At 34.4% G+C, this 51,294-nt stretch overlaps 8 protein-coding genes and 1 non-coding gene across 10 annotated transcripts in view; 8 read left to right on the forward strand and 1 right to left on the reverse strand.

Annotated features, from left to right (window-relative positions):
- Positions 1 to 4,672: 4,672 nt before the first annotated feature.
- LOC147386150 (uncharacterized) lies at positions 4,673 to 7,282 on the reverse strand. Its single transcript, XM_086423303.1, has one exon. It carries the CDS (start codon positions 7,280 to 7,282, stop codon positions 4,673 to 4,675), a length of 2,610 nt encoding a protein of 869 aa, XP_086279429.1.
- Positions 6,675 to 6,781, forward strand: LOC147386151 (small nucleolar RNA R71). The gene has a single exon (XR_015172363.1). It is a non-coding gene; the product is annotated as a small nucleolar RNA R71 (small nucleolar RNA).
- Positions 7,283 to 10,219: 2,937 nt separating the features above from the next.
- On the forward strand, positions 10,220 to 11,056 carry LOC147386152 (17.3 kDa class I heat shock protein-like). The gene has a single exon (XM_086424264.1). The coding sequence runs from the start codon at positions 10,429 to 10,431 to the stop codon at positions 10,906 to 10,908; it is 480 nt and encodes a 159-aa protein (XP_086280390.1). The 5' UTR covers positions 10,220 to 10,428; the 3' UTR covers positions 10,909 to 11,056.
- Positions 11,057 to 15,054: 3,998 nt separating this feature from the next.
- LOC147386153 (17.3 kDa class I heat shock protein-like) lies at positions 15,055 to 15,827 on the forward strand. The gene has a single exon (XM_086424125.1). The coding sequence runs from the start codon at positions 15,206 to 15,208 to the stop codon at positions 15,680 to 15,682; it is 477 nt and encodes a 158-aa protein (XP_086280251.1). The 5' UTR covers positions 15,055 to 15,205; the 3' UTR covers positions 15,683 to 15,827.
- A 2,470-nt stretch (positions 15,828 to 18,297) lies between these two features.
- LOC147386154 (17.3 kDa class I heat shock protein-like) lies at positions 18,298 to 19,125 on the forward strand. The gene has a single exon (XM_086424178.1). It carries the CDS (start codon positions 18,489 to 18,491, stop codon positions 18,963 to 18,965), a length of 477 nt encoding a protein of 158 aa, XP_086280304.1. The 5' UTR covers positions 18,298 to 18,488; the 3' UTR covers positions 18,966 to 19,125.
- A 3,421-nt stretch (positions 19,126 to 22,546) lies between these two features.
- LOC147386155 (zinc finger BED domain-containing protein RICESLEEPER 2-like) lies at positions 22,547 to 23,116 on the forward strand. Its single transcript, XM_086423304.1, has 2 exons — positions 22,547 to 22,792; positions 22,889 to 23,116. The coding sequence occupies exons 1-2, from the start codon at positions 22,547 to 22,549 to the stop codon at positions 23,114 to 23,116; spliced, it is 474 nt and encodes a 157-aa protein (XP_086279430.1).
- An 8,752-nt stretch (positions 23,117 to 31,868) lies between these two features.
- On the forward strand, positions 31,869 to 32,607 carry LOC147386156 (17.3 kDa class I heat shock protein-like). Its single transcript, XM_086423951.1, has one exon. The coding sequence runs from the start codon at positions 32,003 to 32,005 to the stop codon at positions 32,477 to 32,479; it is 477 nt and encodes a 158-aa protein (XP_086280077.1). The 5' UTR covers positions 31,869 to 32,002; the 3' UTR covers positions 32,480 to 32,607.
- A 7,476-nt stretch (positions 32,608 to 40,083) lies between these two features.
- On the forward strand, positions 40,084 to 45,431 carry LOC147386157 (uncharacterized). Its single transcript, XM_086422970.1, has 3 exons — positions 40,084 to 40,366; positions 41,836 to 44,749; positions 44,867 to 45,431. Exons 2-3 carry the CDS (start codon positions 41,888 to 41,890, stop codon positions 45,161 to 45,163), a joined length of 3,159 nt encoding a protein of 1,052 aa, XP_086279096.1. The 5' UTR covers positions 40,084 to 40,366; positions 41,836 to 41,887; the 3' UTR covers positions 45,164 to 45,431.
- Positions 45,432 to 49,970: 4,539 nt separating this feature from the next.
- Positions 49,971 to 51,294, forward strand: part of LOC147386158 (phosphatidylinositol:ceramide inositolphosphotransferase 1-like) — a 5,206-nt gene continuing 3,882 nt past the window's right edge. Inside the window, exons 1-2 of one of the 2 annotated variants that reach the window (XM_086423836.1) lie at positions 49,971 to 50,480; positions 50,614 to 50,703. In XM_086423836.1, the coding sequence (XP_086279962.1) occupies positions 50,448 to 50,480; positions 50,614 to 50,703 (123 nt within the window). In that variant the 5' untranslated portion in view covers positions 49,971 to 50,447. The remainder of the gene's footprint in view (positions 50,481 to 50,613; positions 50,704 to 51,294) is intronic. The other variant, XM_086423835.1, reaches the window with a different exon arrangement.

Below are 51,294 nucleotides of genomic sequence, written 5' to 3' on the forward strand. Positions count from 1 at the left end.
ACTATCGACTCTTGAATGACACGCCCCACATCTATTGATTTTCCTGTTATGATGGCAAACAACAAGATGGCCCTGTCTTTGGCCACATCGCTCAAATGAGTAGTAGGCATCATTCTTGCTGCAAGGAAGTAATGCCAGGCCTTTGCTTCTCTATCCAGAGTACCTCTTGGAAATTTTGCACCCCCGTCTCTTGTCGTTATCCATGCAGTGCCAGGCTTGGCCAATAACTTAATTACTTCATTCAAATTTGGACCATTTGTAAGGTATGTCTGATAGTCATCATTATTAATGTTATGAAGGTGATAATACCTGTTGATTGTTGCGCGATCGAAGGATACTTGTTTGCCCCTCACAAAGACCTTTATCCCTTTTCGCTCTTCGGCATTTGCATAAAATTCCCGTACCAAAGGAACCACAGCCGGTCCCGGTTGTGCACAAAATTTTGACCACTGCCTCACCTCGATGGTTCGTGTTATGTTTATCAGAGCATCAGATCCATTACCATTGATTCCTCTTTCCGGAATTGGTTTGTGATGGATTACCAACCTTTCATACCTCTCTTGTGCTTCACGGCTCACAAACTTGTTATCTAATGGTGGTGATGAAGCGGCATATCGTGTTCTTTTCGGCGCCATGATAATATTCAGTAACACGTTTACCTTTCACAATTTATATCCCAAACGTCAGGATTTTATTGATCACTTCAAGCACCCACAATTGGAATCACACATACAACTAATGCCCTTGCCAATATCCAACATTCATCATACACTTCATACCGCTCCCAAGATTTTAAAGTGAATGAATCTATCTAGTCTCTAGCATTGTCACAGAACTTTCCACAAACACCTGGTGGGCACAAAAATTTACTTATCTTCCGAAAACCAAGTAAGAACATCCACTGTCACTAATGACCGTTCATATTACCGCACAAAGTAGTCCACCAATGGAACAGCCATACACTCTCCCCCGAAATCAAGCAATCAACTCTACTGCTCGACCATTCAACCCTTAAAGAAATCAAACTCTCCCAACTACAACTATTGAAATCAAACATATAATTTCCCAACCCAAATGATCGAAATTTTGATCACAATAAGCAATATAGGTTAATCGATTGACATACTTGGGAGTAAAACCGGAAAGTACCTCAGTTGATTTGTCGAATCGGCAAAGACACTCAATAGATCCACTGACCTTGATGAACTAGCTCTCATGAAGTTGATCTTTCTAAAGCCCCCCTTTATTATGGAGAGGGAGATATAAGAATAGTGCTGGAGACGAAGAAGAGAGATGAAGAGTTTTTCGTTTGTTGAGACACGAAGAGACTGTTGGTGGGTAACAATAGAAATAGTAAGGCAAATATACCCCTTTTCTATGTGGGTACGAGTTCGGGCTGAGGCCTGTTAGAATATCATGCCATGGCCCGCCTTTTTATGTTGCTGATCAGTTCTGTCACGAACTAATGCCTTGGCCTGAGAAGAGTTAAGCCATGGCCTCCTTTTTAACATTTCTGATCAGTTCTGCCACTGATTAATGCCTTGGCTTGAGAAGAGTTAAGCCATGGCATCTTCGAACTGTAAGATCAGAACTACTGTCTGTTTTAGATGTAGCAATTGGGATTGAAGAAAGGCTTCAGCTATTAAAATATAGGCTGCCAATGACTTGTGCCATGTTGCTAACGTAGTTGATTTTCTTAGAGACTCCCAACATGTTTCAACACAACATAAGAAAGTTAAAAAGAATTCTAAATATTTAAAAAAAAAAAAAAAAAAAAAAAAAACAAACTAAATAATAATTAAAATTTTTTTTTTTTTTAATAATGAAAATCAAAAGAAAAGAAAAGAGAGTTTAGAATGCTTGGGTTGCCTCCCAAGAAGCGCTTGTTTTAAAGTCTTCAGCTTGACTTTCTCTGAAATCACACCGGGTCTGCTAGAGTGATGGTGGATTTCTGACGATCACTTTCACCACCCCAGTAATGTTTAAGACGTTGCCCATTCACCTTGAAGATGTTCTTCGTGATTTCATTTTGAACTTCAACGGCTCCATGTGGATATGTTTTAATAACAATAAATGGCCCCGACCATCTTGATTTGAGCATACCCGGAAAAAGTTTCAAACGAGAGTTGAATAAGAGGACACGTTGTCCTAGCTCAAAATGTCTCTCCACTATCTTCTTGTCATGCCATCTTTTGATTTGCTCTTTGTAAAATTTGGCATTCTCGTAGGCTTGGAGACGGAACTCATCCATCTCATTGAGTTGTAGAAGGCGTTTTTCACCTGCGGCTCTTAAATCAAAATTTAAGTTCTTTATTGCCCAAAATGCCTTGTGTTCTAGTTCGACCGGGAGATGACACGCCTTACCAAAAACCAACCGATAAGGTGACATTCCAATTGGTGTTTTGTAGGCGGTCCGATAAGCCCATAATGCATCGTCTAATCGTTTGGACCAATCCTTGCGAGATGGGTTCACAGTCTTCTCTAGAATCCGCTTAATTTCCCTATTCGAAATCTCTACTTGACCACTAGTTTGCGGATGGTAGGCCGTAGCGATCTTATGAGTTACCCCATATCTAGTTAGAAGGGCTTCAAAATATTTATTGCAGAAGTGATTGCCTCCATCGCTGATTATTGCTCGAGGAGTGCCATAACGGGTAAAGATGTTTTTCCTCAAAAAGTTCAGCACCACCTTAGCATCATTCGTGGGCAATGCAGTCGCTTCTACCCATTTTGAGACATAATCGACTGCCACTAGAATGTAGAGATTATTATAGGAAGAGATGAAGGGGCCCATAAAATCAATTCCCCACACATCAAAGATTTCCACCTCCAGAATGTTATTGAGTGGCATCTCATGTCTCTTCGAAATATTACCAACCCTTTGGCATCGATCACATCTTGAGACAAAGAAATGCACATCTTTAAATAAGGTAGGCCAATAAAAACCTGATTGTAGCACCTTGGCTGCGGTTCTCTCTCCCCCAAAATGGCCTTCATATTCAGATGAATGACAATGTCGAAGTATGTCTTCAATTTCTTCTTTAGGAACACACCTCCTTATCATCTGATCTGCACATTGCTTGAACAAGAAAGGCTCGTCCCAAACATAATACTTGACATCATGCAAGAATTTTTTCTTTTGTTGAGAGCTTATCTCAGGAGGGAATACTTTGCTAACGATGAAGTTCACATAATCTGCATACCAAGGCAAGTTCTTTTGATTACAAGCAAATAGTTGTTCATCTGGGAATGACTCATTTATAATAGTCTCATCATTAACTTTCCCCCCATTATCTAGCCTTGAGAGATGGTCCGCCACTTGGTTTTCGGTCCCCTTTTTGTCCCGAATCTCTAAGTCAAACTCTTGTAACAAGAGCACCCACCGGATAAGTCGAGGTTTTGCATCTTTCTTGGCAATTAAATATTTGATAGCTGCATGATCAATAAAAACAATTACCTTTGTCCCGATGAGATATGCACGGAACTTATCAAATGCAAACACAACTGCTAGCAACTCCTTTTCAGTGGTGGCATAATTCAACTGTGCATCATTTAATGTCTTGCTAGCATAATATATAGTATGAAAATTTTGATTTTTTCGTTGGCCTAGAACCGCGCCAACAGCAAAATCGCTAGCATCACACATAAGCTCAAACGGGAGATTCCAATCTGGTGCAACAATGATGGGTGCTGACACTAATCTTGCTTTCAAGATTTGAAATGCCTCAAGACACTTTTCATCAAATTTGAAAACCATTTCTTTTTCCAACAAACTACAAAGCGGTTTAGAGATCTTCGAGAAGTCCTTAATAAAACGCCGATAGAATCCAGCGTGTCCAAGAAAGCTTCGAACACCCTTGACAGAAGATGGCGGTGGTAGTTTTTCTATAGTCTCGATTTTTGCTCTATCCACCTCGATTCCCTTACTTGATATTCGATGGCCGAGGACAATTCCTTCTTGTACCATGAAATGGCATTTCTCCCAATTCAACACAAGATTCATTTCTTCACATCTTTTGAGAACTAATGCCAAGTTCTCCAAGCAAATATCGAAAGAATCACCAAATACTGAGAAGTCATCCATGAATACCTCTATAAAATGCTCTACCATATCAGAAAAAATTGCCATCATACACCTTTGAAATGTTGCTGGTGCGTTGCATAGTCCGAAAGGCATCCTTCGAAATGCAAAAGTTCCGTAAGGACAGGTGAACGTTGTCTTCTCCTGATCTTCTGGTGCTATAGCAATCTGATTATATCCTGAATATCCATCCAGGAAACAATAATAGGAGTGTCCCGCTAGTCTATCAAGCATCTGATCAATGAATGGCAAGGGAAAATGATCTTTCCGAGTAGCTTTATTTAACTTCCGATAATCCATACAAACACGCCACCCAGTTACTGTCCTTGTTGGGATAAGCTCATTACTATCGTTCGTCACAACAGTCATTCCTCCCTTTTTCGGTACACATTGCACCGGACTCACCCATGAGCTATCAGAAATAGGATAAATTATGCCTGCATCAAGCCACTTGAGAATCTCCTTTTTTACCACTTCCTTCATAATTGGGTTAAGTCGACGTTGGTGCTCAATAGATGGCTTATGATCATCCTCCATAAGGATTTTGTGCATGCAAATAGAAGGACTAATCCCCTTTATATCCGCTATGGATCATCCCAACGCTTTCTTGTACTCTCGCAACACCCTTAATAACTTATCTTCTTGTTCAGGTTCAAGAGAAGCAGAAATAATAACCGGCAAAGAGGATGATTCACCAAGGAAAGCATGCCTCAAATGATTAGGAAGAGCCTTGAGCTCTAATGATGGCGGTTCTTGAATTGAAGGCTTCGAATGAGAACCCAATGATGGCATGTCTACCAATTCAAACTTTGGCTTAGAACGAGTGAATTTTGGCGTAGCCTCCAAGTAATTCACCAACTCTAAACTATCCTCATTGAATGCATTAATTATTGCTAATTCAAGCTGATCAAATGGGGATGTTTCTTCATGATTATGCTGAACACATGTGTCCACTACATCAATTTTATAGCAATCTTCAGGCTCTTCAGTTGGGAACTTCATAGCTTTGAAAACATTAAACTTCACCTCTTGATCTTGAACTCTCATAGTAAGCTCCCCTTTTTGCACATCAATAAGAGTTCTACCTGTGGCTAGGAATGGTCTACCAAGAATGATTGGAACATCCTTATCCTCCTCCATATCAAGAACAATAAAGTCCACAGGGAATATAAATTTGTCAACCTTAACAAGCACATCTTCTATTACCCCCCTTGGATACTTCAATGATCTATCTGCTAATTGGAGTGTTACAGTAGTAGGCCTGGCTTCTCCCAATCCCAATTTTTGAAATATAGACAGTGGCATTAGATTAATACTAGCTCCCAAATCACACAAAGCTCTACCAGAGAAGTGGTTACCTATTGTGCATGGTATAGTGAAGCTCCCTGGATCCTTAAGCTTTGCTGGAAGTTTCCTTTGAATGATAGCACTGCACTCTTCAGTCAAACCCACTGTTTCAAATTCACTCAATCGCCTCTTTTTAGTCAAAATATCTTTCAAAAACTTGGCATAACTTGGCATTTGCTCTAAAGCTTCAGCGAATGGGATATTAATATGCAACTTCTTGAAGATATTTAGAAACTTTGCAAATTGCTCGTCATGTTTTTGTTTCTTAAAACGTTGAGGAAATGGTGGGGGTGGGTTATAATGAGTAATATTTTCAAAGCCCGGCTTGTTATGATCTTGGTTTGTAGTTTCTTTCTCTTGCTCACCCTTCTCTTTAGAGACTGTTTCTTCTGCCACTAAAATATCTGGTTCCTTTGGTTCCTTGACAACATCATTCAACTCTTTTCCACTCCTCAATGTGATAGCATTGCAGTGCTCCTTACCATCTCTTTTTGGATTAGTCTCTGTATTGCTAGGCAAGGTTCCTTGAGGACGGTTGTTAATTGTTGAAGCAAGTTGACCCAATTGAATTTCCATATTGTGAATAGAAGCTGCTTGGCTTTGGAGTTGAGTTCTAGTCTCTGTCATGAACTGATTAGTGTTTGTCATGAACTGCTTAGTATCTGTCATGAACTGATTAGTGTTGGTTCCCATCTGATGTACTAGATCTTCCAAAGAAGGCTTCTTTTCTCTAGGGGGAGCTTGAGAATGATAGCCCGATTGAAACATGGGTTTTGTAGATGAAGAGGCCTCAACTTGATTGTTGTTACTCCAAGAGAAGTTCGGATGATTTTTCCAGCCCGGATTGTAGAAGTTAGAATATGGATTATTTTGTCTGTTACCAATAAAATTTAGAGACTCTTGGTTATTAGGGCACATATTTCCTGAATGATTGTCTCTACAAATCTCGCATGTAACAATAGGAGTTTGAATGACATGAACTCCAAATGAATCCAACTTCTTAGATAAAGAGGCCACTTGAGCAGTCAAAGCAGTAAAAGTATCTAATTCATGCACTCCTGCTGTTCTTCTTGGATTCATCCTCTCTGTATGGTACTGGAAGTTGTTAGAGGCCATCTCCTCTAATAAATTATACCCATCCTCAAATGTCTTCGCCATAAGAGATCCACCTGCTGCAGCATCAACAATCGTTTTAATAGATCCAACCAATCCATTGTAGAAAATTTGGATGATCAACCATTCCGGTAAAGCATGATGAGGACATCTCCGAAGTAAATCTTTGTACCTCTCCCAAGCTTCATAGAGAGATTCACTGTCTAACTGCACGAAAGTAGTAATATCATTCCTCAACTTTGCAGTTTTTGATGGTGGAAAATATTTAGCCAGGAACTTTTTCGCCAAGTCATCCCAAGTGGTAATAGATTCCCTTGGCAATGAGTTCAACCAATTCTTCGCCATATCCCTCAATGAGAATGGAAATAATCGCAGTCGGATGGCATCATCATCAACACCGTTATACTTAAACGTAGCACATATCTCTAGAAAATTAGCTAAATGTGCATTGGGGTCTTCAACCTGTGAACCCCCAAACTGAGATACTTGTACCATCTGAATAGTAGCCGGCTTGAGTTCAAAATTGTTGGCTTGTATCGTTGGACGACGAATACTAGTGTGAATCCCATCCATTAATGGAACAGCATAGTCCCGCATAGACTTAGGACCTTCATTACCATTAGTTTGGTCGGCCATTGTATGGTGTTGAGAAGCTTCTCGCTTATTCTTTCTATTTCTTCGACAAGTTTTCTCGATCTCAAGATCAAAAGGAACAAGTTCCGAATTTCCCGTACTACGCATACACTAGCCAAACACCTACAAAATAAAGAAAAGTTTGGTCTAAAATCAAATATGATTGAATTAATATTAACAAAAAGATTAATAAATTAGTCCCCGGCAGCGGCGCCAAAAACTTGTTGTCTAAATTTACGCACGCAAGTATACGTATCGAAACAAGTAATAAAGTGATAAGAAAGTATCGTTCCCACGAAGACTAAATACCAATCTATTGCTAATTACCAATTTATCTCACTCTAATTTTATCCAAACAAAAGTAAAAATAGGAATTAAAACTAAACAAGAAAACTAATAGAGAAAATAAACTTGCAGATTTAAAATCAATGAATGATAAAATCTAGGTTTATAATTTCCCCAAACAATCCACTTGATTTAATTCTCCTTCCCTCTATGATAAATTAATCCACTATGGTTGTCATCCAAGAACACTAAATTCTCTACAAGCCTCTTCCGATGGTCATGTAAAAATACCCTTCTAGACTAATTCCCTATATGCCTATGAGAATCAAATCAAGAAGAATTCATTAAGAATAAGTTCTCATAAGGAATGCACATGCAACCTGAGTATATTCCTATCTCAAATTAGCATATGTTAATCTATCTAGGTCATGAACACAAAATAACTCTGCCGATATTATTAGGGTTCACCAAATCAATTCAATTAATGATCAGTTAATCAAATCGCATTAAACATTGGATAGAATAAACAATCACATGTGGGATCATAGAAGAAAGAAAGAAAACTAATCAAATATCATGAATGGGTTCCATTATAACCCTAGAATAGAAATTAGTTCTTCATTGAAAAGAAAACAAAATCACAAAAGTATTTAGCCATTCTTAGATTACAAAATTAAGAGAAGAGTTAAAGTTAAAGAAGATAAAACTCAAGAGCCGATCTCCAATTCCTGTCCTCCTTCTCAATCTTCTGCCTCCAAGAAAAACCCCAAAACTTTTGTTTTTAAATAAGGGTTAAACTTTCCTATTTATAGATATGGAGTCATTAGGGTTTAAGAGTCCCAAAATCCGTCTCTAATTGGGTCACCACAAATTAACGTGTAAAGCTGGAAACGTAAGCAGGCCATGGCCTCCCAATATATCATGCCGCGGCTTGTACTTTTATATTTCTGTTATGCCATTCTTGAATTCCCGCCGCGGCCTAGTTTTCTATCAAGCTGCGGCTTGAAGACTTTTTAGCTTGTATGCTTAGCTTCCTTCTTCCGAGAGTGAACCAATTTGGAGTCAGAATTTCTCCTAAACGTATGCACCTAGCCCAATGTTCCATATTGTTCCTAATCTGTAAAATAAGCATAAAAATCAAATAAAAACATATAATCACATAAAAAGTATAAAACTAGCTAAACTTAAATAAAAACAACGAAAAGACTCTAAAATTAACAAAATATTATATTTAAAAGTGGTTAATTCGTAGGTATAAAACCTACTCATCACCTATAATACATTTATTCTTTAAATCAAATATCTATTATATATTATTTCCCAAAATCGTCATTGGACCCACATATTTATTATATCCTCTATCGTCTCAACATCAATACCTATTATCTTTATGAGAGTAAAAAATAAAAATGAAATCATATTCAATCACTAATGGATAAATTATTGGTTAATTCATTGATTCACTTATTTATTTGACTAATCCACATTTGGTGAATTGTACGATGATTTTTTTTGGGGGTTGAAAAATTGAGAGAGTTTTGTGACTGCGTCAAAAATTTATTTTGATCTCCAAAACCAATCATCTTCAACAACAAGGTAAATATTTTCATCCGCATTTTCAACTTTGAGATTTTGTCTTCTTCAATCTTCACACTTAAAGAAAAATATTTAACTTTCTAGTACAAAAATCAAAGGTTTCTTCAAGACATTGAAGACTATGATTTTAACCTGGCCTCATTTTCGACATCAAGTCAAGAGCCCTTCATTATATCTCAAAAAATAGTCACTTTTAACTTTATGGTAACGTTTTTTTTACAATGAATGTTTTTTCTCTTCAACCTTCAAACATCAAGAATGAGATAGGATTTCTAGAGAAATTTAGGAAGTTTTATTGGTAGAAAGATCAGGATTTATTGAAGATGGTTATACCTAACGTCATCTTCAACCTCTACTAAAAAACCCTTGATTATATCTCAAAATCGATCATCGTCCTTTAGTGTAAGGTTTTTACCTTTGTTTCTGTCCTCTAATGTCTCTCCTCTTTAACCTTCAAACATCAAGAAAAAGATTAGATTTTTAGAGAAGCACAAGTCTTTTTTCTTTTTGGGTAAAAATATCAAGGGATTCTATAAGACATTGAAGATAATGGGTTTAAAATGATTTCAATGGGAATCTTTAATTACTCTAATGGAAATTATTTGCTAACCATCATTTGCATTGATGAACCTAACAACAACATAGAGGAAACTGAATTTATGAGATGACCATCGTTAGCATTTAGCCCTTGCTGATAAAAAATCCTAGCTCCGCCTTTCCTTAGTGGCATCTAAAATCATGATTTGTTTCTATAGGATTGTAGAGGAAAATTTTGTATGAATTTTGAAAAGAAAAAACAATTATTTTATTTTTCTTTTTTAATTTTTTATATTTTGAATTCTAATTTTAAATTTAGGAGTTCCATGGAAGATTAGTAGCCATTCATTTCCGAAACCTTGGATGACACTAAAAAAAAAAAATTGGATCTGAAATTTTCCATTAAATCTAAAGGGCTGTCGTGGTGGATTAGCAATGTTCTAATCCATTTGTGCAATAACAACACTTAGTAAGACTTAAAATCTTACTAAATTGGTAAAGAAAGTGTTTTTCATTTTAAAAATTATTAGTATTTTCTATTTAAAGAAAAAAAAAAACCACAAAAAGCAAATCGAGCTTTCTAGGCCACAAGTAGAGACTCCCGGAGGTTGTGGAAGGTTCGCTTATTTTTTGACCGTTAAAAACTAAAACCATGGAAGGATCGTTGTCGCGATGAGATCTCGAATCCTCTTTCCTTTACTATAAATAACGGATCCATCCTTGCGTTAGTTACTCGAGTTTCGATTCAATCATTCTGAAAAGCTTAGCCAAAAACAACCAATTTTCGATTTACTTCTTTGTCTCATCTTCAATTTCGATTTAAGCAAAATCCAAACATGTCGATCATTCCAAGCATCTTTGACGGAAGGAGAAGCAACGTTTTCGATCCATTCTCTCTAGACATTTGGGATCCATTCCAGGATTTCCCCTTCACACTCTCTACCTCTCGTCCTCAATCATCTAAAGACACAGCACAATTGGCCAACACTCGCATCGACTGGAAGGAGACACCCGAAGCTCATGTGTTTAAGGCAGATCTTCCTGGGATTAAGAAGGAAGAAGTGAAGGTAGAAGTTGAGGAAGGAAGAGTTCTACAGATAAGTGGAGAAAGAAAGATGGAAAAGGAGGAGAAGAACGATACGTGGCACAGAGTCGAACGCAGCAGTGGGAAATTTCTCCGTAGATTTAGATTGCCAGAGAATGCGAAGGTGGATCAAGTAAAGGCTTCTATGGAGAATGGGGTTCTCACTGTTACTGTTCCCAAGGAGGAGGTGATGAAGAAACCTGATGTGAAGGCCATTGACATCTCTGGCTAATTGAATACTATATGAGGAAGTGAATGTGTTAGGATGTTCTCTGTAATGGTCTTACTGGTTTTGTGGTGAATGTGATCTTGTGTTTTGTCTTTATAAAAGACATGTTATTATTATAAAAATAATAATATTTTCTAATTTTCTTTATCCAGTCTTAAGAGAGAGATGATACTTACCTTTGCTCTTTCTATTAGAAATATCTACCCTTCATAAATTCATAAATCTTCTTTGTTAAATTTTAGCAGATTGGAGCAATTTTGTTTTGGTGCAAGTGCATTATTTAGTAGACCCACTAAGAGGACTTTATTAGTGAAACCTCAATTCAAACCAATCCCAGAAATGTCTTACAAAAGGTTTCATTAATTCAATTCTCTGGAATTCATGGATCAATACAAATTATACAATGGGATCATTGAAGATACCCATTCGTGAATTGAATTCCAAATTCCTTATATATTTACTAGAAGTTGAATCCACATAGAGAACAGATATGTTTTTTGATGTCACAAGATGAGCCCAAGGACCCTTAATAAATTAAGGTGAAATCCATACTCTTTCAAATCTATGCGGGAGAAATTACTCAAAAATCAAACTTACAAAGGGTAAGGGCAAAAAAAAATTGATCATCATTTTATTGAATGGTAAAGGTAAGCGAAAAAAGTAAGATATTTAGGAGTTGAATCCACATATAGAACCGATACGTTTAGTATGCTAAGTTTTTCCTAGCCTTATTGTACGTTTCATTTTATTTTTTGTAAAAGCAGAGCTAAGAAAAAGTTTAACTGGTGGTTAACATTTGAAAGAAACTAAGATATATTAAGAAAAGTTGAGTTTTACTCTTAGAAACTCTTTTTCTATTAATTTGTATACCTAGTTTGACAATCAGAGACTATTTAGCTTACAGTTCATGTCTATAGGCAAAACAATTGATTAGAGAACGAGACTCATTGGAAATGAAACATTATTGTCAAAAACATGAATCTCAATTGAATGTGTGATAAAAAATCATTGAAGGTACTTAAGCAAACTTTTGATGAGGCATCCAAATTGCAAGAGGAAATTGGTTAAAATTATATTTATATATATATATATATATATAATATATATATATATATATATATATATATATATATATATATATATGGAAATTAAGCAAGGGTTAGGCCGACCGCCAACCAGAAAAGCCCATAGGCTTACAATCTTTCGTAGGCATGCCAATTGACATCCTTTCTAACAATCTCTTTGAGCTCACTTGGGAAAACATCATAAGTAAAAAACTATGCTACCATTGGTATTAAGGAAGGAGGCTAGGTAGTCCACTACATAGTTACATTTGTTGTGGTTTGTGGAGCCTGATGGTATTGGTCAACAAAGAGATACTATAATTCAAGCCCCTCCTTCATGTTTTTCGTAATTTCACTAATATTATGTAAATTCCTAGGTAGGTGTCCTGGGGTATTTATATTTCTTGGTTTTTGGTGAAAGAGTGTAATCCGTAACTGTGAGTTTTCTTTTCATAGTGGAATTGGTGTAATCCGTGGACGTATCTCAATCTAGAAGAAATCACGTAAAATCTCTGTGTTTCTTTGTTTGATTGCACCTTGTCTTTATTTTTTTTATTCGTTTTCTTGTTTCGATTACACATGATTTCTTAACAACTTTCTTGATAACAAAAATTTAGATTTATCTCGTCAAATTTTTCCATAATTCTTTAATTTGTTTGACCAACTTGATCATCTTCCAAGGGGTGCCACACTCACCTTTGATGCAACTAACAACCACTTTAGAATCGATTATAACCAACATCTTCTTTATGTTGACATTAATAGCCAATCTCAGCCCTTTCTGCAAAACTTCTAGCTCCTGCACCAAAACTAATTTGGCTCGAGTATTGACAACCATCCGCAAAAAAAGATTCCTTCGTGGTAGAAGTTCCTTCTACCCCTCTGCTTGGTCTCACCAAACCATCAGAATTTATCATGAAGTATCCTTCAGGTGGTCTCACCCAACTGTAGTATGTAGGAGCCTTGTTACTGAATTCAACTTCAATGTTCGTAGAGCTCATCAAATAATCTTCAATGTTCCAAGATATTTTGAAATGCATGAAGATCACATTTTTCTAGATTTTTATTTTATTTTATTTATGTTGATGAATAATTTCATTTACTTGCGGTATAAAATATTTTCCACCTAACCCCTTTAAAGAATGACTTTGTTTTCTAGAAAGGTAAACTTCTAATATTATGTTGCTAGAGAGCTAGATAATTGATTACCTTTGCCCCCCAAAACTAAAAACCAATTGAGAAACACTTTCCTTTACTAACATAATAAAATGTCAAATCTAAGGATTATTGATTTCAAATGGATTATCAGATTCGCAATCGAGTACCAATTCCCTCTAGATTTTATGGAAAAACTCAGTTCCAAAATATATATGGTCAAGTTCTATAGACATCGTGCTTTGTCCTATATGGGCTAAAAGTTTCAGAAGGAGATGATTTTTTTGTGAGGATGATCTCTATGGTGAGGGGATCATCCTCAATAAAAACCATCCCATTCTAAAATTGGTAACCCCATTTTACAAGTTGAAGAATCATGGATCATTCATTTTTACCTTTAGTTTGTAACCACTTTTCATAGGATTAGAAGTTTTGTGAGGATGATCTCCTCACCATAGAGGTCATCGGAGATCATCCTCACAAATATTAGCCCATTCTGAAATCTTTTTGTCATATAGGACAAAACGTTGTCTACAAAACGCTAATGTGTGTGTGTGTGTGTGTGCATATTTACAAAAAATTCTTCTTTCGACTTGGTCGAAGGTTTTGAAAATGGACAACTACTGAATTTCCTCTAAACTCCTAAATTTAAAATTAAAATTTAACAGTGAAAAATATTTTTTTTTAGTTCTTTTTGAAAAGTTCATTGAACTTTGTCCTCTACATTCTTGTGGCATAACTAGGGCTTAAAAAGGGGCAGGTTCGGGTTGGATCCAAGTATATTCATATCCAAATCTGATTTTTTTTTTTATATCCGGATCTTGTTATCCAAACTATTTTTCTTTTACTAAAGTTGTATGTGGATCCTCACCAAATTACTTGATTCAGGTCAAATAATTTCGGATCGTTCAACATTTTTTTTTCTATATTTCTTTTCTAATTGAAATATCATTTAATTTTACCATTATAATTCTTTTATTTTATAAGAATTCATATTATATTAAAGCATTAGAAGAGAACGATATATTAAAAGATATAAAAATATAATTTTCAAAGCAATACATCGTTTGGATCTATGCGGATGTAGGGATGGATTTGTATCCGACTCGGGTCAAGGACATCAACCATTTTTTTTTTTTTTTTTATGCGGATGTACTTCGAGGAACCAAACCTGTTAAATTCAGATTTGGATCACTCGGATTTCAAATAAAATCTGATCCATTTTATGCCCTACTTACTCAAGCCAATTTCCTAAAATTAATTTAAAAGTTATTTTAGAAAAAATATTTGACCACTTTAAAAATATATTTTATATTTAATATGTAGCCGCACTTATGGAGAGAAAGAATCAACAACCCCCGGCTACGATGAGGAATAAATCTTCCCATCTAAGTCGTTCATTTGATAATCGTTAGATACTAGAATTTAATTATCAAAGAGCTTGACTAACTTGACACTAAGATTTCAACTGGCATCAAAAAGCATGATTCGGTGCCATGGGTAGTAGAGGAAAAAGTTGTATGAACTTTGAAAAGAAAAAAAATATAATGTTTCACCGTTGAATTTTATTTTCAAAATTTGTGGAAGTTTGATAGCCATACATTTCCAAAACCTAGGATAAATCCTCAAAAAAATCTATAAATTTTTTTTTTTTTTTGAGGATATGAATTTTTTCATGAAATCTAGAGGTTTGTGTTAGTGGATTTCCAATGGGGTAATCCATTTGTGAAAAAAAGACCTTAGTAAAACTTAAAATCTTACTAAGTCAGTAAGAAAAGTGTTTTTACTTTAAAAATTATTAGCATTTTTTTATTTTTAATTTTTTAAAATAGAAACACAAAAGGCACATCGAACTTTCTAGGCCACAAGTAAAGACTACCGGAATTCGTTAACACTTAAAATCAGGGAAGGGTCGAGATGAGATCTCGAATCTTCTTTCCTTTACTATAAATAACGGATCCATCCTTGCGTTAGGTATTCGAGTATCGATTCAATCATTCTGAAAAGCTTAGCCAAAAGCAACCAATTTTCGATTTACTTCTCTGTCTCATCTTCAATTTCGATTTCAGCAAAATCCAAACATGTCGATCATTCCAAGCATCTTTGGCGGAAGGAGAAGCAACGTTTTCGATCCATTCTCTCTAGACATTTGGGATCCATTCCAGGATTTTCCCTTCACACTCTCTACCTCTCATCCTCATTCATCCAACGAGACATCACAAATCGCCAACACACGCATCGATTGGAAGGAGACACCCGAAGCTCATGTGTTTAAGGCAGATCTTCCTGGGATTAAGAAGGAAGAAGTGAAGGTAGAAGTTGAAGAAGGAAGAGTTCTACAGATAAGTGGCGAGAGAAACATAGAAAAGGAGGAGAAGAATGATACGTGGCACAGAGTCGAACGCAGCAGTGGAAAATTCCTCCGTAGATTTAGATTGCCAGAGAATGCGAAGGTGGATCAAGTAAAGGCTTCTATGGAAAATGGGGTTCTTACTGTTACTGTTCCAAAGGAGGAGGTGAAGAAACCTGATGTCAAGGCGATTGAGATCTCTGGCTAATTGACTATCATTTGAGAAATTTAATGTGTTAGGATGGTCTGTTTGTAATGGTTTTAGTGGTTTCGTTGTGAATGTGATCTTGTGTCTTGTGTTGAAGACCTGTTATACTTTAGTAATAAAGGTAATAGTTTCTAATTTTGCAGAATTGTTCTGATTCTAACCTTATCCCTGATTTCAATCTCTTTTTCATTTAATTTTTTCTATCTAATTTGACAATCAGAGATTATTTAGCTTACTGTTGATATCTATAGGCTAAGTAATTGATTAGAGAAGAAGACTCATTAGAAATGTAACACTATTGTCAAAAGAGTCGTGATAATATGATTCGCCATGTGGAATACTCAAATGACTCCATGACGAGAAAAGTTCGGGTACCATAGACTTGTTTGCCTAGGGATACACAAATACAATTACTTATAAAAAGTGCATCTCGAGGCATACAGATCTACAATTTCTAAACTTGTCCACATCACAGAGTCCATCATGGAGTCATTTGACTATGCCATCTGGCGAGTCCTATTATCAGGACTCTTGTCAAAGACATGAATCTCAGAATAGTGTGATAAAAAATCATTAAAACGTACTTCATAAAACTTTTAATGAGTCCTCAAATTGCATGAGAAAATTGGTGAAAAATATTTTTTAGAAAAAAGTTTTAGATATTTTGATGTGCATGAATGTCACATTTGTTTGATTTTGATATTTAACACCCAAACCCTTTAAGAGAATGACTTTGTTTCTTTTTTTCTTTTTTTTTTTTTAAAAGAAAGGTGAACTTCTAATATTGTAATGTAAGAGAGTTAGATAATTGATCACCTTTGCCCCTCATCTTTTTTTCTTAGTAAGGTTTCAAATTTAAGAATTGTTGAGTTCAAATGGATTATAGATTATCAAATTAGCAATCCAGCACCACATTCCAATAGACTATGGAAAAACTCACTTCCCAAAAAAAAAAAAAAAAAGTTTGGACTTGATCTAAGTTTTGAAAAAGGACCACTACTGAATTTCAGCTGAACTTCTAAATTTAAAATAGAAGTTAAACAGTGAAAAATAATCTTTTTTAAGTTTTTTTTTTAAAGTTCATATAATTTTATCCTCTACATCCCTGTGGCATCGGATCATGTTCTTGGATGTCACAAGATGAGCTCAACAACCTATAGTAAGATTAGAAATCTAACTAAGGCTAGACTTATTCATAAGCTTAAATGGGTCAAATTCGGGCCGAATTGAGTATATCCATATCCAAAATCCTCGGATCCTATCAATTAAAACATATCCAAACTATTTTTCTTTCACTAAATCCATAATCGGATCCGATTTGACTTGATCGAATTACTTGATTCGGCTTGAATAATTTTGGATTGTTCAATATTTTTGTTGTTGCTATATTTCTTTCTTAATTGCTATATCATTCTATTTGACCATTATAGTTCTTTTATTTAATAAGAATTCATGTTTCATTAAAGAAGTAAAAGAAAGATATCTTGAAAAATATAAAAATATAATTTTCAAAATAATATATAATTCAGATCTAAGCGGATATAGGATGGATCTGTATCCATGTGGCATCGGATCATGTTTTTGAAGCCAACATCTAGTCAAAAGTCCTTCATTATATCTTAAAAAATAGTCATTTTTAACCTTATGGTAAGGTTTTTTTTACAATGAATGTTTTTCCTCTTCCACCTTCAAACATCAAGAATGAGAGAGGATTTCTAGAGAGATTCATGAACTTTTATTGGTAGAAAGATTAGGGTTCTTACAAGATATCGAAGATGGTTATACCTGACGTCATCTTCAACCTCTACTCAAAATCAAACATCTTCAACCTTAGTGTAAGGTTTTTACCTTCGTTTTTGGCCTTCAATGTCTTTCATTTTTAACCTTCAAACATCAAGAATAAGATCAAATTTTTAAAGATGAATAAGTTTTTTTCTTTTTGGATAGAAATATCAATAATTCTACAAGACATTAAAGATGATGGATTTAAAATGATTTCAGTTCAATTACTCTTATGGAAATTATTTTGCCAACCATTGTTTAAAGTAACGAAACTAACAATTATATAGAGGAAATTGAATTTATCAAACAATCGTCGTTAGCACTTAGCCCCCATTGACCAAAAATCCTGGCTCTGCCCCTACTTGGTGGAATCCAAAATCATGATTTGATGCCACCATTATTGTAGAGGAAAAAATTATATTAACTTTGAAAAGAAAAAAATTCAATTTTTTTTTTTTAAATTTCATGGTTGAATTTTAATTTTAAGTTTAGGAGATTCGTATAAGTTTGGTAGCCATCCATTTCAAAAACCTAAAATGAAGTTAAACAAAAAGATTGGATCTGAATTTTTTCATGAAATCTACAACGATGTGGTGGTGAATTACCAATGTGGTAATCCATTTACGCAAAAATGACCCTTAAGTAACTCTTAAAATCTTACAAATTAGTAAGAAAAGTGTTTTTTATTTTAAAAAAATATTAAATTTTTTTAAAAATAAAATAGAAAAGCGCATCGAACTTTCAACGCCATAAGGGCACAAGGCTCGAGGGAGTAGAGAATCCCGGACGTTGTAGAAGTTTCGCTAATTTGTTACCAGTTAGAACCTAAAAGCAGGGAAGGATCCAGATGACTTCTCGAATCCTCTTTCCTTTTCTATAAATAACGGATCCATTCTTGCTTTAGGTACTCGACTACAGATTCAATCTTTCTGAAAAGTTTAGCCAAAAGCAACCAATTTTCGATTTACATCTCTTTGTCATCTTCAATTTCAATTTCATAATTCGATTTTAACAAAATCCAAACATGTCGATCATTCCAAGCATCTTTGGTGGAAGGAGGAGCAACGTTTTCGATCCATTCTCTTTAGACATTTGGGATCCAATCCAGGATTTCCCCTTCACCCTCTCTACCTCTAGTCCTCATTCATCCAACGAGACAACACAAATCACCAACACTCGCATCGATTGGAAGGAAACACCAGAAGCCCATGTGTTTAAGGCAGATCTTCCAGGGATCAAGAAGGAAGAAGTGAAGGTAGAAGTTGAAGAAGGAAGAGTTTTACAGATAAGTGGAGAGAGGAGCAAAGAACATGAAGAGAAGAATGACAAGTGGCATCGTGTGGAGCGTAGCAGTGGGAAATTCATCCGACGATTCAGATTGCCAGAGAATGCAAAGGTGGATCAAGTGAAGGCTTCTATGGAGAATGGAGTTTTGACAGTCACTGTTCCAAAGGAGGAGGTGAAGAAACCTGATGTCAAGGCGATTGAAATTTCAGGCTAAGACAGAGATGGAAAAAAACAAGAAGAAATTAATTAGTTAAAGATAAATGTGAGAGTGTCTCAGTCTGTGTGTAATGGCCTTGGCCTAGTGGTGAATGTGATCTTGTGTTTTGTGTTGAACGTCTGACATTAATCAATAAAATAACATTTACTAGTTTTAATAGATCTGCAAAAATATGTATCTGTACCATGCCTGCCTAAATTCAGTTATTAGGTAATAAATTAAGAGTTTGTAAATCAAAAGAATGTGAAATCGTTAAAAGATTCTAAAGATGTCAAAAGAAACAGCACTGATCGTGAATTTAGTTCACTTAGGCCCGGGAATGCAAAACGTGTTTACGGTAATTTCTATTTGTGAGAATTTCCATCCTATTGCGGTTGAGATGCTTGATGGTAATAAGCAGAAATCTCACAGAACTTTCCAGGTGCTTGGTTGTCAAAGGGGAATGCAAAAAAATAATAATAATAATTTTTTTTCATGATTTAACCCCCATTTAATTAAAAAAAATGTATTTACAAAAATAAAAAATAACAGTACCTAGGGGTGTCAATGCATAGCCGAAATCCGAATCCATATTCGAATATCGGATTCGGATAGTTCTAAATATCCGATAGAGTTTCGAATACAGATTTCAATATCGATAATTCGAATTCGATAATATCCAATCCGAAAAGAATAATAAATAAATATTATTTTATTTTATTTTTTAAATAATGAATTTTTTTTTTTTCGTTTAGGGTTAGAAGTTAGAACTTCTGTTCTATCGAACACTCGAACCATTACAGACCTCAGCCCATCGCCATCGCCCATCACTCCTCATCGTCTTCAAGACTTCAACGATCTCAACCCCTCGCATAGTCGCACTCACGACTTCACTGTCGGAAACTCTCTCAACAACTCAACTCGACAGGCGACAAGTCGACAACCCCTCACGGTCACGACCTCACCATCGGAATCTATCTCAGCGGCTCAGCCCCTCATCTCCTCACGACCTCACCTCTTCGGCTCTTCCTCACGACGGCACGATCTCAACCCCTCGCTGTCACGGCCTTACCTTTGGCATCAACATCAGAATCCCTCTCTCCCTCTCTGAAAGCTCTTAACGACATCGTCGATTAGAACTTGTTGCTGGTAAGAGCTTCCCTCATGCAGATCTTGGAAAGCTGCTTTCCATGGCAAATTTTGTAGTCCCTGTGTATTGTTTCCTCGCCATGTTGCTATGCTCTGATAGTGATACCACCTCTAATGTAGCCCAAATTTGCAATCAATAGCAACCCAAAGAAGTGTTAAACAAGAACAAAATTAGATAGAAAAGCAAGGAAGAAAAAAAAAAAAACTCCATGATTGGAAACCTTGCCCACAAAGTATATAAATGGCTTAACCTTCTGTAATTTACCAAAACAAATTTTTTACTTCTTTATTTTATAAAAAATATATGCTCTATAATGACCCACAATATTCTCTTTTATAATGGTAAAGACGACCCCTAAATCCTAATCCAATTAGAAGACCAACAGTCTAGTTAAAATAATAAAGAATTCCTAAGTTACAAAGAGTCTTGCATACATCGACTCAAATTTTAAATATAATATTTTTTCAAAGACTTTACCAAATTGATTTATTTATCTCTGATTTATTTGCTTGTGTTTGTTTGTTTTTTTTTTTTTAATAGAATTTCAGCTTTACTGTTCTCATATTTGACTGAACCATAGAAAGGGAAAACCAAAAGGGATTTAGGGCTCGACTTAAATCAATAAATATTCAATCAAGCTCCAATTGAAGTTCCGTTTGACTTCCAAAGGTTAAAAAAATGTATTTCTTCAATAAATTCCAAGAAGCTTCATTTCTTCAAATTTCATACTTTCTGATTATGTTTTTGTTAAATATGTGATTTTTCGTTTAATTGATGATCCATAAAAATTTGCTCTAATTGATAGTTGGATTTCATTTTTTCTATTTTTTTCATGAGCCTTGATCCCAACTCTATAGAAATAGGTTCACTACCATTTTGTTAATTAGTAGTTTAAATTTTTTGTGTTTTGTTAGATCTTCGAGTTAAGAGATGATCGAAGCTTCATTTCTTCATGTTTAGATATTTCTGATTATGTTTTTGTTTGATGATTCAATTAGTAATCTAAATAGCTAAGTAGGATATACATGTTGTTAGTATTTTGTAGGGTATAAAGAAAATGTCTGATCCATTAGGTAATACAACTCCTAGTGTTGCATCTGCCCCTTCTTCTGTGATTGGTGATGATTATAATGATGATGAGCATACAAATAATATGGTTCCATTAACCGATAGTATAGATGAAACATCTTTAAAAACTAAAAGTTGGAAAAGAAGGTCAAAAGTATGGTTAGAATTTAATGAAAAGAAATTGGGGGATGAGAGCATTCAAGCAATTTGTGTATATTGTAAGAAGGCATTTGACGGTTCTAGTTCAAAAGGAACTTCACATTTGATGAATCATATAAAGACATGTATGAGAAAATCAAATAAAGATGTCAAACAATAATTGTTGTCTGTTATAAAATCTAGTAAACAACACTTAAAATTGACAAATTGGAAGTATGATCCTGAAAAAAGTAAAATGAATTTTGCAAAGATGATTGCGAAGCATGATTACCTCTTTAGTATGGGTGAGCACGAGTATTTTCAGTTATTCGTCAATGGCGTTAATCCCATGGTTAAGTTATATTCCAGAAATACAAGACGGACTGATTTAATGAAAGTTTATAACGAGATGAAAATTGGGTTACAAGACTTGCTTGATCAACTATCTTTTCAATGTAGTCTTACAACAGATCTATGGACATCTGATCATCAAGAACTCAATTATTTTTACCTGACTTGTCATTACATAGACAATGATTGAAAATTGAATAAGAAAATCATATCTTTTGAATTAATTCAAAGTTCACATTCTGGGGAAGCTTTGAGTGGATTTATCAAATCAAAAGTACTAGATTGGAATCTTGATAAAAAGATATTTTCAATCACAGTTAATAATGCATCTAATAATAATGTAATGACAAGAGATCTCAAAGATTGGTTATGCTCTAAAAGGATGTTAGCACTTAATGGTGACTTGTTTTATATAAGATGTAGTGCTCACATTCTAATTTTAATTGTTCAAGATGGACTAAAAGAGATCGATGGAATTTTGAATAAGATTTAAGCATGTGTAAAGTTCGTAAAATCTTTTGCATCTAAAGGTAAAAAATTTTCAAGTGCATTGGCCCATACTAAGTTGACTGGAAAAGGGATGTCCAGGGATGTGCCAAACAGATGAAATTCTACCTATTTGATGCTTGATAGTGTTTTGGCCGTACGTACAACATATGAACAATTAGCAGAGTTGGCTCTTAATTACAAATGTTTACCATCTTCAGAAGAATGGGAAGTAGGGAGAGTTATTTGTCACTGTTTGAGAGTATTTTATGATACGACTCTTCATTTCTTAGGAGTCAAATATCCAACAATTAACTTATATTTTAAAGGTGTATGTGATATTTATGATAACATCATTCAATGACTTGTCTCTAAGCATGATTATGTACTTCAAATGACCTTCAAAATGATTAAAAATTTTGACAAATATTGGAGTAGTAGCAACTTATTGATAAGCATTGGTATGGTTCTTGATCCATGTTGTAAAATGGAGTTCATTGAGTTTGTGTTTTCTAGAATTTATGGGGAAGATGCTGACATGCACATCAATAAAGTTAAGAAATTAATGAATGAATTATACTCCAAGTATGTCATTTCAGATGATTCTTGTACTGATTTAGCTAGTGGTTCGATTGGAGGTGGTTTTGGTATAGTTGATGATGGAAGTTCTAATACTGGGAACTCAATGATGCAAGAAGAATTCAAGAAATTTATCCAAAAACATTCTCAAAATTTACACTAAGTTTAGAAGACAAAGTTGGATAATTATTTAGATGAAGGTTTATTTCCACTGGGAGAAGATGAAAAGAGTTTTGATATATTACTTTGGTGGAAAAGTAATGGTCTGAAGTTTCCTACACTTTCAAGGATGGCTCGTAATAACTTGGTGGTTCCAATATCTACTGTAGCATCGAAATCAGCATTCAGTAGTGGTGGTAAAATAATCACTGAATCCCATTCTTCGTTGAATTCTTAAGTTGTGGATGCCTTGGTTTGTGTAAAAGATTGGTTGCCATCCCTTAAGGGTAAATAATACAATTGTTATATTTTATTAAATTTATATTTTATTGTGCATATCCTTCTTATTAAATTTTTTTTTTTTTGGAGGTGCTGTCAATTTGGTTGATTGAGTTTACGTCAATATGGATCCATATGAACTTTTAGTTTTAGTATTTTTAAATTTTGAATATTATATGTTTTTTAATTTAAGAATGTTTCAATATAGTTGTAACATTTAAACAACATACTTTTGATGGTGGTTGACTAATTGTTGTTTACTTTTCTATATGAGTTTCATATGTATGCCTTTAGTTAAAAATTGCTGAAAGTTGAGATTTGTAGTTGGTTTTTGAGGTGAAAACTTGATGTACAGATCTCTGTGGTTTTTGAGGTGAAAATATGATGAATCACTTGTATGGATATATACGGCTCTTAGGCCTTCATTATCCATAGGGAATGCTGTTGTTTATATTTCCCTTTTCTCATTAATAATTTTGTTCTTTGTTACTGATGGAAGTAGGGGCACTGATGTAACTTCCTACACAAGGTGAAACTTACAAGAAAAAGTTCCTATTACTTGAATTTCTGGACATACATTACTAGATATCGTGAACATAGTTCCTGAACATGTACTCTTTAAACAACTTGTATGACTATATATGATTGATTCCTACCGTACATTTTTTAGGATAACATGTAATGTATAGCTACTGATTTTCTGAGAAGGAAGTCACAGATTATAACATCCAACTTGTTGACTTATATATAGTTTCACTGGCTATTAGGTTTGTACCTTTTTCTCATCTTGCAATTTGTTTTTATAAATTACACTTCTTCTTAGACCATGTTTAAAAAATGCAAATTGTAAGATACTAATGTGTTCCATTATTGTTTTCTGCTTTTAGGTTGCTACCATTGTTTGCTCAAGCATACAACCCCTTCAGAATATTGATGTTTTGGTACGTATTCGTGTGATTAATTCTCGCTCCTCATAAATGCCTTTTTTTATAGGTAATTGATGCTTTCATGACATCGTTAGCTGTTTACCATTTCTGCTTCTTTGTCTTCAAAAATACATCGAGGAAAAAGTGAGTTCTGATGAGAAGCTTGCTTGGGTTCAATATCATAAAGGAAAAGGTTTCACAGGTGAATTTTTGTTGCCACTATATCTAATATTTAATCCTCAGAAATTTTGGTACTTATACTTTTATAATTGTCAAAATTATAATCAAGCAATCTAGTTGCGCATCATTCATGCATTTAGATTGGCACTACGGTTCAACTTACCTTGTAAGGTCAAATGTCTGCATCTTACAGAAATCTTTATGAAACCATGAAGCAGAAAATTATAGATAACATTTATCAATTGCAACATAATCTCTAAATTTTTTAGGTTGATAGCTATGTGAAGATATTTCCTGGGGTCATACACTAATGGACTGTGTGATACAATCTTGATGATGAATCAGCTGTGAAGTCTGCTGAAGAGTCCCATGAGAACATGCTGGATTGGTTCATCTTTCCAGCAATGTTCGATGTCTTGCGAGATTCTCGTGGCATCCATTGATGCACCAAGTAGTCCACGTTTAGTGAGTCCCATTGCATATAACCCACATTCGCCCTTCCATCCATTAGGAAATGGTTTACAAGGTAGCCAATCTTTCTCCGAAAACACATTCCTATCCTAAAAACAACTCGAATTTCAGTCCCGTCAATCATTTTTAGTATGGAAGATTGTTCTTTTAAAACAACCATGCATTACAAGTTTGATTATTGATGTTATGAGTATAAATAGAATCCATTTTGGGATTTGAATAAAATTCAGATTTAAAAAAAAAAAAAAAAGAATGAAAATTTCAATTGGGTGTTGCTTACAGAAGAGAACAACAACAACAATCATTTTCTGTTGTAGAATCAGAATAAAGAGAATAGGTTCTTCTTCTATCTCTATCTCCTTATATCCTCTTTCTCTCTATTTTTTCCTTATAAATTAGAGAGTTTGGCTGAGATTTAATGATAAATTCGTCTCTTATCTAAGATTTGAAATGTATATCTTATTTCTATCTTCACTTTAAGAAGTTTCTTGCTTTATCTACATTTAAGAAATGTATATCTTATTTATGTCTTCACTTTAAAGGAACATGCAACTAAGCTTTGTGTATCACTTTCTATTTTATAATTCTTTTACTTCCAAATTTTTCCCAATTTTGAATAATTTGTTGCCATTCCTTTTTGTTTTCTTGTTTGTAAAATGTGTCATAGCCACTCATCCACATTGTCGGGGAAATGTGGAGTGAATCTTTCTAAAATGTGTCATCACTCTCACATGTGGAGTGAATCTTTATATAACTGATCTCTATCAGTATATTGTAAAGGAGATATTAGTATTAGCCATCTCAAACACTGTTGGGCTCTTGTTACTGTGGTTAAAGTGTACACATGAAATATATTATATACAGAGTCGTACAATAGTGAGTCATACATTTACAATTTTAAATAACCTTCAATCCAGTATGATCCTTCTTGTCATTTTATTTTTAGAACTACGATAGTGAGTCATACATTTGTACTCTTTTATTTTTATGGGTAAACTAGATTTGAACCCACTACGGCACTACCTGAAAGTTGCTTTGCAATGTGTCAAACCAACTGAACTATGGTTCTCAACCATTGATGTTTGTACTCAGTTTTCCACCTCTTCCAAGGAAGATGTTATATGACTTGTCTGATGAGTTTTCATCTTCTGATGGATTTAAACCAACAGTATATGATTGTTTTTTAAAATTTTATTATTATTATATTTTCTTTTATTTCCTTGAATATGTTGTGGTATTAAACACCCATGAATGAGGAGTCTCTACACGGTAGTCAAAAGAGTGATACTTCTATTAGAACTTCAACGGATTGATGGGCACGTGTGTACTATTTACAAAGTTCTGTTATTGATGCTTCTTGTTATTGAAAAAGTAGTTCTGATTCGCTGCAGGTTCTGTTCTTTACATAAGAAGGAATTTGAATTAGAAAGTGCGCCTACTTTAGAAGGGCTAATTGTAGCCATGTCACTCATTGGAGCCACAGTTATTACAACATGCTCTGGACCCATATCAGATTGGCTTGGTCGGCGTCCGATGTTGATAATCTCATCAGTTCTATATTTTCTTAGTGGCCTCGTAACGAACTAATGTTATGATCTCCCAATGTTTATGTCCTCCTCTTAGCAAGGCTTCTAGATGGATTTGGATTTGGGCGTTTAGTTACCCTTGTTCCGGTTTATATATCTGAGACAGCCCACCAGAAATAAGATGTCGTATTGTATGGTTTTCGGAATATTGTTGTGGCAATATAATTTTTCTAAATAAAATTCAGATAATTTTTTAATAGTAAATGAGTTTCGGATGAATAAGTTTTGGATAATTTTCGAATAGTAAATAAATTTCGGATTATTTTCGAATGGTAAATTTCGGATTCGAATCGGATAATATCGGATATCTGATAATTTATTCGGATACGAATTCGAATATTCGTTAGTGATATCCGATCGGATTTGGATTCGAATTCGGATATCACGAAAAAATTTCGGATTCGGATATAGCATTATCAGATCGGATATCTATCCGTTGACAGCCCTAAGAGTACCCACAAGATGGAACCCATTAGGAATCCTTAGAAAATCCTGACCAATTAAAAGTTTCCAATCAATCTTTCACTAGTCTTGGATTTGTTCATGAATAATGCTAACCAATTAAACAAATTGCAGGAAGAAAATGGAACTTTAACACAAATTACAGAAAATATTAAGTATCATTAAAGGATGGTCGAGAACAATCTACCTTGATATCAAACAACATTGAAAATCTGTTGAGTTGGGAACAGAAAAATATGGAAAGAGACAAGGGCATCGAGGGATGAAGGTCTTGTTCTCTCTATTGGGTGCCACTGCTGCACTGCGTGAGACGCAACAAGAAGAAGAGAAAAGAGACGCTATGGCTGCGCTGCAACATAAGGAATCTAGCATACCCAAATGGTAGAGAGATTCAAAATCCCGAGTCAGAGAGAGAGAGATTACCTGCAGATTTGTCTGAGAAAGATGAAGTGAGCTAGAGAATGAAAATTGAGAGTGAGAGGAGTGGAGTCCTTGATACTTCCAACCCGCAATAAAACTTTCTCAAAGTTTTCCGCAAATATTTTGGCCACAAAATTTTGTGGGATATTTACTTTGTTTTTGTGGGGTTAACAAAATAAATCGGTAGTGCCCACTTTTGCTCATAGCAACCAAGCACACATTAAACGTAAAAGCTAGGAAACATTTGTGTTTCATACTTTTTATGGTCTTTTGCTGAGTAAACAAGCAGGGCCTCAATATTCCAAAAGATGAAAAGAATGTCTAGAGTCACTAGAATGGTTTCCCATTCCTATAGCAAGTGGCACGTTCTGGTTGGACATTGTTCCTATTCGATAGGAAAGAATGTCTTCTTAAAGAGAAGGTGCATGCATTTGTTTTGACTTGTTTACCCCTGCAGAATTGTTCTCCTCTACCTTGATTTTATGGTTCAATTTTATCTGTTTCTGTTTCTTCAGAAGAAAAGATGGATTCTAAGGAGACGATGTTTTTTAAATTACTAGTTTATATATTAAAATGTGGGATTGTTTTCTTTTATTTTTTTTTATTATTATTTTACAAGTGGTATTACAATATTTTTTCAATTTTAAAGTTATGTGTGGGTGATCTGTCTTCACAACTTATACAATTACTGGAGATTGCATGTGCCTCCAGCACGAGGCTCTTTGGAGTTAATCAGGAGGGTAGAGGAGGAAAAGTAAACTTAGGATGAAATGTAGAAGCAGAAAGACAATACAATTGGAAGGGCATTCTTAAAAAAGGGGAGATAAGAAAAGAAAAATAAACTTAAAAGTTATCCTTGAGATTAGTTTTATTTTATAGAATAAAGTTTGTCATCCTTTTTAGGGTTAAATGTGTAGTAGAGAAAAAGAAATAAAGTTGACAGCATATTATTAGAACAATGGTAATAGAGGAAAGTCAAAGTGGGAGGGATTTTCTTGGAAAATGGAGGTAGAAGTGGAAAGACCATACACTTGGAAAGGCATTCTTGAAAAGAAAGAGAAGAAAAAAGACAATAAAGTTAAATGTTTTCAATGAGATTCGTAACATAAGAGTAAAAAATATTTTGATAGGGTCATTCTCTCTCTTCAAAATTTATTTTTTTCATAAAAAAAAATAAAATAAAAGGGTAAAATAGTAAAATAGCACGTGAACATTAAAAATGTCTGTGATAGGTGGGGTAAGTGCAATTGTCATAACGTTAGGAAGCAACATAAAATTAGACCAAACCATAAGGTGTCAACATGTAATTTACCCTTGAAAAAATTCATCAATGTATAAAGAAGGTTGTGCAAATCTATTGATTGATGACATAGGTCCGTTAGTATTTTGAGGACCAAGATCGAAAGAAGTCAAAATCAAAGATTGAAGGCCTTGTAACTTCATATAATCCGAAATTCACAATCAGCTCATTGAGCTTTGTGCCAAATATATAATTCCGATACACAAATTAAGATTCAAAGTGAAAATGATCATTTTGTGATCAAGCTTCAGTTTTATTGAAAATTTGTTATTTCTTATAATTTTTCTTTTTTTTCCCTTTTTTATTTTGAAATATATTTTAATCAAAATTATTAGATGTCAATTATTGAGTTTGGGATTTATACTATTTTTTGGAAATTTTACTATTTTGGGAAAAGTAGGATTTCGGATTCATGTGATGTTTGGTACTAAAATTTTCATTGTCATTGAATACAAAATTGGGATTGTCCTTCTGGCACTTTTCTCTATTCTTCCTCAAGGATTCAAGGAAAGTTCATAGGTTGATGACGGTGATCTTCACCCTTGATTATTTCATACATTCCGTTATATTAGTTACTTGGTGTTGAGGACTTTTTGAGGATCAGTAGATGTTGGACATTTCTACTTTATTTTTATACACAAGTTGATAATCAAGAACCATTCGGTAGAGACCTGAGGTCTTGGAAAAATAGGTGATTGGAGGAGAAAACTCGTTAGAAATGAAGCACTCTTGTCAAAAACATGAATCCCAAAGAATCTGTGGCTTTTTTTTTTCTAAAGGAAGGTAAAATTCTAATGTTGTTATAAAGAGTTGGGCAATGGTAACATCATGGTTTTTAAAGTTGGTATCGCGTCTCGTCTCGTTCAGCTCCGATATCAAGTCATCTCAGACGAGTTTTTCGATACGTTTAAGACATCTCGTGAGATAACTCAAAAAATTACACTATGAGACGTAAAACTCAGTCGAAAAATGACTTTGTGAGTTGGTCTCGTTCAACTCTGATACCGAGTTAACTCTGGCGATACGTCTCGGTCTCGGACGAGTTTAAAAACCATGATTACCATTGCCCCCACCAAAACTGCAAACCAATTTCCTTTTTGAAAATGAGGAACTTCAATAAATACTTTTTTAAGGAACATTTAATCATTTTTTCTATAATAAATATATATATATATATATATATATATATATATTTATTTATGGGTCCCGTTCAGCAACAAACATTTTGACAAACATTTTAACAAAACATATTTCAAAACATGGGTTAGAGGTCTTGGAATGGGCTGATTTTTGGTGAGGATGATCTCTACGGTGAGGAGATCATCCTCACCAAAATCAGCCCATTCCAAAACTTCTAGCCCCAATTTACAAGTTGAAAAATCTTGGACCGTCCATTTTTTGTAAACTATTTTTGATGTTGCTAGAAGTTTTGGAATGGGCTGATTTTTGGTGAGGATGATCTCTACACCAAAAATCAGCCCATTCCAAAATCTCTAACCCATGTTTTGAAAAATGTTTTGCCAAAATGTTTGTCAAAATGTTTGTTGCTGAACGGGACCATATATATATATATATATTTGCAAAAAATTGTGCAATTTTAATGGAGAGGGTATTTCCAAGGATCCCCTGACTACAGTGAGGAATATATCCTCCCATCTCAGTCGTTCGATTGAAGCAAAGTTGAACACTAGAATTTTTCAAAAGTTAACAATTACCCAGACGCGGTAAAAAATGTGGGCCAGGAGGGCCTGAACTTGGGTTGGGCATTTTACTTCGACTTTGGATAATAATTGAAGTGCGAGACTCTTCTAATTTGTCCAATTGACTCTCGTATCACTTTGGATTTTCAGTAGCCTATGCTCAGGCATGACCAGCCCACGTCACAGCCCATTCAGATTAACAGAGAGAATGCTGGTATCTGATATTTGACCCATAAAAAATAAATAACTAAAATTAGGCTCAAAACAAGATTAACACAAAATAATCAATAATTAAGAACTATGCAATACATTATATCAATTTAAGGGAATTATCAAATAATTATTCTTAATGTCTTTGTTAATCGGGTCTTAAAGATGACTTTGTAAGTCCTAATCACAATTTTTTTTTTTAAATGGGACTGACTAGTTGCACTTCGCTCATTACCAATTGCACTCCATTACTTTAAAATTTTCCTTGCACTCTAGTTGTGTGATTGCACTCCAAAAAAGTTAGAAGATTATACTCCATTTTCTTCGTCTTCTTCTTGCCTAAACCATGTTGACAAAAATTACTGTTAGTTCATAAATTTTTGCAAAAACAAAAAGACAAACTTGACCATTTTTTCAATAGCCCCCCCGGATCAAACTTGGTTTTCATTAAAGAAAATAATTTAAATTCAATCAATTAATTAATAAATAGTGAGGATTCACTAATACCATCCGTTCGTTTAGACATGAGATGATATATGAACAGCTCTAGTTAGGGATCCATGTTATGTTCATTTTCATTACAAGATAAGAATGTTAAGGAGTGACTTTATGACTCTAACTATATTCAGAGCAAGGGTTTTCAAGTTGGCATCTTCTTCATTTTGAAGCCCCCGAAATACTTTTGAACTCCAACTAAGCCATGCTTAAAATCACTATGCATTTCTCTAAAAAAGTATGGAAAATCAGTATTTGAACTTGTTTCAAAGAAGTTTGAACCCCATTGGAGTTGCTTTCAAGGTTGAGATCCAAACACAAAGTTCTTATCAATTTTTAAATAAAAATTTTGGAAAATCGGTATTTGCACTTGTTGTCAAAGAGAGCATAATCAAAAGGATGAATTATCACTTTTTGAGTTGAAAATGAATCATTCATGATTCCGACTAACTGATCATTTATCAAAATGTGAATAATTATGTTTTTATTATAAATAAATAAAAATCAGAATGATAATAAATTTGACGATTTTAAAAGTGACTATTTTGCAAGTTTAAAGTGACTAATTGTTAACAACCTTCGAATTTGTTATTGTTTACATCTTGATAATTAAAATGAACATAATTAAAATGACCAGTGAATTGAAATCGTAAATTCATCAAAAGCTGATCACTTTTTCGTAAATATCTCTAATCAATATCCAGAAGATGAAAAGGTCATCCTAATGATGATGTCAAGAGATATTTTAAAAAAGAAGAATATATTTTTAAGATTGAAGTGCACTCAACAACTCAGTGGTGTGCAACTAATCGAACTTTCTAGGTCATAAAGACACAAGCCTCTAGAGACAGTAGAGATACACGGAGTTTCTAGAAGGTTCATTTATTTGTTAACAGTTAAACCAAGAGAAGGGTCGAGATGAGGTCTGGAATCTTCTTTCCTTTTCTATAAATATTAGAAACATCCTTGCACCATCAATTCGAGTATCGATTCAATCTTTCTGAAAAGCTTAGCCTAAATCAACCAGTTTTCGATTTACTTCTCTTTCTCATCTTCAATTCCAATTTCGTAATTCGATTTCAGCAAAATTCAAACATGTCGATCATTCCAAGTATCTTTGGCGGAAGGCGGAGCAACGTCTACGATCCATACTCTCTAAAAATTTGGGATCCATTCCAGGACTTCCCCTTGTCTTCAGCAATCTCTCGTCCTGATTCATGGAGCGAGACATCAAAAATCGCCAATACTCGCATTGATTGGAAGGAGACACCAGAAGCTCATGTGTTTAAAGCAGATCTACCTGGGATCAAGAAGGAAGAAGTGAAGGTGGAAGTTGAAGAAGGAAGAGTTTTACAGATTAGTGGGGACAGAAGCATGGAAAAGGAGGAGAAGAACGACACGTGGCACCGAGTTGAACGCAGCAGTGGGAAATTCCTCCGTAGATTCAGATTACCAGAGAATGCGAAGGTGGATCAAGTGAAGGCTTCTATGGAGAATGGAGTTTTGACTGTCACCGTTCCAAAGGAAGAGGTGAAGAAGCCCGAGGTCAAGGCAATTGAAATCTCTAGCTAATTAAAGATTTATTCGGAAAGTGAATTTGTTTAGAGTGTCTTGTGTGTAATGGTTTTTGTGGTGTATGTAATGTTGTCTCTTGTGTTAAAAGACCTGTTTTAGTAATATAAATATTTTTTTCCCCTAAATTTACTTTAGCCCTTTCTAATTGATCTTCCCATCATAAATTTCCTACAAAACATTTCCTCAATCCCTTTGTTTGGGAATTGGAATAAATATGTCTATACAAAGGGACATTTAAAGGTTTTGGAACATGGTTTTTAAATTCGTCTGAGATCGAGATGTATCGCTCGAGTTAATTCGGTATTGGAGTTGAACGAGATCAATTCAAAAAGTTATTTTTTGATCGAGTTTTATGTCTCACAGTGTAATTTTTTGAGTTATCTAATGAGATGTCTCAAACGTATCGAAAAACTTGTTTGAGACGACTCGATATCAGAGTTGATCGAGACGAGACGAGACGCGATATCGAGTTTAAAAATCCATTTTTTTGGAATGGGTCGATTTTATTTATTTTTTGTGAGGATCTTTTTTTTTTTTTGGTAAAGATGATCTTTAGACCCTCACCAAAACTCAACCCATTTTTAAAATTTCTAATCCCATTAAAAGTGGTTTATTAAAATTTTTAATCCCATTAAAAGTGGTTTACAAAAAAATGGACAGTCCACGATTTTTAAACTTGTAAATATAGGGTTAGAAGTTTTCAAATTGACTGATTTTTGGTAAGGACGGGCAAAACATGTAGGGTACTGAACATTTCCTATAGATATATACATAAAATTATTTTGCATTCCAAAAAGAATAAAAGGTCAAGTGCTTTCAGGTGATATGATTAATCCTACAAAAATTATTTTGATTCTAACCATGACCCTCGGTTCAATTTTCTATTTGTTTGATTTTATTCAAATTACAAGGTAAAGTAAAATCTTTGTTTTTCTCCACAAAATGGCAAAATCAGTTAATTTTCAAATTAAAAGGTAGAGTTCTATACCCTCATTCTTGGACTTTAAGATTTGATTTTTTTAAACATTCAAATCTGAACAATAATTTAAGATTTCTAGACAAGTACAAGAGAAAGTTCTATGTATGTATTTGAATCTTTTTACCTTTTGAGGGTAGAATTAAAGGTTTGTATAACTTAATGAATTTTGACCAAAAGACCTAGGTATTTTTTAAGTTAATCTTGCGCCTTTTAAGGGGGTCATTCTTGAGATTTTTCAAGAGAATTGACCCTCTAATGAGTTTGGGTAGTTGATTCATCAATGAGGATCCTTCTTGGGCGTTAGAATTTATAAGAGATCATAATGTGTCATCTTTTGGGAAGAACAATAAGATTTGAAGTTGGCATGGGCTTAGAATAGTCTTGGCATTGGATTTAAGTTATGAATACTTAAGATTATTTAGATTTAGATGTTTGGCCTAGGCGTGAAGGTGGGCTTAGATTAAGATAGGGCATGAATTTAGAATAGATTTGAGATTTTTGAGATAGACCAAGCCTTTGGATTTGAATTTAGGTGAGGCACATGGGTAATGCATTGGTTTGTAGGAAGTGAGTTTAGGTTAGGATGTGATTTAAAGACAAGGTTTGGGTATATTAAACACTACGAAATGATGCATTAGTGTATGAGAAAAAAAATGTCAAATGGTGATTATTGTGACCTATGGGCCCATGAAAGGTCTTTTAGCTTTTGTTGGAAATTGGACGTATTTTTGTAATATTAGGATTTTTTTTAGTAGACTTGTACAAATTAGGATGTCTACATTACCTATTGGGTGCTGTTTAAACTAAAAGAAATGAATCTAATTGGGTTTTGCATGCATAGGATTTGTGATTTCTTAAATTAAAGCGGTTGACATCCTCTGATTTTTATGATGGTTTGGAAATTTAGAGACCAATATCTTCTTTATGAAAGATGTAGGTTGTCCTCCTCTTACACTACGATTTGGTTAATCACTATTTTGTAGGAAGAAAGCTTGGATCAAGATCAAATTCATGATTACTGCATTGAAATCATTATAATAAAAAATAACGATTTATCTATTGTTTATCTCATTTTCGTCTTTCATGGATTCGTGATTCTGAGCTTGTACATAGTTATACAATTGTGAACCCTTATACTTTATGGAATAGTCCTCATTTCTTGTAGAATTAAGTGTAACAATTGATTTGATTGAATGATGAAGATTCTAGATCCTCTTATTGGGTTGCAAAACCCAACAGTACTTACCAAAACCCCATATCTCGATTACTAACAAACAATTGTATAGACCCTATTCGAGTGACCTCAGTATACAAGTTAAGATGATTCCTCTTATTTATCAAACCGATAGGTCAATAAATCAGAATCCCAATGCAATTGGATACAACAGATCCATTCATGGGGTGAGAGCAAGTTACCAATGGTTTTTCTTGGCAGATAATTGAAACAATTCACATATTGCCAAACAAGTTTATATAAGATTCGTTAATTTCATGATGTTGGGATCATTTTCTAGTTAGGATTTTTTTTTTTAAGTTGACAATATTAGACATGTGTATCCAACAAGGAATGGTTGAGATGATCAGACCACTTATTTTTTTATTATTTATTGTTAGTATCCTCACAAGAGATTTTTTATTGATAAAAGAGTCAATTCAAGATTTCACAAAATCATGGATGATTAGTTGTACGAAATCTACCTAGAGTAATTTTGTAAAGTGGGGATGTCTCAATACACGTGAATACTTTAGATTGGTTTGTTTGGGATCCTAGGAAATCTCAGACTGACTTTTCTATGAGAAAAAATTTACCGATATCTCCACACCCTTTGAGATGGGACTAGTCTTAAGGTCGCACACTCCAATCCCACCGAAGGGTGAGGATATGCCTTTCATCTAACAAAAACTTGTCTCAAACAAAATTTGAAGATTTGCATCAAATGAATCCATGGGATGACACTCCTCGGGATCCTCACGAAGAATAAATCCTTAAGAAATCTATTTTAATCAATATTGATTTCTAGAAACTCAAGTATTTTTTTTCCTCTCATCTCAACTTATTTTTGATGGAGAACCTCAAACAAGATTTAAAAAAAATCCTTCATCTATTTATCCTTCATGTAGGTAAGAAAAAAAGATTATCTCACTTCCAAACTCGAATCTTGATGATTATTCCCCTCTAATTCTTGCAAAAAGTTTCAAATCTGAGAGATTTTCCAAATTAAGACTCTTTAGTGGTCAAGTTAGAATGAACAACAAAACGATGGGTTAAAGAACGAATCAAAAGTCCTTTATTTATATGTTTTTCCTCTCTTTATAAATAAATTAAAGCAATATTAATCTCTTTAGGTAATTCCTACCGAAAATTTTGAAATTTAGCCTTATCTTTTAATTAGGATCTTTCCATCGTAATCCTCTTCATTCCTTTACGAATTACAATTCTTTCGTATTTCTTACTCTCCTAATCTTGATCTGGGAATATCATTGTAATTCGAATCTTAATCAAACACGAGATTCTTTCGTCCAAATTTGTGTTAATCCCTTTTCAATTATATAGCTTTTCTTAACTATAAAGGTCACTCTACCTGAGTTCTATTCTAGACTCAGGGGAGCTGACACGTGGGATCTCAATTGGGATCATTCATCGGTCGAAAGAGTTATACTACCTCTTTAATATTACGAGGGAAAGTCCTAATTAATTAAATGATTGATTAAAGAAACATCTAAAAGTGGGGACTCTATCTCATTCTCTATAAAAGGGGCACACCCATTCCAAGCAAAGGTACACAAAAATTCTACACTAGATCTCTACTAAAATTGTTCTGTGGACTAATTTGGGTATTAGAAGCTCTGTTAAAAAAATTGTTGTATCCAATGGGTAGAGTTCATCAAAATCAATGGCTTTGAATTCTACTATCTATCAAAGAATTTGGATCAAACAACTTCTTGGACTGGTATTGCGAGCAATGCCTTAAAGAGTGGAGTTTCAAATTCAACACACTTTATATCGCACTAATTTACAGCAATGTCGCATGATTTGAGTGGCCAATGTAGATTAAGTTTGAATGACTCCATCTTGAATTATTAGCCCAATCATACAATTTAGAATCATCTTCTTATAAAATGTTTGTAGTTAAGGAGTGGAGTTTTAAAGTCAATATTTATCCACTAATTCAAAATTTCATCACATGATCTCAAGGACCACTGGATAAGTTTGAAATTGGACTCCCAAAAATAAAAGGGTATCTTGACTTCATCTTGAAATATTAATGCCAGGGAAATTGGGGTAAAATTTAACATTATTTGTCATCTTCCTTGACAATAAGTCATCGTTTTTGACCGTTAGGTTATCTAGCAATGATTTTAAATTATTAATTTTAAATGATTGTTATGACCTTTGACTACATGGAATACAAAAAATATTATTTTCTTAATTTTTTAATAAAAATATATGATTAAAACAAAATAAATTTATGCTTATCTTCTTCCTCGATCCATTCAAATCAACTTTCATTCACTCTTTTTCAACCACTTCATACTTTCTTTTTTCTTCAAATTTCCTCACTCCATTGTTTTGTTCTCATCTTTCTCCATTTCTTCTCATTTTTTTTTTAACTTCATCTTTTAGTTCGATAATGGCTGGAAATCAAATTCAACTTAACACATGTCCCAATAAATCGTGAGAGTCCATTGGTTATGTGTTTGATACCTAATATGAGTAATATTTTCTTGCCACCCGCGAGGGCGATGCATTGGCCCACAAAAAAAAAACCCTTAACACATGTCTTGCTAATTATTATTCTCGCCACCAGGAGCAGATCTAGTAAGGAGCTGGTGGGGGCAATTGCCCCCACAGAACTTTGAGAAAACCCTATATTTTTAATTAATTACATGTCCCATTTGTCCCTAGTCCCTCACCTGTATCCCCATTTGCCACCACACCTTCACTTCCGTCCAATTTTTGTACCCCCCTTTCAATTTTTTATTAATGATATCAGGCATTCTCATATACTAATTGAAAATGACCTAACTATCCTTTTCTTCAACTTCTAATAAAAAAATTCTAAATTTCTCTTTAAAATCATTTGTCAAGTTCTTTAACTATACAATTAACCATAGCTTGCCCCACTATAAGAAAATCCTAGCTCTTGCTCGTCAGGTTTAGGTGATGACCTATACAGATAGGATAACTTTGAAATTATTGGACTCCAAAAGAGTAGGGGATCTGGATCCCATAATGTAAAATTAATTGAAAAACTCTAATTTGATTATATTAATCGAGCTAAAAGTTTTAGTAGGACGCGCCATATATCATCCGGCTAGTCCCATTCAAACTAATTCCCTTGTCCTTTTTCCTCATTAAAAAATTCCATGGCATTTCTGTAATTTTACTCATAATATCATCATTAGCTTTGGTCCAAACCCATGTAAAAAATGGTCCATTTATTTCAGTGATGGAGACAACTAATGAATCTGATGAGATCTGATCAAATCGCAGTTCACCATCACTATAATACAGCTTGACACTAGGTTGGAAATTAAAATTATAAATTGCAACCTGTGAGGCACGGCAATTAGTATGATGTTGATCATTCCTATCTGTCTTGTGTGTTTGACATTTAACTCCTTGGCCATGATATGTAAAAAATGTAAATCACATTTTTAACTGATTAGTAAAATTAGAATAAAATTTGGCACTACAACACGAAATGAGCTAGTTCGCAATACAATTGGTATTGGATTCGTGAAATACAACGAACTATGTACTAACCCTCGAACCATTCTAATTCGTTGATTAAATATTGTCATTGGGTTTGACCAATCCAACAATGAAGATGCAAAATAAGTTTTTAAGAAACTGTTTTTTTCTTTCTTTTTAATTTTACTTTTTTTAGAATATTTTAACATAAAAATAATTATACTTGTAACTTGCATGCTTGGATAATATATGTGTACAAGAAATAAATTCTCTATGCCTACCCCTTACAAATTGGGTTCGTATTCTATGGTGTCGACCTACGAATATAATTTTGGACCCAAATTTGACTTGAGTTGATTGACAAATCAAGTAATTAAGATAGATTTAGACACTCACTGCCATGTCTTAGTAAATATTTGACATACCTCTTGTGTTTTCAAATTGATGAAATACTCCCTCCTTAACCTGGATCTTTTCTAATAGATTAATGAAAACTCCTCATCTTCATCCTCTAGCCGAGTCAATTCTTGATTTTCTTTCAAAATTTTGTCATCTTCAAATTCTTCAACTTCTATGAAAAATTATTTTAATCTATTCAATCCATCAATTTTAACTTTCCTTTAACACTCCGTAAAAAATCATCTATCTACCTAAAATTCTATTGTGTCCTACTCCCCCACCCCCACTCCTTTTGGCCTTGATGTTTGAAGGTGGTTATAGAAAGAATCTTAAGATTAAAAAATTATTATTATTGAAAATAACTGATTTTAGAAAGAAAAATCAAATGATTTTTGGCTATAAATTATTAGATCATTTTTACTAGTCTATAAGAGAATACCGAGGTCAAAGGGCATTGTCATTATTTATAAAAAGGAAAATTACTTAAAGGACCTTGGCGGATGGATTTATTTCTAAATTATCCCTAAGTTTTACGCAGTAGCTTGATGGGACATTTAGTAAAGAAATTATTTTTTAATGGTCCCTCATTATTGGCAAATTCACCGCTTTTTTTATTTATTGTCGAATTCAACACTTTTTTATTTAGTATTGAGTTTTTATAGTTTCTATTGTCAAACTCACCACTATTTACTATCGAGTTCACCACTTTTTATTTATCGTCGAACTCGATACTGGTAAAACACACCCATTTTCAATTTTTGACTTTTTTCGATTAAAATACATGAAAAGATCGACTAAAACCTTGATATGACGACTTGTTTAGCTAATTTCAACTCAAAAGAACTATTCTTGATCGATTTTCATTCAAAAATTAATGAAAAAGTAAAATAAATAAATAAAAAAGTAATTTTGTTGCATACATCTTCCAAATATTTGAAATTTTTTTAAGAAATGACATTTTCTTCTTTCTTAAATCTTTTCCAATTGAATGAAGTCTCTGAAATTCGATTAAGATATTAAAAATTTTATTTATTTATTTATTTTTTGTGTGGATAATAACGATGAATTCAAACAGTTAGAACATTCACTTATAAGAAATATGGGAGATGAGGTCTAACGACTGTCCTGAAAAAAAAAAAATTACTAAATAAATTTTTAAGAGATCACTCAAAACTTAGAGATTATTTAGAAAAAAAACCCTACATAAAAAAAGAAAAGTCCTTTGAAGCAAATTTTCCTTCAAAAAAATTTAATAAGAAGGCTCAAATATTCACCGAAAGGTAGTGGGCCTCACTAAATCACCCAATGAACAGTAAATAGCAGAGAAGACAAAAACATCCCAAGCCTAACCTTAGCGATAGGCAGGCTCGGCTCTAATATCACAATCAAGTGGTCAGTGTGATGTAATTCAAGTAGGACCCACTAAAGATCTTTTTCAATCAGGGAGGCCAATGAGCCCCACATCTATCTTTCCCGCCTCCTCTAGATTTGATACGGATCACTCGTAGCCGACAGATGAAGAGGAAAGGCCTCCTTCGCCCAACGCATCTCTTCTCTCTCTCTCTCTCTCTTCTGTTTCTACTGCAGAGGACGCAACCCGAAAACCCCGTCATCTGTGTTTCCTCTTCTCCCACTTTGGAGAAAACGCATCCGTATTTCGAGAAGTTCTGTGTCTTCTAGTTCTCTCTGCGATGCTTTTCTTTGCTTTTAAGCTACGCCCAATCATTCTTTAACGATTACGAATTGCAGAAACGTACTGGATCTTCTTCGAGATCGATGAGTTTTGCGTTCAATTCTCCAATGTCGTTAGGTTTGTGTTCTTTTCTCACAGAAAAATTCTCGTTCATTTTAGTCAAGATTGTTATTTTGATGCGTTTCATACTTAATTTTCTAAATCGGCTCTTTATGTTTTGCTTCTGATCATCTGATGATAAGTCTTCATTTTTTCCCTTTTTGGTTAGTAATTAGTAGGTGAAGGCTGGTTTTGAAACAACTTAGCAAGCTTGCACCTTCGATTCTAATGATAAGTCTTAGATCTATGAGTTTACGAAGTTGAATTTGTAGTTTTGTAGGGAACATGTTCTTTAAGTCTTGAATCTGACAAAAAATTTGTTTGTGTGTAATTGAATTGGCGATATTGCCGACAATAACCATGAAACATGCCTAAATTGAGTAGGAGAAAGAATAAATTGGTCATTTTCTCCCCAACATAAATTGGTCATTTTCTCCCCAACCTACCTAGCAAAGATTTCCGTGAAGTTTCATGAACTATTCAGTTCTCTTGTGTTCACTTGGTTTCTACTTTTTTTTTTGTGTGTGTCAGCTTCTCGTTCTTAAGACCGATCGATATCAAGTTATCAACACTATAGTCCTCATTGTGGAATGACTTTTCATTATTCTTAGTTTATGGTTAGGTTTGTTTGATCGTGGTTTATAATTGTTACATCTTTATAGAACATAGGTATTTGTAGCCAATTTGTGCATTCAAGTCACCAAATTCGTCCCCAAATCATGGGCTTTTAGAGAATTAGGTAACTATCTTCAGCATAATACCCATTTATGTGGTTTAACCAACATTACGCATAGTAGTCATGCTTGGTTTCTCCGTAGTGGTAAGAGATCAATTTCTTGTTTCTTGAACTTCGAACAAAGGTATTGTACAGCATAGCCTTGAATTAGTTATGATTTGATAACTATTTTAAACCTGGCATGATAAAAGATGTACGGCTTTAAGATTTGAGGAATTTGTGCCACTTTAAAATTAATTGAAGCCCATCACAATCTCTGCAACTGGATAAGCGCTCACTGATCATTAGAGATAATTGACTGATTATAAACTTCAGTCAGACTTTGGTGTACAAGCATTTAACAGTATTTCGTAGCTTCTCTCATTTTGAGCACATGTGCGATAACCTCTAATTGGACATATTACGAACTTGAAGGCTTTAGTTAACCTGTTACCAGCTTGAACATGGTAATTTAAGAAACTCTGCTACCTCAGTCTTCTATTGTTTTCCTTGTCCCTATATGATGAAATTTCTCTAATTCTTGTGAAGTGGATCTTTTGCATTCTTGCATTAATGTGAACTAGGAAGCATTTGAACTAGCATTTTATGCAATTTGTATTGAAAACCTTGAATTTGAATGTTTGTAAAGTCATTACTCATTGAGTAGATGAATTATTGCCTCTTCTTTGCTTCTTCAGCGGCAAACCCCATATTTATGTGAATCATATCTGAATGTGAGGTTGACAAGAAATAATTATGAATTTCTTTGCAGGCAAGCTTTGGTAGGAAAGAGATGTAAGTGAACTTTGAGAGTATTTGGTACCATGCCAACGAAGATACTATCAAGCAATGCAGAGGGCGTGGAACCTATCAATTATATGGGATGCCATGCAGATCTCAAAAAGAGTTCAAGGAATCATCAAACCTCAAGGAATCATCAAACCTCAAGAGCAGCAGCGGAGAAGATCTCATCGCCCCGAGCAAGACAAAGTTTAAAGCTGCGAGAACAGTTGAAATCTGAAAAGCATATCAATCACTCATATGCTGATCTTCATCATGAAATTAAAAAACAGAATATAGGTGATGGGCTTTTGTCCCCTACTAAATCTTCGGGGAATCACCAAAAACAATCCGTCAAGAAGAAAGCAACCAAAGATGATGAGCTTGTCAAGTACATGTCTAATTTGCCTTGTTATCTTCAACGTGTGGAGAGAGGAGAAAACCTCCAAGACAAGGTTTTGAATGTTGGAGTCCTTGATTGGGAGCGTCTCGAAAGATGGAAGTATAACCAAAAACAAATCCCAGGCAGAAGTAGCATGAATTCAAAGCCCACTAGTAGTACTTCATCTACCTTGCCTAGTGGAAGTGACATCGGCTTTCGGGCTCATCAAAGGAAACAATCCTCCTCATTGCATTCTCATCTGACCTCATCTTTCAAAGAAAGCCATTCTCGAGGTTTTAAACCCTCTAGAGAAGCTGCTGAAGATCTTCAAGGTTTAAGAACTGCACCTCAGAGTGTCTTGGCTGGGCAGCAAAAGCTCACTGGAACAGTTCTTCGTGGGGGAAATTATTCGGAGATCAAACCTGAGAAGGGTAAAGGAAAATGTTTAGATCCAAACATGATTTTAGAAATGGGAACTTCATCATCAGATACGAAAATTCAGATAGCCTCGTTTTGTCCAAAGGGAAAGACGAAAGGTGCAGAAGGTGAATCTACACAGAGAATGACTCAGTTCCAAGAATTTACCCTTCCTGATCAACATTGCCCTGGCAGACGCAAAACCATTGTTCTCCTTTTGCCAAGGGACTCCACCAAGATAAGTAGCTCAGGTGTCGTGCAAAAGTCCAAATCCACAACATTAAATGATGGAAGACAAACAGAAAAAAATTATAGGAGCTTTACAAACAGCCTTCATATTGATGAGGATCAGTTTACGGAACCATATTCTGACATCCCACACTCATGCCCATTGCCTTATAGAGTTGAAACCAGCAAAGATTCAGATGTGAGCTTACGTAGCTCTGTAGATGCTCATGGTTCAAAAGTTCCATCAGATTCATTGCCAACTGTTCAATCAAAAGAAAAGCAGGCAGAAGAGAACAAGTCAACCGTAAAGCCCACCTATGTAATGGTAAACAAGCCTTCCAATAGATCAGATTTGAAATCAGCAGTTTCAAAAGGAAAAAAGCCATCATTAAATGATGGAAGACAAACAGAAAAAAATTATAGGAGCTTTACAAACAGCCTTCATATTGATGAGGACCAGTTTACGGAACCATATTCTGACATCCCACACTCGTGCCCATTGCCTTGTGGAGTTGAAACCAGCAAAGATTCAGACGTGAGCTCACGTAGCTCTGTAGATGCTCATGGTTCAAAAGTTCCATCAGATGCATTGCCAACTGTTCAATCAAAAGAAAAGCAGGCAGAAGAGAACAAGTTAACCATAAAGCCCACCTATGCAATAGTAAACAAGTCTTCCAATGGATCAGATTCGAAAGCGGCAGTTTCAAAAGGAAAAAATCCATCACATGAACATCGGTCAAGTGTTGGTTTGGGTAGGATAAGCAGAAGTTTCAGTTTTAAAGAGGGTTCAGCATTGCCGCGGTTGAGCTCAACTTATCTTACTTCGAAGTCTGGCCCAGTGGAATCAGATTCTTGTGGAGATAACTTGAAAAGAGATGCAACAACCACTAATAGCAGAGCCAGGTCCAGTCCCTTGAGAAGGTTATTGGATCCATTACTGAAGTCCAAGGCAGCTAACCGCCTTAACTCTTCCGAACCATTACAAGATGGATCAACATCAATTCATAGGGCCTGCAAGTCGATCGATGGATGGTTAGATTCTTCTGTTCAGCCAGTAAAAAGAAGCTTGGATTTCTCAAGTTGCCGACCAACTGATGCCGATGGTTCTCATCAGGATGAAGGACACGTGACATCAATGGTGCAAGCTCTTCTACAAGTCACTGTAAGGAATGGACTGCCTTTCTTCACATTCGCAGTTGACAAGAGCAGTAACATTCTTGAAGCTACAATGAGGAAAATAAATACATCTGGAAAGCATGATTGCAGCTGGATTTACACATTTTGTTGCTTTCACAAAATTAAGAAAAAGAGTGGAGGGTGGATGCGTCAAGGAAGTAAAGGTAGAAGTCGTGAATATCTTCGTAACGTTGTTGGTCAGATGAAAGTTTCCAGCTCTCAGTGCTCCTCCAAGTTGACCAGACACAATTCCAAGGATCAATTTATGGTGAGAGAGTTCGTTTTGTTTGGTGTTGAACCAAGACAGACAGATCAGGGAACCCCTGACTTCCAACCAAATAGTGAACTTGCAGCCATTGTTGTGAAGGTCTCAAAAGTCTTACCAAAGACTGGGTTTCCCGAGTTTTTGTCCGAGGATAGATGTTCTATCAACTCAGGAGAAAATCGACAGATTGGGCCTAGTGTAGAAAATGAAAGCTTTCCTAGCACTGTAGTCATACTCCCGAGTGGTGTACATGGCTTGGCAGCTAATGGAATACCTTCTCCTCTCATCGACCGATGGATATCGGGTGGTTCTTGTGACTGTGGAGGATGGGATCTAGGTTGCAAACTAAGAGTTCTCTCCAATCAGTATCAATGCAATAAGGATTCTTGTTCATTTGGAGATTCTTGCACCCAAGATCAATTTGATCTTTTTGTTCAGGTTCTCATTACTAATCACTGCCTTTATTTCTGTTCTTCATCTTATTTTCCTTTTGTGTGTGTGTGTTGAGTGTTCTGTTATTTAAATTTCCATGTTTCCTTCAATATCTTTTCACAGGGAGGAGCTCATGAAAACAGGCTTTCCTTCAGCTTGACCAGTTACAGCAAGGGAATCTACTCTGTTGATTTCAATGCATCAATCTCTTCGCTACAAGCATTCTCCATCTGTATAGCATTCCTACATAATAGGAACATCACGGATCTTTCCGAAGTGAGTAATCTGTTTCGAGAAATAACATCACAGGAACCTATATCAAAGGAAACTGATAGAATAAAGGTTCCCACATGGATTGAAGGCGGAGCCCCTCCAAGCTATGCCTCATTTCCGCCTCTTTCTCCTGTTGGGAGGGCCTAGTTTCTCAGTAGATAATAATTGGGGCCCATTTTCCTGAAAGACGTTCTTTGGAGATCTCCAGTTTGCTAGGTGTTCAGCAACTGACCCCCTCAAACAAGTATAGTTCACCCCTCAAACAAGTATAGTTCGTGCATGAACGATATCAGTTGTACTTTAATATTAGTTGTACAATCAATATCAGGAATACTCGTATATGGTGGATTTAGTCTTTCTGTCCAGTATGGGCTTTGCTTTTTATAAGTGTAAAAAGTTTTTTGCAAAGATCTCACACTCTCCTTAGTTACTTTTTTTTTGTTTTTTTTGCTTTGGTTCTTTATACCCATAAAATCTCAGAGTTGTTGGACAGAATTAGGTAAGTTTCGTCTGATTTTACAGAGAAAAATGAACACACAAGTAGAAAAATAAGCTCTAAATGTTGGAGAATAACAAAAAATCATGCATGGAACAATGGTGTAGGTGGATCTCCGACAGAATTAGATAGTTATTTGAATTTTATGGAGAATAGTGAGCACAGAATATACAACGAAGCTCTGAATATTGGAGAATAAGAATGGGGCATGCATTGCACATCGGTACAGGTGGTGCATTTGCGGGGGAAGTTCTACATAGATAATGAGCATGAATTAGATAACAAAGTTCTGAATATGAGAATGAGAGAATGGGAAGTAGCATACATGGAATAGCTGTACGGGCTGTGCAGATTCTGCTATAAAGATTCAGGACCAACCATTTCATGGTTTCTATACGCTTTTGTTCAAATGGTCACATATTTGTTTCATATATTTGAATGACATGCTCTATTTATATTTCTTTCAATGTGTTAAAAAAAAGAGGATTTTTCTAACCTCAAATGATGTGAGGCCCTGAAAATATCTTCCCATCTCAGCTGTTTGTTTGATGCCCTCTTATTAAACAAGATTTGAAGCCAAGTATTTTCCAAAAATAAAAATTCATGAAATCACGATTCTACCCATCACATTCAGTCCCCCCAATATCATGATCATGTACACCTATCTCCCACATTACAACTAAGCGATAGCTAATAAATCCAAATTCCTCTGCCCTCTTCGAAATGTCTGCATATTCAGAAATAGTTTGCTTTATGTCTTTCTATAAGTTGGGTTCCATCGCCCTTTTTTTTTTTTTCCATCATGAATTTTATGAAGAGTCATGCTGGAGTTACATTGAAATTGACATTGACATCGTTTAACGCATTGGTGTGCATAGAACCATATATGCGTCTCACTAGTATTTTGATGAAAAGCATCTATGATTTTGTACATACAACCTCAGTAGCAATGTGTAAAACAATGTCAATTTCAATGTTACTTCAGCATTTTCCTTTTATGAATGAGCTCACGCAATTACCACATTTGGATTTGGTGGACCAAGATCCATTCCTAATTTAATTTCGAATTTACTACATTCATGGTAGTACTATTATTGATGTTTGGATGGTTATAAAAAATAAAATATTCATGTTTGTAGTTTAATGTTTCAACGTTAATGGCATATATATATATATGGTCAGATTCAAGGGACATATGAGAAAACATATGTAAAAACAATGTAACATTAATAAATTTTCAAAATATGGGTTAGAAATTTCAGATTGAGCTGATTTTTTGTCAGGATGATCTCTATGATGGGAAGATCATCCGAAAAAAAAATCAGTCCAATTTGAAACTTCTAACCCCATTAAAAGTGATTTAGAATGTGGACCGTCAATTTTTTATTAATTTTTGTCAATAATTTGTAAATCACTTTAATGGATTTAGAAGTTTCTGATTGAGCTGATTTTTTGTGAGGATGATCTTCTCATCATAGTGACCATCCTTGCAAAAAATCAGCTCAATCCAAAACTTCTAACCCATATTTTGAAAAACCATTGTTTTTTCATATGTCCCTTGATCCTGACCCATATATATATATGCTAATGATAATCTGATGCTCTTTTTTCAGACCTCATTGACTTGGCAGTTACAAAACCATAAATCTTTCTCTTGCGTATCCGAAAGCATAGGATCTAGGGTTCTATGATGGGGGTGTAATGGTGGCGTCAAATTATCACAACTCATATATATATAATGAGTGTCTAGACTCTGGATAGGGTAGGGGTGTCAATGGCAAGTCAAAAATTCAAATCCGAAAATTTCGGATATCAGATTCAAATTCGGATAGTTTTATATATTCGAATCCTCATCGGATACGGATTCGGATATTAACCATTCGAATCCATTAATATTCAATCCGAAATAATATATAATATATATTATTTTATTTTATTTATTTTTTATATAAATAATATAATATATATTTTTTGATTTGATTTATTTATTATATATACATAGTATAATATATAATAGGCTTTTTTAATAATGAAAAATCAATTGGATAAGGAAAATTTGTAGTTTTTTTATATATAAATTATTTGAATTCTAATCGGATTCAAATTTAGATAAAGTTTTAGAACATCCGACGGATTCAAATTCGGATATGATTGTATTTGAATCAATAAACATCTGTTGACAACCCTAGGATAAGGTGATCCAATGCTGAACATTTTTATATTTTAAAAGAGTATTGATTTTCTAATTCAATCTAATAGAATAATTCAAACTCATTGACGTGACATGTGCAAGAACAGTAGATTTTTTCCCTTGCGATACACAACTACGCATGTTTTTGAGGATTTGCAGTTGTATTTCCCAAGTAAAAAAAATCTGTGTTTCTTGCACATGCCACATCAATGAGTTTTTGAGTTATTTGTCAGATGAGTTAGAAAACCATTACACCACATGCATGAAAGACACCTCCAAATGCATTATATCAAAGCGTAAAGTATGGTGGAACATGTGAGCAAGACTTGTATATTTCAACTACTATGGTCAATCTCGTAATTTAATGGGAGTCTCTTACAGCATTTCGCTTCTAAGGGATGGGCAAGTCGAGGGCCGTACCAATCACGCTAGAAACTGGCATTGACCATGCCATGTTTCCAGTCTCAGCTGCGACAAGTTTCCTAACCCCATGACCTTTTAACTAAGATAGGTCCATTTTGGATTTGTCTGCTTCAGTTGATTCTTTACTCATCCAAATGATTCTATAAACACTAAATTCTTGTTTTGCTAATTTTTAATTTTTAATTTTTTTTTAAGGTCAAAAGTATGAAATTGATTTCTAAACCACAAGAAAGATATTACACTTAAAACTTCATTTCCAATGCTTTTATAATTCTTTTTGCTAGTTAAATAAGGAGTTTTATACGAATTTTTTTTAAAATTATCTTTCATTATTTTCAAAAGAAGAAAACATTAAACAAAAATTAGTCTCACCAACATAACCATTTTTATTTTCTTCCAATTTTGATTGGACCATTGGTTCAATTGGAGTTTTTAATATACAAATTATAATATATCAATGACAATGAGCCATTTTCCAATATGTACTTACTTTTAAAATATTCCTCTATGTTTTTAAATAGATGACATGCCCCTTAAACTCAATCGTCATTTATAGACTAATACTTAATGACCTAAATTCCAAATATCCTTAATGTCTCTCTAAAATCTGTCATCCAGCCTCTAAAAGTTTGTAATAAAATTTATTTAATCTATTCAACCATATCTTTATTGTACCATTCTCAACTTCACCTACTCCCTTAGAAAAATATCTTAGATTTTTCTATCTGAAACTCAATGTTCTCCACTTTCCCAAAAGTCCTATATTTCCATGGTATTTGAAAGTTAAAGTAGATGGAATATAAAAAGATTGATTTTGAAGCTGAAAATTCAAAGATTTTTTTTTACAACTCAAAGATAATGGCATTGAGGTCATTTTCTATTATTTTTGAATGACCATTTGACCAAATGCCTAAAGGTTGAGATTTGAAAATATAAGCATCGTACACCTAAAATACACTTAAAACACGATAGATGTATCTAATTTTCTATTAGAGCAACTCCAACACGCTCAAGCTCTAGCTTTGTATCCTCTTCCAAATGCCATTTTGTAGGCTGAGAGCCCTCCAAAAGTGCTCCAATGCACTTGAACTAAGACTCTCTACTTCAAATTTTTTGGAGAGAGAGAGAAAGTAGAAAAGGCAAAAGAAGTTATATATATATTGATGGTTAAAAAATAAAGACAATGGTGTAATATTTCATTTTAGCTGAATTTGTAGAGAGTCATTTTGACTAATACGATTGGAGTTAGGGCTACAATTTGAGTGGGTTGGAGGGTCAACCTAGACTCAACCCAAGTCGTAGAACCCTTAACTCAACTTGATCATCGGGTTAGAACTCATTAACTCAAGTTCAACCTGAGATTAAATTTTTAAAATTGGGTTGAGCTCAAGTTAGCCCAAATTAGGTAATTATGGGCGGGTTGGACCCCCCTAAAATTTCATTTTTAAAATATATAAAAAAAATACATTATAAAAAAATAAAATCACTAGTAAATAAATTTGCACACAACCTCCAAATTCATTATATTTTATATTATAATTTTTTTTTAATTTTATAAATATATTTAAGAAGAAAAATTAATATTTTTTTAAAATAAAAATATTTATATTTAAATATATAGCATTGGATTCCTGCTGAGATTTCCTAGGCTCACCCGTCAATTGGGTTGAGTTCAAGTTAGCCCACCCAAATTGCAGTTCTAATTGAAGTGAAAATCCTTTGAACAGGGAAAATGACTCTCCACAATAAATTACCTACCAGATATGCTTAGCAAATACTTATTTGTGTTGGAGTTGCTATTAGTAATTAGCATCACCGGCATCTCATCAGTTTGAAATATTGGGTTAGTTTACCCAAAACACAGTTAAAACTAAAAAAGAAATAGCTAACTTTTTCGACAGCTCGCTTTCCTCGTTTCTTTCTTTCTAAAGATCGCGTAGCGGAGACCTTTATTTTTGAACTTTGTTTCTTCCCAAGTGTGAAAAGAGATTGAGCACCTACTGCCATAGGACAGATATTTGGCTTTGCTATCTCGATTTAATGCAGAATTTCTAAGCCATTTTTCGTTTTTGTCTAGAAGAAATCGACTCAGAGATTGGAATTTTATCGGTAAATATTGGTTGTGATCGAGTTATACTAGAAATTTGGTGGTTCTTCTGCGGTTACAGTCGATCTGAAGGTTTTAATTGCAAAGATTCGTTAGAAGAGATATCAAGAACATTAGGGGATTCGATTTTGCTGGAAGAAGTTTTTTATTTGGAGATTTTGATGAGTTTCGTATGAGATTTTGGAAATGAGATGACACTTTACCATAATCAGAGATGACACTTTACATTGGTCGCGAGGCTTCGAAGGTTTCGTTTGGGCATTATTTATTTATTTATTTACTTTCTCCTCTTTTTAGATTCTGTTTTATCTGAATGTTTACTTGTATTGTGTTCTTCTGTGCCTTTTTTATTTATCTCTCAATATTGTTCTGTCGAGTAGCTATGGAAGAGAATTTGCATGGAAATATTGATAGAAATCCGTCTTCTTTCCGAGAATTGGAAGCTTCTTCTCTCCGGATTGATTTTTCAGGTTTTCTCTTTTTTTATCTGTTTTTCATGTTTATGTTTCAATTTTATATCCAACAACTTGAAATGCTAAAGGAGTAAGATTTTTGTCTATCCGATATTCCCATGGTTATGTATTTAGGAATTGAATTTTAGGGCATTAAGTGCAGACTTTCATGGTTTTATATTGTGATTTCCTTGCTCAAATGCACATTTAGGCCGCATTTGGGAACACTGTCTGGAAAGCTGTCGTTGCTGAGATCTTTGGCATTAATTTTGCTGAGTGTGATTGGCAGCCAGGACCACATCTGGCGTCCCAATTGGCAAAAAAAAACCGCTCTTAGAACACAATTGCATTGTGAAAATAATTACTAGTTTTCTTAGACCAAATTTGGATCTGAAAATGTGGTTGCACTATGATATTTCTCATTTGGTTGCCCGCTCTCTGTGTATACTTTAGAGATGTACCCAAAGTTGTGATATACTAATGGGATTTTGTAAGAATGTTGGTGATTTCCATAGTGTCTTGCATCCATAGTGACGAAATTGTGATTCGAAAAATTTTGGCAAGGGAAAAGGTTGGAAGAAATCTGCAAAAGGTGGGAAAGAATAAAAA

Source organism: Akebia trifoliata, chromosome 14 (assembly GCF_017979445.1).
Source record: "Akebia trifoliata isolate Shusen 1 chromosome 14, ASM1797944v1, whole genome shotgun sequence".
Classification (NCBI taxonomy): domain Eukaryota; kingdom Viridiplantae; phylum Streptophyta; class Magnoliopsida; order Ranunculales; family Lardizabalaceae; genus Akebia; species Akebia trifoliata.

Coding starts and splice junctions, on each gene's coding strand:
- LOC147386150 (XM_086423303.1), bottom strand. CDS start 7,282: ATGCGTAGTACGGGAAATTCGGAACTTGTTCCTTTTGATCTTGAGATC.
- LOC147386152 (XM_086424264.1), top strand. CDS start 10,429: ATGTCGATCATTCCAAGCATCTTTGACGGAAGGAGAAGCAACGTTTTC.
- LOC147386153 (XM_086424125.1), top strand. CDS start 15,206: ATGTCGATCATTCCAAGCATCTTTGGCGGAAGGAGAAGCAACGTTTTC.
- LOC147386154 (XM_086424178.1), top strand. CDS start 18,489: ATGTCGATCATTCCAAGCATCTTTGGTGGAAGGAGGAGCAACGTTTTC.
- LOC147386155 (XM_086423304.1), top strand. CDS start 22,547: ATGATTAAAAATTTTGACAAATATTGGAGTAGTAGCAACTTATTGATA. Junction 22,793..22,888: donor TTGGAGGTGGTTTTGGTATA/GTTGATGATGGA, acceptor CACTAAGTTTAG/AAGACAAAGTTGGATAATTA.
- LOC147386156 (XM_086423951.1), top strand. CDS start 32,003: ATGTCGATCATTCCAAGTATCTTTGGCGGAAGGCGGAGCAACGTCTAC.
- LOC147386157 (XM_086422970.1), top strand. CDS start 41,888: ATGCCAACGAAGATACTATCAAGCAATGCAGAGGGCGTGGAACCTATC. Junction 44,750..44,866: donor AATTTGATCTTTTTGTTCAG/GTTCTCATTACT, acceptor ATCTTTTCACAG/GGAGGAGCTCATGAAAACAG.